The sequence below is a fragment of the Papaver somniferum genome, unplaced genomic scaffold, assembly GCF_003573695.1.
Source record: "Papaver somniferum cultivar HN1 unplaced genomic scaffold, ASM357369v1 unplaced-scaffold_24, whole genome shotgun sequence".
In the NCBI taxonomy this organism is placed as follows: Eukaryota; Viridiplantae; Streptophyta; class Magnoliopsida; order Ranunculales; family Papaveraceae; genus Papaver; species Papaver somniferum.
This window is the reverse complement of record NW_020634374.1, coordinates 1,532,241-1,604,329: the sequence shown is the minus strand read 5'-3', so window position 1 is coordinate 1,604,329 and position 72,089 is coordinate 1,532,241. Positions and strand designations below refer to the sequence as shown.

The 72,089-nt window shown below is 40.2% G+C and overlaps 4 protein-coding genes across 4 annotated transcripts; 2 read left to right on the top strand and 2 right to left on the bottom strand.

The window, feature by feature from the left end:
- Positions 1-5,443: 5,443 nt before the first annotated feature.
- LOC113340848 (protein MAIN-LIKE 1-like) lies at positions 5,444-6,779 on the bottom strand. The gene is made up of 2 exons (XM_026585905.1): positions 6,177-6,779; positions 5,444-6,040 (listed from the first exon to the last, which is right to left on the bottom strand). The coding sequence occupies exons 1-2, from the start codon at positions 6,777-6,779 to the stop codon at positions 5,444-5,446; spliced, it is 1,200 nt and encodes a 399-aa protein (XP_026441690.1).
- Positions 6,780-9,926: 3,147 nt separating this feature from the next.
- On the bottom strand, positions 9,927-11,058 carry LOC113340829 (late embryogenesis abundant protein 2-like). Its single transcript, XM_026585890.1, has 3 exons — positions 10,768-11,058; positions 10,524-10,649; positions 9,927-10,201 (listed from the first exon to the last, which is right to left on the bottom strand). Exons 1-3 carry the CDS (start codon positions 10,837-10,839, stop codon positions 10,085-10,087), a joined length of 315 nt encoding a protein of 104 aa, XP_026441675.1. The 5' UTR covers positions 10,840-11,058; the 3' UTR covers positions 9,927-10,084.
- A 30,755-nt stretch (positions 11,059-41,813) lies between these two features.
- Positions 41,814-45,222, top strand: LOC113340928. Its single transcript, XM_026585977.1, has 3 exons — positions 41,814-42,017; positions 43,208-44,392; positions 45,000-45,222. Exon 2 carries the CDS (start codon positions 43,261-43,263, stop codon positions 44,326-44,328), a length of 1,068 nt encoding a protein of 355 aa, XP_026441762.1. The 5' UTR covers positions 41,814-42,017; positions 43,208-43,260; the 3' UTR covers positions 44,329-44,392; positions 45,000-45,222.
- A 773-nt stretch (positions 45,223-45,995) lies between these two features.
- Positions 45,996-47,737, top strand: LOC113341076. The gene has a single exon (XM_026586106.1). It carries the CDS (start codon positions 46,283-46,285, stop codon positions 47,243-47,245), a length of 963 nt encoding a protein of 320 aa, XP_026441891.1. The 5' UTR covers positions 45,996-46,282; the 3' UTR covers positions 47,246-47,737.
- The last annotated feature ends 24,352 nt before the right edge of the window (positions 47,738-72,089 follow it).

Genomic DNA, 72,089 nt, shown 5'->3' with positions numbered 1-72,089 from the left:
GACGGCCAGACTCAATCTAGAAAAAAAGTATATCAAAGAGATTATATCTCAATATCTCGATTTGATATATACTCAAGCAAATAGAAATCTGCGAGTCTTTATCAAATACTAGAGAGATAACTTGGATGGTACCAAAGACCAATATCCAAGTATCAATCAATCTAAATCAACAACCAAAAGGTCGGATATTCTAATTGATTTAACAACGCACAACCTGTGATATTTCAATTATATAACAAAATATAATGCGGAAAAGAAATAACACAGACACCAAAATTTTGTTAACGAGGAAACCGCAAATGCAGAAAAACCCCGGGACCTAGTCCAGATTGAACACACACTGTATTAAGCCGCTACAAACACTAGCCTACTCCAAATTAACTTCGGTCTGGACTGTAGTTGAACCCCAATCAATCTCACACTGATCCAAGGTACAGTTATGCTCCTACATCTCCGATCCCAGCATGATGCTACGTACTTGATTCCCTTAGCTGATCTTACCCACAACTAAGAGTTGTTACGACCCAAAGTCGAAAACTTTAATAAACAAATCTGTATCACACAGAAAAGTCTACGGTAATAGATAAATCCGTCTCCCACGAATATACCTACGAGTTTTGTTCCCTTTTTATAAATCAAGGTGAACATGAACCAATTGATAAACCAGACTTATATTCCCGAAAAACAGCCTAGTATTATCAATCACCTAATAATAATCTTAATCGACGCAGCGAAAAAAGATATTGCGGAATCACAAACGACGAGACGAAGTGTTTGTGATTTCTTTTTTATCTTACCAATTATTACAATTGTACTCGTACGATAGAAACAACAAGATCAGATCACACAACTACAAGAAAGTAATATCGGTCTGGCTTCACAATCCCAATGAAGTCTTTAAGTCGTTAACCTGGTTTAGAAGAAGAAACCAAAGGTTAAAGGAGAATCGATATAGCTTAGCACAACTAGTATCGCACTGAAGGTGTGGGGATTAGGTTTCCCAGTTTCTAGAGCTCTCCCTTATACAGTCTTTCAAATCAGGGTTTGCAATCAATGCTAGCTTGGTAACAAAGCATTCAATATTCACTATTAGATGAAAACCTGATTATATTAAAGCTAATATCTTTCAACCGTTAGATCGAAAACTAGCTTGTGACACACAAATGAAATGCACGTTTCTAGGCTTGTGTAACCGTACCCAAACTTATACATTTGTTGGTTCAACAATAGTCAACCAAATGGTTAGCCATATGATCACTTAAATATCAACCATATTCTTCTTCACCATAACTAGTTTAAGTGACTCAAATGAACTAGTTAGAGAGATTTTCAATTGCAAGGAAATCTTATGTAACTACACAAGACATAATTGAAGCAAAAACGATTTGATTCACTCGAATCGGTTCATGAACTATATAGCCACGATTTGCAATTTGCATTCCTTAGTTTATATAAGAATAAGTTCACAAACATCGTTTTTATAACCTACTCAAGTTCGCGGACTTAAGTTCCCGGACGGAGTTCACAAACTCCAGCAGAATTTCTCGGGACGAGAACTTCCGCCAGTTCGCGGAATGAGTTCGCGGACTTGGCTCATGCCACCATTCTGGTTCTCTTGATCAACAAAGTTCACAAACTTCGGTTCAAGGAATAAGGACTTATACATATATGTGTTTCCAAAATAATGCTTATATCCTCCAACGGTTATATAATCTAAACTCTCATTTCAATCATTGAAACATTCTTAGAGGACGTTGATATTCTATAGTTGTCATTCACAAACTATTTTTCATCAAAGTAAGCAATTTTCAAAGTGATTGAAACTTGTCATGACTTTCGTCACTAGGTAAAGATGAACTTGGCTAAAGCGAAAGCTTATTAACACATATTTCGAGAAATAGATAGGCGAGATAAACTCGGCTCGAAATAGCAAATTGTATAATCTAAGTCTATATAGCAAAACGACTTTTGTCTCAAGATAGGAGATAAATAGACTTTTGAGTGATAGATAAGTTAAAGTCTCCACATACCTTTTAGTCGATGAAGATCCACCGGTTCCTTGAGTAGTCATTCGTCTTGTATGATGATTTCCATTGAGTTCTTGAGCTCAACTACACTTTCTATCCTAGTCCGAGACCTTAGCTATAGTAGACTAGAAATCAAAACTTATAGTTTTGATCACTAACATTGACAAACATGCTTGAGATAGAAACGCATGCGAGTTCGACCGAGCAATGCTCTAACAATCTCCCCCTTTGTCAATTTTAATGAAAAAACTATCAATACATATGGAATACAAAAAATAAATAAATTAACTTTTGTAGCTCCTACTCCACATGTCTAATCTCCAACATTACTTGAAATCTTCGTTACTTCCAAGTACTCCAATGATCCCAAGGTTGTAAGTTCAGCATCATCGTTGTTGAAAATCCATAGCTATAACAACGAGAAAACAAGAGTTCTCAATCATTGTTATACAGTGTCATAGTATCATTATACAGCGTCAAAGTTCAATTGTATCACAACTTCAACAACAATACTATGGTGATATGTATCACTCCCCCTTAGTCAATACTCCATCTCACATGGAAACCACTCCCCCTTACATAATGATCCGAAAACCATATGTATTTGTAGTGTGAACTACATATTAATTCTCCCCCTTTTTACCAATAAAATTGGCAAAGGTACAAGAACGGGATCCTAATGAAATTTCCGAAAGAGACATTTCATGACCAAAAGAAAGAAACACATATCATCTTATTTAGATGCAATCATAAAGCCGAAGCTAAATGCATTTATCAAGGAGTTTATAAAGACACAAGATAACCCCTACAATATTCCACAGCCGCACTCCCCACAAAGATTTGGCAATTAAGCACAAGTTCAATTAAGAACTCTCCCCCATAAAATGTCATTCCCAAAGGAACAACAAGAGCGACCTTAATTTCGAAAGAAAAGAAGGATTTCTTTGGACATAACAAATCACATACAAGTATGAATTTGAATCCAAAATACTCAATTAAATTAACCACAAGAGAACCCATGGTTAATTCAATTGAAAAATGCTCAACATAAGTGAACTTATGGAGACTCAAAAAAATATACAATTAGATTAATCACAAGAGAACCCATAATTAATCTAATCGAAATACACAACCAAACTAATCACAAAAGTAATCAACTTAATTGGTCGTGCTCATCATAAGAAAACTTACGGAGCAACAACTAAATAACCAAACAAGATGATTAATTTAGTTGAAAATGCTCGACATAAAAGTATCTCGCGGAACAACAACTAAGCTAATCATAAAAATAATCAACTTGGCCATTTCATGATCAACATAAGACACTTTACGGAGCCTCACAGTAATACATAACATATGGATCAGGGAAGATCAATACTGCGGAATACCCAAGGATTCATTCTATTTTCCATCACTATTCGCATAACGACATTCAATAGACATAATCCTTGCAAACAAAAGATTTAACCTATCCTCCATCAAAAATTGACATAATAGGCTTAACTTTTATATTTGTCAAAAGTCTATTCATTCTTTTATCAATACATGCATATCGACATACGAAAGACTTTACTTTTGACAAGGTATGGGACAATCCTAGTTCACGGACGTAAACACACATGTCCCATAACTATATTGCAATATATAAAACCATAAAGATTAATACTGCAAAAATCATCTTCCAAACAAATTTAGAATTTAAACCAATAATAAATCTAAAAACATGAAGATGAAAACGTTGGACATAGCTATGTGTAATTACAATAGTGGCTATTCCAAACTCTAGTTATTCTTCTAACAAGAAAAAAGAAGATTTACTAGGAAAATAAAGGAGAAAATCAAAGTTCGTTGAGAACCTCATATCTTTCAATGAATCCATCAAAGAAGGTGTCACTGATTTCCTTTACTCTCTTGACTGTAGATACACCATGTTCGTGAGTTAGAACACCAACTTTAAGATCAACAACCCTAGAAAGCTGTCTAGCTTTGACACAATCTATGATGAGCTTCTTTTGATTCCGTATCCGAATATTCTGGTTAGCAAGGATTCTGGCCTGACCATCTAGGAGTTGGTTTATTTGCAATTGAAGATTAGCAAACTCGACCTTTGAATCGTTCTGAAAACGAGATAAATCCTTGACGGAATCATCAATTCAGGAGTTGTGATTCTTTCTTTCAAGCATCTTCTTAAGAACCACCTCTTGAATTGATTCACGTCCTTGAGCGTCTTCCTCCATATCAAGATGCATAATCTCTTGAGATGCAGAGTTCTCCATAATTTTTGTTAGGGATGGAAAGAAACAATATAGAGAAATATATATGTGTATGTAAACATGAGAAGAAAACTCTTGTTTTTGGAAACCCTATGAACTCACAAGAAGACGCGAACGTTCGTGGACCGGTGGTACAAAAACACAAAGAAAACAAATAGTGTACAACATACTTACTTGAGCATTTCCCAACAATTATCCTTGCATCTCTCAAGCTAGACACAAGAAAAAGGAGTACCTGAAATCAGGTGATAGAGTGAGAAATATTTCCACTATGATTATTGAAAAAGGAGTTGTACATATCATCTGACAGCTTGATCTTTGTGTTCTTTGCCTTCTTCGGTTTACACTCATCCCAGAAGGGTAAGGCACAACTTGTTTAACATATCCGTCAGAAGGATTTCTTTGAGGACTAAATCTAGGACCTCTTGCTACTGGTTCAATGGGATCAGAATAGATAGGAATCCATTTTCTAGACTTAGATTTACCAGAAACAGTCTTATAAACACAGGGAATGCTTTTATCAGCAGCACAAGAATTTATACCACTAGAATGCATTTGATCCCTGTGATGATTTCTAGGAAAGAGATCATATTTATAAGGTTTCTGATTTTCTGTGGGCATGCGATTCACTACAGTAGTCAACCGACTATTTGTTCCATTGACGGTGGAGAGAAGCAAATTATGAAGTTTAGAAATTTGTTTCCTTCTGGCAAAAAAATGGATAGCATAGTGATTCTTTTTCCCACAGAATGTACAGGTTCGTGGAGGAGAGGCAATATCCGATACTAGACTCGAAATTAGGATAAATTATAAATAAGTTCCTATACTATCGGATATTAACATTTCGGATGGGGTCTAATCCGTTTCCGATATGTTAAGGAAGAAATATCCGATAAAATATCCGATCCGATATCCGATATCCGATAAAACGGATAACATCCTATAGGATCTCGAATACTCGGAAACGGATACCGGATATCGGACAAATATTGACAGGCCTACGGGTCATGTCCTCAACCACCCAATTAACTCGTTCCACCTATTTTTTCATATCAAATACACAAACTGTAATTATTCATAGATAATAATAACAAAATAAACATATACAAACATAATTAGTAGTATACGCACCATCATGTCCCTCTAATCACTTTCTTCATTCCTTGATGTCCTTGATTTCAGACTCTCTCCCTTCTTGAAGTGTTTCCTCGCTTCCGGATCCAAATTTTCCACATAAGGATGAGACAAATCCTGATACCATTCCATGTAATTCTCATCCGCAACAGAAGTGCCATGAGAAGTTTCAAGCGCTCTTCTACTTATTTGGTTTACTCCTTCAGAGCGAGCATTCCAATGATCGATCGACGGTGCTGGTTCATAGGTCAATCTGACATTTTTGTCCTTAAATTGGGAGTTGTCTACGCTTAATTTAAAACGAGAGTCTTCAGGTAGTATTCTCTGAACATTACCGATTTGACGGAGCGTTCTACGAGGATCTAAAATGATGAACCCAGTTGAATGAAACAAAGGTCCTACATAGGTCGCCACATCAGAAAATACTCTATCACCAACTTCATCTTCTCCATCCTCATCAAGTTTCAAATACGGATCAAAAACAACATCATCAATTGTCAAAGCATCCAACTTTTTCCTCATGTCGACCATTTCCATCTCTTTAGCCTTGTGTTGGGTCCCTCGAAAGGGGTATCTTCCTCCTGTAGGTTTCTCTAGAGCCCAGTTCTTATTCCGAGAAGGCCTCAAGCATTTAAAATGGTCGTAAGCCCATGCATACGGTGAAAAAAGAATTATAAATAAGATATTACACACAAAGTATAAAAGTAAAAAAATAATTTGTTATTTAGAAACAAAAAGATACCTGGATACGAGCAACACATCCTATAATTTGTGTTATATTCCACCTAGAAGCTTTGCAAAGATTTTCCATCACACTAGCAAGGAGGGCGGTTCCCCACGAGTACCTAGGTACCTCGTTTGTTTCCGGATCGAGACTGAGAGTTTTCAACCACTGCAAATAACAAGCATTTACTTTATTTCCTGAGAAATCGGGAAAAAAGACGGTGCCAAGAGAGTGCAACAAGTAAGATATAGATGTATGTCTAGATCTTGCTCTGTCCATCACCACCTTTCCACTAACAGTCTTGGAGCCAGAATCCTCAAACTTCTCCCTCAGACGAACCATGTTAATCTTCCTTGTCATATTAATTGTTTCAAGACGTTCACCTGGTACACTGAATGACCTTTTATCCTTAGGCATGGCTCCGCCACCTATCTCAAACTCTTCTTCCGCTTCAAGTTTTTCCCACCCAAGAAAGTATTTCGCCAAGAAAAAAAGCTCTTCAAAAGGAATAAAATTGTTGAAACCCTCGAACACAACTTTTCCTTCCAAAGCCAGACCGATAATCTGCTTTGCATCATCTGGAGTCATAGTCATCTCGCCGAACGGGAGTAGAAAAGTCATGGTTTCGGGCTAGAAGCTTTCTTTAAACCCACAAATAGTTACAACATCATAGGTCTTCTGCAAAGCCTCGATTCTAGACCATAACCCCGAAGCTTTTACCAAGGCTACCACATCCGGATGCTCTCTATCCAACGGCCAAAACTATCCTTGTTGGTGCTTTAGTTTAGGGACCGCTTTATCGGAAAACTACAAAGAATATAAAATTTTGGTTGTTAAAATGAAAAATCCATAATAAAAGGAAAATAACATATATTAAATTTGATATATTACCTTTGCAGCACAGACCCTAGCAGCCCATGCTGATTGGTAACCAAACAAGATGGATCTATCTTTTGGCTCACCCCAAGGTCTCCCATTCTTCTTGAGAGGTAAAAACTCCATAGCATCAATGATTTGTTTTGCTGAGTATTTTGGTGGATACTTCTTCTTCTCCATCACGCCTTTAACCTTATCAATAGCATCACCAGTAACACTTGTTTCGACCAAGTTTCCTTCTACAATATCTAAATGTGGTTATTCAGCAACCACATTTGCACTTCCTCCACCTTCACTTCCTCCACACGTGGCAACTCCACGTTCATTTCTTCCATCAGTGGAAACTCCACCTCCATTTCCTCTATCAGTGACAACTCTACCTTCATTTCCTCCATCAGTGGCAACACCACCCTCATTTTCTCCACCTTCACTTCCTCTACCTATGACAACTCTACTTGCATTTGCACCCAATGGTTTTGTGTGACGAGGTTGCGGAGTCGGGCCATTACAAGGTGTTATTTCTTGTGTTCTTTTGTCCCTCCTTTCATTTCCTCTGTTCAAAGACAAACAAGACCAAAAAAAAATAAAAAAAAAATAAGTAAATACATTTGGGAAATCCAGATATAACCAAGCCATGATAAAAAACAGGGCTAGGAAATACTGACTGTCTCATACGCAACGACATTTACGGATATGATATCTACTAATCGACCAAGACGTAACAACAATAACGGCTATGAAACAAAATTTGCGGCTTGGTTACTCAAATTACGGATATGAAAATCCGAGTCGTAAACACTACCGTTGAATTAATTTTCAGCACAGTAGAAGATACGACTAGGAATAACATAGCCGTGAAAGATACAAATGAGACTTTGAGTTACCGACCAAGCTGTTACACACAAAACGGCTAGGAAAATATATTTACGGTTAGGAAATAAAGTTACGGATAGGAAAAACCTAGACGTAAACACTACCGTTAAATTAAATTTCGAACACATAAGAAGTTACGACTAGGAATAACCTAGTCGTAAACAAATTGTTACAGTTAAGATTTCTCAACTCTCGTCTGCATCAGCTATATTACGGATTAGAGTTCTTAGTGATCCCAACTGTAAGCCTTATTTACGGTTGGGAAACCAAGAACTCCCGGCCGTAAGCAGTTTCGAAAACGGTTTTTTCAGACCTAATTTTTTTGAAACTAACTGAATAATCATTCAAACGCTTAAATAAAGAGTGGGTTTTTGAATTCATACCTTATTGAAGTCATATCAGGAGTCTCGGCGGCTAGTTCATCTCCTTCAATCACTTGTTGTTGATTTTCAGTTTCATCTTCATTTGATGAAGTTGATTTCTCTGATTCAGGAGGAGGTGGATTCGACGACGATTTTCCTGGTTTTTCCTTTGCAGTCTTCATGGTTTTATACAATGTTTAATCGACAATGAAGTTTTTTTATCGATAAATTAATCGTTCTACAGAAAAAGAGAAGAAAATGAGAAGAAGAGATGAGGAGAGGAGAAGAAGTGAGGGGACGTTTTGGTATTGATTTTCAGTTTTTTTTTTATTTTGTTTTTAATAACATTAATTAGTTAATGGAAGGTTAAAAGAGGAACCATGTACTCTCTTAATTATCAATTGAATTATTTTTGCTTTAAAAAAGTTAATGGGAGATCAAAAGAGGAATAAGTAAAATTTATGGAGGGTGTTCTTGAACTTTTACATAGATTAGGTCCCCAATCTACGTTTTGGTTTTAATTATCATTTTAAGCCCCAAAACTAAGCCCTCATAATAGGCTACAGATCCTCTGTACCCAGAAACCCCCTGTCCTTCTGTCCTAACCTATCGTATCGCGCCACGTTTATATCATATTAACGGGGATAACTGGCTGTCAAGACCATTAAGTGTTTTCTGAAAAATCTTCGCAGTCAAAACTATTTTTCTTCAGGTTCTGTGTTGTTTTTGAATTTAATTCTTCCTTTCCATGACTCTCTGTTATTTTCGAAATCATTGATGGATCATGAATCTAAACACAGTACTCAATTTTTATTTTGTTAATCTCGTTTCTGTCCAAAGAGATCAAAACCTTGATTTGATCATATATTGTGTACCTAATTTTTTTTAATAATCAAAACCCAAAAATATGTAAGAACAATTTGGTTTCCTTATCGATTCTCTGCAAAGAAATATTGAAAGAACCACCAAGAATTTTGTTGTTTTGAAATTCGGATAAAATCATTATTCGTTAATTTGTAAATCTAATTCGCTCCAACACCATCAATTGTGGAACTGACTCAATTGATGTCCAACAAAGGTCATAGGGGTTTTGGATTTCAAATTGGGAATCTTTGTGATGAATCAAATTTCGGTTTCACGTTCAAACAAACGATGCGAATTTAGTTTTGAGTTTTAAATTTTGGAATCAGTACAGAGAAAAGACGACGACAGATCTCTTGACTTTTTCAACTTTTACTCTTAACGATTCCGTCAAGAGCGCCAAATAATGAGTACTGGTGTGTCGTCTTCTTACTAGCGGGGACATAGGGACAGGGGATTCTTGGTACACAGGGTCTGCAACCCCATAATAGAGTTCATAACTTAGGCTCATAATCCCTTATGGAACAATTTGGCGAAATTTATTAAAAATTCAATGGCTTATAATCACTATGTCAAATACAATTTTTGTTGGATTATTATGCCGTTTTGCCAATAAACTTAAGTTTTTCTTATGGACTTACGTCAACTTTTGTGATTCAGTGACCTTGAAAGATGCATCGTACCAAACAAGTCTACTGGCCAAACTCTTTCAAATTACAAAAAAAAAAAGAAAGAAATGCCCTTAACTAATTTGGATTTTAATGCCAAAAGGATCCAAGTTTGAATAAATAAATCAATGAGAAACCAACTCCATTACATCCAAATATATAAACAACCCTACAAAACTTTTATTAATCACCAAATATAAAAAATAAACAAACACCAAACTAAAGTTTTAAATTCAAAAATTCATAATCATCAAACTTATCATATACTTGTCACGAGTCTCCCTCACTACATCTTGTGAGAAGGGTTGTTGAAGGTGTTGGTGTTAGAAGTGTTGTTCATTCCAAGAGTATTCTTCACAGCATCAGCTGCCCCTTGTGCCAAGTTCTTCATTTGTTCCCCAGACTGCAATACAATACAATACATCACAACACAATCATTATTGATTGAGAAGAAACCACTAGGCCAAATAATGAAGATCCATAATAGACTGGTAACAAAGTAGCTTGAGATAGTGGCAGAGCCAACATTAAATCTACCAAGTTGCAAATAAAACATTGTGTGAACAGATAACGTATATTAAAATACATGTATGTGGGCTTTTTGTGAGAATGATAATAAATAGATTTTGAGAGTCGATTGGTCACCGGTCACTAGCAAATTCGGTGTTTGCGATTAATGGATAGTTATAATTAGCGTCTAGATAGTTCTAGTTGCTATGGTCTACCTGTTGAAGGAAACCTGCAGCTTGATCCTTTGTCTCCTGGGAGGATTGGTTTGCAATTTGAGATGCTTTGTCTTGGGCTGTCCTAGGAGCAATGGAAGCTTCCTCGATCAACTCATCCTTCTTCATCTGTACAACGATAAAACAAAACGACGTGAACAAGAGTAGTACAAATAACTTGCAACAAAAAATAATAATCGAGCCAACTGCATTTTGAGATCCAGCTATGAGGAAAATTGGCAAAAACCTGCGCTTGACCAACAACGTCTTGGCCAGCCTTATTGTGTCTCATATCCGGACCACCACGATGTCCTTCCATACTTCTTCTCTTTATTCTTCCGGTCACAAACTTTAAGCACAATTAAAAAAGGTTTTAAGTTAACTGTATAAGAAATCAATATCTGATGCTTTCAGTTTTGATGCCAAATGGGGATTTTTATATATACGTTAGTCTGAAAATGCGCCTTTGGTCTCTGAACACATGGCTGATAGATTGTGGGCAAGACACGAGGAAGAAGAAGCACCCTTTTGAATAGGAATGTTTGAACTATTTATATGATTAATTAGTTGTCAACTATTAACTTTCTGTTGAAGTGTTCGTAGGAGGTGCTTCTGTTGATTTATTGATGAAGTCTTGCAAGTCCCCTTGCATTTTTAGCACGTCGGATAAGCGTAACTGCTTGCAAATGTGGTCGTTGCTGTTTTTGCTACTTTCACATAAACTGAACTTGTTCAGTCATCCTGTATAGAAAATCAACAGCTATTCAAACATATATTCAGAATAAATAATTATATTAAGCATGTCCTCATAGGACTGATAACGAGATTCTAATAATTGGAGTTAGACTTGTTGAGATTAAAAAAAGAACTCCTGAGCGAATCCTAGATAATTATGGAGTGATTAGCTCAAACATATCATGTTCAGATGTCGGCATCATGGGTTTGCGAACACACGATTTGGCGAGCATGGTACAGCCACATGCCTGATTCATCACCTTTGGACACCCAAATGCATTTCCACCGTGGTTTGTTAACCGTTTAATCACAGTCCGAACTATATCTAGCATGCACAACATGTAAAATACCACTCCCTCTACATGTAAAATACTATTCCATCCGTTTCTAAATGAAGGTTATTATTGGGGCCTCACACTCTAATAGAGGGGCTTCACTTGTGTAGTGGCATAAAATCACACACTACATCAATGGTGTAGAAGATGAATTAACACTAAGTAAAGATGCACAAACAAACATAGACACAAAGATATACGTGGTTCGATATGATTACCTACGTCCATGGGGTGAAAGGATGAATGTTATTATTTCATCTCTTTGATTACAAGATGTTCTATCCTTCTCAAATGGTGTAACTCTCAAACTCTCAAATGTAGTGTCTTGTTTCTCTCTCTTTCAACCTGCCCCTCTCTCTCGACCAGCCCTTGTATTTATATGCCAAGGTCGAAACACAACAAAATTACAGTCTTGGTCACATTGCATCAGTTTAGTTGTTCCCTATCGGGCCTGTGTTGGTGCTCGACCATCTTTCTGGCATGGCCGATAGAGTCTTGGTCTTTGATAGTTCTTCACCCGAGGCCGAGTCCTGATCGTCTGGTTGACACGATGTCACCTTCTTTCTTATCGTCCCATTGTTTGACCAGCTTCCTTTGTCTGACCGAGTGCTTTCTGATCGTCCGTCCGACTTGTCATAGAATAAGGGTCACATCCCATCCGATAATTTTAGGGCCATCACGTCCGACCCACGTGACACCTCGCTCTTTGCGCTATTTGGTTTTATCCTGTGCTTCGCCGCTCTTTCCTCTTCGGTGTATCATAGCTTAGGATCTTGCCACCTAGCCCTGTGGATTATTTACACCTACATTTATGCCCCTTCTTTTGCTCGTGTGCTTGGCACGAGGGAAAGAAAATCGTTCCATCTTCCCACGTCCTTGAGCATGCCGAGAATTCCTCCATGCAGTTCCCCACTAAATATCCCTTTATGACTGGTAACCGCTGCTGTCGGTCAAGACACTTCATCCTATAAATATATCCCTTTATGTTCTCTTTCCTCTATTCGCCATTTTCAGAGTAACCAAGCGCTGCTCTTTCTTCTTCTTCACCTTCCTTCCTTGCCGACGCCATTAACTCCGGTGACCTTCTTATCTTCTCAGTTTTCATCTTCGCGGTATCCGTTGGTGAGGTTTGCGACAGTCGTGGTTGGTTCCTCTTTTTACTTCTATCTTCATCAGATTCACATTTCTCCGTTTGCTCTCTGCCATGGCTACTTCTTCTCCGTCAATGACTGAAAAAAGGTGCGCGAGTGATACCTTCTCCGAGAGCGATGTTGTTTCTCTTGATTCCTTATTTTGGCTTGAGAGTCCTTCCCATCACGATTATCGTGTTATAAATTCCCTTTTTCCTGATGATTCTCCCTCTTTTTCATGTAGGTTTGATAAGAGAATCTCTAAAGACTTGTCTGATGATGAGTTTATTGAACAGTTGAAGGAGGAATAATTCGGTCTTCAAAACTATGAAGTGACCCTAGTCTCGGGCCAAACGGGTGTGTTGAAGAAGACCGATGTCGATAAGCATGAGCAGTCATCCGAGGCAGTCATCATCACTCGTGGGCAGTTAGAACATGGCCTTAACTTTCCTTTATACAACCCTGCCAGCCCTTTCTACTATGAGGTATTGTCGCAGCTTCGTCCGTATCGGGCCTTGACTCAGTGGAATGGAAACACTTTCCGTCTGATGAATGAGTGGAGAGACCGAGGCGAGGGTCATGGATCTATGGACGATTGGTCGACCTATAAGCCTGGAGATGCTCCCGATTACACTTCTGCCAATTTTATTGTGAACTATCGGAGCGGGACAACTACCAATGGCGACCTTGCTGGTTTTGCTGCTAGCCCTCACCGTCAGAAATCTATGCCCGAGGGTGTTGACAGATTGATGCTAGATGCTGATCCCCTTGGTAAAGGTTCCAACAAGCGTGCTCGCCACACCAATGACCCATACTGGGACCGAGTTCCACTTCTTGTTCGCGGCCAAATTTTGCATGGTAGCTTTCCTCCTCCTCAATTTCCTGCAGAGCCTTATCCATTTTGGGTGATTAACGATGATAAGGTATGTTGTTTTCTCTTCATTTTCTTTGATTCGTACTGTATCGGCTTGGGGTACTGATTACTTTCTTGTCGTAGGTTAATCCTCAGGGCGAGTCTACCAAGGCGGCTGCTATTTCCAAGAAGAGGAGTGCTAGCACAAGGGTCGAGGAAGATTAGGGGAAGGTAACAAACATATAGCTTTTATTCCAAGTACATGTACTTGCCCCTGTTTTTTTCCTTCTCGTGTTCTGATGCTGAACCTTGTGCATAAGTTCCCTAGGCGCGAGGATGAAGATGTTGGGGGGTCCGATACTCGTGGTGGTGAAGGTTCGGCCCCAAGGCGTAATCCTCCTTGGGGGAAGGTAGCGGCAAAGGTAGTGGCACTGAAAAGTTCAAACATTGTGATCGATATCCCCGATCAAGATGATGAGGACGGTATATTTGGGGACGATCAACTGCTTGATGAGGATGCCGGCGGTCACAAGGAAGCGGAGGTTTATGAAGAGACTGTTGTTGTGACTCCTGGCGTGCAGTCTGGTGCTCAGGGGCCGACCCGAACATCACTCCAAAGGTTGCCCCAGATGGATGTTGGATCTTCATCGGGTGTTCAGACATCCTTTACCATATCGATCCCTATTTGTGATTCACTTGGTGCATTGAACTCTACGGAGTTTGGTTCCTATACTGATAAGCAGATGATTGTTGTCGTGCCCCTGTATCGTGATATCGCGCCGGTCTTTGATAATGTGGTAAGTGATTTGTTTTCACTTTTCTTTTTGATGTTATCGGGCCCTACTAACTCGCCTTGATATGGAATCTGTAGTCGCTGAACCGGTCGAGGTTGGAGGCTGCTCTTCGCCGACAAGAGATTAGGGAGTTGGAGGCTTCTCTTCAGCATGAGAAGGAACGATCCCGTGAACTGGAGATCAAACTCGCCGATGCGCAAGGTACATTGTTTATAATAGTTGTATTGATTGAGTTATTTGTCCAATATCCTGTCTAGTGACCTAGATTGGACCCAAGCCCAATTATCGATACTACAGGGGTCTTATAACCGTCAGAGGGCCGAGTGGAGTGGTCACAATAAATATTTCCCCTCGAATGAGTTCAACGAACAGTACTATAATGATTTAACCTTGAAGTTTTCCAAGGCCGAAGACGAGTTGGCCAAGTCCGTCACTTCGTGAGGAACTCACAACTGGACAAGGAAAGTCGTTAAAATCTCGTATTCTGCCATGTTCCGTGTTTAATGTGTTGATGATGTTTTGTTGCAGCCGAACAAGGTCGTGTCAAGGATCTGGAGCGAGCTGTGCAAAATCTCGGGCAGGAAGTGGAGCAGTGGAAGAAGGCCGAAGGTGATGTGAAGGTTAAGCTCCACGCTGCCGAGGCAAGGTCCCAGCAGCTTTCTCAGCAAATTGAGGAAGAGAGAACTTCTCATCAGAACGAGCTTGTTGAGGCGATCACCGCCGTTGTGAACGATTACATTGAGCAGAAGCGCCGGGAGGTCGCGCAGAGGAGGGGAGGGGATGGTGCTGTTCTACCCAGGGGTTGATCGTGTCTTTTGTAGTGTTGCGCCACTAATTCTCCCTTTGTCTTGGGTTGTAATTCGTTTGAACACTTGACCCATTTTTCTTTTAACAACTTCTTTGAATGGGGTGCTGCGTCGCCGAGCTTATTTTTTCCTTGACAATTTCTAGTTTTATCATTGTGTTGACGTTGTTTGGATTTATGATTGCTATCTTGTTGTTTGTGTTCCATACCTGCATTTTATGTCACACGTATTAGTATTAATGCATTTTCTGTCGAACACACTCAACAAGGAGGGTCATCGGGACCGATGCCATGTCCCAGCCGAGGTATCTCATCACTATCTTTTAGATTCAGTGGAAGGGTAGTAGGCGTCCTAGTTCTAGGCCCAATAATCCCGAGTGGTTATCGACCAACCAACTCGGGCAAGTGGTCATGGCCACCTGCGATGGGGGTAACCTTTAAAATGTAAGTAGGTTACCTAGCTGAGAAGAAATCGTATCTTAACAACCTTTGGTAACTGGATTCCAACCACTAGTACCCTTAAGCTACCTCGGCACTTGCACACTGCCACTGCCCCGAGTATCGAATAGCCAGTCGACTGTAAGTCACCTCGGCACTTCCACACTGGATCTGCCCCGAGTACGAATGACCATTCGAGTGTAAGACACCTCAGCACACTTCCTCACTGGCTTTTCCCTGAGTACGAATGACCATTCAAGTGTAAGTCACCTCGGCACTTCCTCGCTGGCTTTGGCCCGAGTACGAATGACCATTGGTCGCTCATGTCATATTTCCTACCCCTCGCGGTTTTAAAGAAATGAATGACAAGTATGTTTACCTGTTTTCCTCGAACCCCTCATGTGTAATAGAGCTTCAGATGTTGAGCGTTCCACGGTTTTAACTCGGGTTTGCCGTCTGGCTTGAGTAATCGATAAGTTCCCTCACCCGCTTTAGACACGATTGTGTATGGTCCTCCCCATTTTGCCGCTAATTTACCGCCCTTTTTGTCACGTTCCCAATCGTCTAGATATTTCAACACTAACTATCCCGGTTGAAACTATCTTGGTCGAACTCGTTTGTTGTATTCTCATTGTAGTCTCCTTTGGTAGTTCTCCATTTTTTGTAACGCCATCTCCCTTGTTTCCTCCAAATCATCGAGCTTGGCCAATATTAGATCTGCCGATATGTTTCGCCTCCAGGCTTCGGTTCTTGTGGTGGGTATCATCGCTTCAGTTGGTAGTATCGCTTCAGTTCCATAGGTCAGCATGAAAGGTGATAGCCCAGTTGCTTCCCTTCGAGTAGTTCGATAGTCCCATAAGACGTTGTAGAGTTCTTCGCACCAATCACCATATTCCTCATCCGATTTTTTCTTCATATTGTCGGCGATGGTTTTTTTTGTGATCTCGGCCTGCCCATTGTTTTCAGGATATATGGGGGTAGCCTTGATTTTTCTGATGTTGTAGGTGTTAAATAGTAGATCGATGTTCTCCCCTTGGAGTTGTTTTCCATTATCTGAGACGATGGCCGCCGGTACTCTGAAACGACATATGATGTGCTCCCAAATGAACCTGAAGACGTCTTTATCACGGATATGCCTTAATGGTTCCGCCTCCACCCATTTAGTGAAGTAATCCGTTGCTACGATCAAGTATTTTCTCTGCCCCGATCTCACATGTAATGGTCCCACGATATCGATCCCCACTTGGTGAAGGGCCAAGGGCTTACCACCGAGTTTATAGTTATTGATGGCGCATGTATCTTCTTACTAAACCGTTGGCATTCTTCACAAGATTGTGCTATTTGTTTTGCATCACCATTCATATACGTCCAGAAGTATCCCATTATTTTTTCTCTTGCTGACAGACTTCGTCCCGAGCTGTGATTTCCGGCTACTCCGTAGTGTAGTTCATTCAAGATTGTCTGGCGTTCCTCCTTGCTTAAGCATCTTAAGAGTGGTCCCAGGTACGATTTCCTATATAGAATTCCATCCCTCAGTTCATAAGCGGCCGATTTGCTTTGATCTTGTTGATCTCGGATCGTCCCTTGGGTAACTCGCCTGTCTCCAAGTACGAATGAATCGGATTTTTCTAATCTCCGTCCTGATACCTATCGGCTGTGTTGATAGCCACGTCGATGTGTACCTCGGGCGTCTCTAGTACGGATGGGGTGAGGAGTCTCATGACACGAATACCCTCCACACTTGGGTCTGTGAGCTGGGATGCAATGTATGACAACACGTCCGAGTGTCGATTGTCTTTTCTGCATATGTGGCGAAATTTGATGCTGGAGATCTGGTCGATGTAAAATTGCGCGAGCTCCTAGTACTTTTGCAAAATCGGGTCGTGGATGGCGTATTTGCCCGTAATTTTTCGGATCACCAACTACGAGTCACTAGTTAATCTTACATCTTGTAGGCCCATCTCGACGATTAGCCTCAGGGCGTGAATCGCTGCTTCATACTCGGTGACGTTGTTTGTTGCCTTGAATTCCAATCTAAACGAATGGACTATTTTTCGTCCCTTTGGCGTGGTAAAGACTATTCCAAGTACCGATCCATCTTTGTTCGACGCTCCATCGACGAATACTTCCCAACGTGTTGGACAACTTGCTTAAAGTAAGTCGGCCGGATCTTCCCGATCTTCCTCCATTCCGGGTATATCCTCGACCTCATCTTCGTCGCTTAATGGAAAATCCGCCAAGAAATCTGCCACTACTTGTGCCTTCACTACTGTCCTCATTTCGTAGAAAACATTGAACTGTTTAATTTGCGCCCCCATTTGGAGATCCTTCCAGATCGGCCTGCATTGTCCAATACCGCCTCAATAGGTGATTTTGTGAGCACGCGGATCCGATGGGCTTGGAAATACGTCCTTAGCTTCAGGGTGGCGAAATCTAACGCTAAAATCATCTGTTCCATCCTTGTATAATTTTTCTCGGCCGGACTTAATGTTTTGTTGATGAAGTAAACGGGATTTTTCTCGCTCCCTTCATTTCGAACTAAGACTGCACTGATAGCATATGAAGTTGCTCCGAGGTATAACGTGAGGACCTCCGATGGCTCGGGTCTTTGTAATACTGGAAGACTTGCAAGATGTAGCTTAATATTCTGAAACGCCTCCTCACAGGCGTCCGTCCATTTGAATTTCTCTCCCTTTTTAAGAGTGCTAAATAAATCCTTGCATTTGTCGGACGACCGAGATATGAATCTCCCCAATGCTGCTATACTTCCGTTCAGCTTTTGTACGTCTTTTATTGTGGCTGGTGATGGTATCTCGAGGATGGCTCTGACTTTCTCGGGATCTGCTTCTATCCCCTTTGGAGTGATGATATATCCCAAAAATTTGCCCGATGTGACCCAAAAATCGCATTTGGTCGGGTTAACTTTCATTTTATATTCTCTCATCGTCCGGAAAATTTCCCGCAGGTCTCGAATGTGATTCTTGGCTAGGTGACTTTTTACTAGCATATCGTCGACATAGACCTCGATGGTGTTGTGGATCTGGTCTTCAAACATGTCGCCCACCAACCTTTGATATGTGGCGCCTGCATTCTTCAGCCCAAACGGCATCTTGGTGTAGCAGTATAAGCCCCTTGGTGTAAAGAAGGAGGTGTGTTCTTGATCCTCGTGGGCCAGTGGGATCTGGTTATACCCCGCGTATCCGTCCATCAACGTTAGTGCCTCGTACCCCACTATAGATTCCAACAGTTGATCGATGCTTGGGAGAGGGAAACTGTCCTTCGGACAAGCTTTGTTCAGGTCGCTGAAGTCGATGCAGATTCTGACTCCTCCGTTTCTCTTTGGTACCACGACCATGTTAGATATCCACTGTGGGTAGTGCGATTTCCTAATTATTCTCGATTCTTGTAACTTCTTTAACTCCTTCTCGACGGCCGTCTGTAATTCTGGCGCGACTCGCCTCATCTTTTGTCAGACCGGTTTGAAGCTTGGGTCGATCTTTAAACGGTGACAGCATACCTCCGGGTCTATGCCCTCCATATCGTGCACGCTCCATGCGAAGCATCCATGTTCTCCTTTAGCACCGCCACGAGCTGGTTTATTTGCTCGTCTGATACTAACGACCTGATCCTCACTATCCTTGGTTCTTCTATAGTTCCCAAATTAATCTCCCGAGTAGGTTCTACGGCCGAGAAGTTTGGTTTTGATTCCTTAATCGGTGTCGTCTCCTTTAATTGCTATGAAGGTTCGCTTCCTTGTGTTTCGTATGCCATGACCGCCTGCGAAATAACTTTTTCCAAGTCCTCTGCCGCTTTGGATTCTTTAGCCTTGTTCTTCTCTCTCCTTTGTCGTACTCGCCGCTCCTCATTTATTTGGGCATCGACCTGCATGCATTGTCGGGCTGCCTATGAATCGCCTACGACCTCGGCTATTCCCTTGTACGTTGGAAATCGCAGTCTTTGATGGTAGGCTGAGGCCACTCCTTTGATTCCAGCGATCCACGGTCTCCCGATAATAACCTCATAGGGTGAGGCGACATCAACCACACCGAATGTAGTCAATGTGTCTAGGTAACCACCTCCGTCCGATACCCTTAGGGTTACTTCGCACTTTGGGATGGTTACGGTCCCATTAAATTTAAATCCGTAGATACGATATGTTGATGGGACGAGTATATCATCTGATAGCTCCATCCTCTTGAACGTATCGTAGAAGAGTACTTCGATTGAGCTCCCACTATCTACCAGTATCCTTCTTACCCCCCATTCCTCAATCAGCAGGGTGATGACCAAGGGATCACTGTGAGCCTGGCCGTTCATTGGGACATCCTGAGCCGAGAAAAAGATAGGTTGCACCATCCAAGGTTCCATCGGCAAAGTCTTTGCTACACTGAAAATTTTTTTCCCGTTATGGTCCCTTTTGTGGATTCTAGACATGATCCCAGGGTTTAGATTGTACTCTTGAGTGGCTGAATGCGAAATCGTGTTGACAATCTGAGTAGATTTGTCAATTCGGACTTGATGGACAGGTGCATCGGGCGTAGCGGTTTCCTGGGCTGGGTGTCGGACGAATTGTCTCATTAACCATCTCGAATAAGGTGTTGCACGATGTCTTTTACTTCTCGGCATTTATTTGTAGAGTGTCCTCGATACTGATGATAATGGCAATACTCCGGGTGATCCTTAGTCTCCTCGAACTGTATCCCTCTTGATGCTGGTTATATGATGTCATTCCTTTTTTCGACCTCTTTGAAGATTTCTTCTAGTGGAGCATTCAAAGGAGTGTATGTTCTCGCCTCGTGCCTCGGCCTCTTTCCTTTGGATACCATTCCTTCTTCCATTTCCTCGTGTAGGTGGGCTCGGTCTCTTCTCGGGCCGTCTTTGAACGTCGTCCAATGTCGACTTGGGTGATGCGCTAGCCTCTTGCACTCCCCATCCCTTGATTCCTCCTGAATTTCTTCTAGGGCGATGAAATGCTCTTGCATTTTCCTCATTTCTTTCAATGTTTGTGGTTTTTCAGTAAACATGGCTATCCAGATGGGGTCCGACCTCCCTAATGCGTTTTCGAACCCGAATATCTGCTGGTCGACTGGTACTTTCCCAATTTCTGTGCACAAATTTCTCCATTGATCGTTCAACGACCTGAGTGGTTCTATAAACCGTCGGGCCAAGGTGAATAACATGTTGACCCTGGGTCGAGGTCTGTTGTTATGCATGTAAGTTTCGAGGAAGGCTTCGACTAGAGTCTCATAACTGTCGACTGTTCCTGGTGGGAGATTGTATAACCACTTCCTTTCCTCGCCCTCCAGGCTTGCCGGGAAGAATTTACACATTACCACCTCATGGTTCTTCCATTGGATTAGGGACATAGTGTACATCTTCAAATGCTCGACTGTGTATCCCGTACCGTCGAACCTAGATGGAAATGTGGGGAGCGTGCACTTGGGTGGGAAGGCCCTTAGTTCTAGATCTTGGGTGAAAGGGGTCCTCTCGACCTCGCTTATGACCTCGGCTAGCTTATCTTCTTCGCCGCTTCCTGACAGCTTCCTTATCTTTTCTTCTAACTCCCTTAGCTTGGCTTCGGTTGCATCGTCGTCCCTTGTGTCTCTCTGTTGATGATTCCTCTCGCGCCCTTCGTCTTATGTTGATGAATCCTCGGGTGGACCGTACCCTCGGATAGGTGGTGTCGGGGTTTGTCCTGATCGGACGGAATTGCTCGGTCATGTCGTTGGTAGTACTCGCCCGACTCAGCTTTGGTGACCCGATGTCCCTCGGCTGGGAGACCCTCTCGACCTCGACCTCAAGTTCCGTAGCTGATAGTTCTCAAACTCTAAAGCTAGGTTCCTCTGCTGAAGATCCCTTAAAGCCGCCTCTTGCCTTCTTTGACTTTCTAGAGTTGCGAGTAGCGTTGGATCCCTACTCTCATGGTTAGAGTGACCATTTGGATGGCCTAAATGAGCAGGGGGTGGCGCCGTCATCATTGGTAGGGGAGGTGATACTGTAGGGGGTATCTGGGTCGATGCCGCTGGATCGACTCCGATAGTTGTTTCTCGTCCTAACTGTAGTCGCCTAAGTCGCTCTTTCTCTTGTCCGAGTGCTTCTTGATACTCAACTTGTCGCCTGGTGTTTCTTCTCTGGGCATGCAAGATTAGCGCCTCCTCATCATCTTCTGTGTCTGATGCGGTGAGTCCATCTATTTTATCATCCCTCCTCTGAGTTGAGACGATTAGCTATAGAGGCGAGGGGTCATCGTCTCGTCCCATATCGATTTCCTCATCCACAGTCGGCATACCCCTTACAGCTGCTCGTGATTCCTCAGGTGGTGGATGCCCATCACTTCCCTGCCTCGGCCCCGTTACTCCTCCTTGCATGCTACTGTCGGTGATCGTGCGGTTCCTCAGAGTTCCCCCCATCCCTGACGTGCTATCCATCGGACACACTGTGATGTAAGTCCGAGAGTCGTCCCTACCTACGTCCGCAGAAATAGACAACACCTTACTTTGACCTGATTTTGAAAAGTTTCTCTAGTACGTACGGTTTTTAAGGAAAAAGGTGACTGACACCAAAACTAAGTTTCAAAAGTACGATTCCCTCTACTCTATCATGCTGACCTCGCCAGTCTTCCCTATTTTGACTCAAAGTGTTTCTTTTAGACGGGTATCATGCTACGTCGCTTTCAAGGTTGCACGACGTCGCTTTCAGTAACACGACTCTGCATTAACTACAATTTGTCCTACATTCCCTAGACTCCAAATCATTAACTCCTAGTTATTTGCGAGTTAAAGATCCAAATTCGTACTTTTTATGAGGTCAGCACACTACGTCAAAATTTGGATCAAAACTTATGCACTTCCTTGGAACTACACAGGGATGTCTTCCCTGAATTCCTCGGGTTCTTTCGCCGGCGACTGATAATCTCGTCGTGCTGTTGTTTTGGCATTTTCACAAGCCAACATGGAACCTCAAGCAACTTCAACCACACATCGAAGATGTTATTTGGGAGTTTAGAGGTATTCCGTTGTTGAACTCGTATGACGAAAACTAAGATTGAAATACGGAGATAAGTGCGAAAACTAATACGAAAACGAAGATTGAAACATGAAAACAGACTCTCCTCCGAGCATGGCTAGTCGATATGTTATCAGGATCCTTCCATGGCCTCCACCAAACGCTAACAGCATTATTTGGGAGCTCTTGAAGGATTCCCTATCAACTCGACTGCTCGGAATTGACCCAACTGAAAATATTTTCTAACGACACGACTTCAACAATGAAAACTCAACCATATCAACAAACTTCAAAACTAAACAAACATAAACAGACCTCACCAAACAGATTTCATCCCATAGCATCAACTAACACACAAGGTTTTCTTAGGAGCTTTTGGATCGTCTCTGTTGGCACACGCAGCCAAGGTATCCGGAGAACTTAGACGTCCCCCTTAGTCGGCGCCAGAATGTAGTGGCATAAAACCACACACTACATCCAATGGTGTAGAAGATGAATTAACACTAAGTAAAGATGCACAAACAAACATAGACACAAATATATACGTGGTTCGGTATGATTACATACGTCCACAGGGTGAAAGGATGAATGTTATCATTTCTTTTCTTTGATTACAAGGTGTTCTCTCCTTCTCAAATGGTGTAACTCTCAAATTCTCAAATGTAGTGTCTTGTTTCTCTCTCTTTCAACCTGCCCTTCTCTCTCGACCAGCCCTTGTATTTATAGGTTAAGGTCGAAACATAACATAATTACATTGTTGGTCACATTACATCAGTTTAGTTGTTCCCTATCGGGCCTGTGTTGGCGCTCGCCCATCTTTCTGGCATGGCCGATAGAGTCTTGGTCTTTGATAGTTCTTCACCCGAGGCCGAGTCCTGATCGTCTGGTTGACACGATGTCGCCTTTCTTTCTTATCGTCCCATTGTTTGACCAGCTTCCTCTGTCTGACCGAGTGCTTTCTGATCGTCCGTCCGACTTGTCAGAGGATAAGGGTCACGTCTCATCCGACAACTGTAGGGCCATCACGTCCGACCCACGTGACACCTCGCTCTTTGCGCTATTTGGTTCTATCATGTGCTTTGTCGTTCTTTCCTCTTCGGTGTATCATAGCTTAGGATCTTGCCACCTAGCCTTGTGGATTATTTACACCTACAACTTGGATTCTTAATGTCCAAAAAATTAGTTATGGGATATCCTAACACATATACAAAATATCTATATTACCCTTTAACTAGAAGTGATTTTACGTCCAGGTTTGGGTTAATTGCAACCGTAGAATTTTATTTGCAAGTAATTTTACGTCCAGGTTTGGATTAGTTCCAACCATAGAAGCTCATTTTACGTCCAGGTTTCTTTTAATTCTAACCGTAGAATCGGATTTTACGTCCAGTTTTCTTTTAATTCCAACCGTAGAAGTGATTTTACGTTCAGGTTTGGAATATTTCCAACCGTAGAAGTGATTTTACGTCCAGTTTTGGATTAATTCCAACCGTAGAATTTTATTTGCATGTAGTTTTACGTCCAGGTTTGAATTAGTTCCAACCGTAGAAGCTCATTTTACGTCCAGGTTCCTTTTAATTCCAACCGTAGAATCTGATTTTATGTCCAGTTATCTTTTAATTCCAACCGCAGAAGTTATTTTACGTCCAGGTTTGGAATATTTCCAACCGTAGAAGTGATTTTACGTCTAGATTTGGATTATTTCCAACCATAAAAGTTTATTTTACGGCCAGTTTTTCTTCCCACAAAAACTTTGTCCCAGAATTCACCAAGTATATAACAAAATTCATTAATTTAATTCTTATCTAATTAAATTAAATTAAAATTAACTAAATAAGGGTTGTTTAGTCATTACAAAATTATTTGAGATAAGAGGTTTTTGATATTACTTATGGATGACCCGTTTTTATCCTATTAGATGACGCCCCTCTAATGGAATGTGACGCCCCAATAATAGTCTTCTTCTAAATAATAGGCTGGTTTGTGTACAAATCTACACACAAAGCAGCCTATTTTTTTAGAAACAGAGGGATTATGTAATTTTTATGACTCGAAGAGAATAGGAATTCTCCGGCGAAAATGATCTAGTTTTGGTGTTTGTTGATTTTTTTGTTGTTTTTTGTTTTTTTGAAGCATAAATTTTCTCAACTTAATTAAAAATAAAAAATTAAGAAGGTTGACTCTTTTTAACTAACATATGATTATGTGGAAGACAAAAGAGAGTTTAGAGAAGTAAATTTACATCGTGAAGATAAGCTCATGAAGCTGCCCCAATGTATCTGAATAATTGTTGCCACCAAAGGTATGACCGGTCTTTAATATAGGGAGAATGGAAGGGTAACAATAATAATACTAATAAAGAGTGATCTTCAACTACCAAAAGCAGAAAGGCATGAATGTGGATGACATTGTACGGTGATGACTTGCTGAGAGTAGTGATGTCATGTTTTTTTTTCGTTGATTTAGCCAATGAAGGTGAAATGGGTAAGTTGGAACGTGTTGAATTGGACCGTAGGAAAAAACAACGAAGTTGATAAATTCAAAAGGTTGAAGGAATTTTTTTTTTTTGGCGTGTCTCATTAGAGGGTGAAAATACTTTTTTCATTAAAATTTCCAAATAGTTAGGTCCTACAAATTAAAAGAGATCAAGTTCTAAATATGAAGGTGTAGTTAAAACACTTTGGGATTCACCTCCATGTCAATATTTCATCAATTTTATTTTTTAATAATTATTTAAAGTAAAATTGAACAATTAAAATTTCATTGTATAAGACTTCCTACGTCCCACCATTAGTTGACCTACTTTATAAAAGTAGGTCAACTAATAATTAGTTGACCTACTTTAATAATTAGTTGACCTACTTTATAAAAGTAGGTCAACTAATGGTGGGACGGAGGTATGATTTTATAAAGCAGTTGATTTTGCCACTTTAGTAACCACTATGGGCCAAAGTGCCAAGCATATTTATCTAAGTGCCAAATATACCACTTAGGCATACACGATAGAGTCTCTAACGAGCGATAGAGTGTCTATCGTTATATGGTCATAAGATCGCTCGTTGGTCATTCCAGCGCCATCGATAGTCATGTTGTCGCTCGCTGAGGCTCATCAGTTCTTTATCCAACGGTTGCAATTTCCCCCCTCTATAAATACCCAATTTCAAACTCATTTCAACTCACACCAAAATTTCTAAATCTCTCTAGAATTTCTCAATTTCTCAATCTTCTTCAAACCTTCTCTACACTTCTTAATTTCTTGTAATATGGATTCACAATCTCAAAGTCAAAGCATACGTAAAGGTAAAAAGATCAAAGTCCGGGGTGCAAAATTCAACATCACAGAAGATGAATGCATTTGTCGTAATTATGTTTATCTTACCCAAGATTGTGTCAATGGTGCACAACAACATGGTAACACCATGTTGGATAACATATTTCATAAATATGAAGAACAAACCATGAACATCAATAGTCGTGATGCCAAAGGGTTGTCAGAAAGCTTCGTTACGAACAATATAGAAGTCGCACTATATGTTGTTGCAATAATGCAAGCCAAGAGAGACCGGGAGAATGGTCATGTGGATGGTGATGTTAAAAGACATGTTCGTACAAAATGGCAGCGAAAAAATGGCAAAAATTTCGCTCTCGAAAGTTGTTATCATATTTTGAAGGCGTTGAACAAATATAATCCACAAGTGTTAGCAGATAATCAACAAGCACCTGAAAATTTACCATATAATTCTGCTCCCTCAACACCAAATTCTTCATCATTTTTACCGGGTCCATCAAACTCTTCACCAAATACTCCAAGAAACTCAAATGTCAGCTTAGTTCTTAATAATGATGATGATAATAAAAAAAAATATAGGAAGTAACAGAGCAAGACTTGCTAGAAAAATTAGCTCAAGAAGGTGGAAGCTCTGATGGATTTAACATGTCGAGGCTTATGGAACATTAGAAGACCGGCGAGAAGCAAAAAGCGGTTGACAGGAAATTTCAAAACAGGGAGACTAAAAAAGTCGGTTTTCTCAAGAAAAATTTGTGAATGACTATGACAAGCATAACATTCTTCAAGCTGACACTTCAATTATGAACCCCCAACAAAAACATTTGTGGAAAATCGAATTTGCAAGATTCAAGCATAGATTGAACAACAAGCTGGATTTAATAACAACCAACCTGGTGGTGATGATGACGAGGATGATTTCGATGTAGTAGAACCTCCAGATAATTGATGTATTAATCTAAGTTTTAATTTGAAGTGTTGCATTTTAATTTGATATGTTGTTGTTGCATTCTACTTGATATTAGTTTGAAATGAAAAGTTGATTAATTCGAAATGCTGTTGCAATTTACACAAATAAGTCTTGCCCATTAACTTAATATTGAATAAACCAAACTACAAACGAATTAGCAGATTAAACTAAAATACATAACTTAATAATTACGTCCACCCGCTCTTCCATACTCCCAAAGATTCACTCTCAATCTTCTCTTAAACTGTCATACAAATTCTGGTTCTGAAATTAATTAGTCATTTGCCATAATTTCTTGCAGGACAGGAACGCCTCTTTGTGATTGAATCTCAGGCCTCAGATCTTCATCTTTATAGTTAGTTCATTCCTTATCGCAACGGGTTTCCTAAATTGCAATTTTATGAAGAATTATGCAAGTGAGCATAGTAATGTGCATTTCACGAGGACTCAACCCACGATATGACCCAACAATGATAGCGAACTTCCTCTTCAAAATTCCAAAAGCGCGCTCCACATCCTTCCTCACATCCATTTGGCGTTCGTTAAAATGCCGGTATGAATGGCCCAATGCACCGATAGGGTGTTGACGGTAACTTTGAACCAAGGTTGACCATTTTAGGTAGATATCTGTTGATGGTGGTTTTTAGACAAGGGGTAAAATCGTAAAACCTTACGCATAGCATGACGTCACCGGTGACGCTAAACACATTTATTAGAACATTTAATGCACCTATCTAAAAAATTACCAGGGTATCTTTTTTCAAATGCTAAACTAGGGTTTCGACACACAAAAACCTAAGCCACACAATCGCTGCGCATCATGTAAACTATGCCAAAACCAAAGCCGCACAATCGCTGCCCATCATGGCAACTATGCCAAAACCAAAGCCGCACAATCGCTGCGCATCATGGAAACTATGCCAAAACCAAAGCCGCACAATCGCTGCGCATCATGGCAACCATTCTAAAACCAAGCCAAACAATCACTGCGCTTCACGACAACCGTGCCAAATTCGAGCTGCACAATCATTGCGCCACACGCGCCATTGGCACATGCCAAGCGACGCTTGCGACCTAGTATGCCAAGCCGTGCAAACCTAGGGCCAAGCCGCCACACGCGCCATTGGCACATGCAAAGCGACGCTTGCGACCTAGCATGCCAAGCCGTGCAAACCTAGGGCCAAGCCTCCACACGCGCCATTGGCACATGCCAAGCGACGGTTGCGACCTAGCATGCCAAGCCGTGCAAACCTAGGGCCAAGCCGCCACACGCGCCATTGGCACATGCCAAGCGACGCTTGCGACCTAGCATGCCAAGCCGTGCAAACCTAGGGCCAAGCCGCCACACACGCCATTGGCACATGCCAAGCGACGCTTGCGACCTAGCATGCCAAGCCGTGCAAACCTAGGGCCAAGCCGCCACACGCGCCATTGGCACATGCCAAGCGACGCTTGCGACCTAGCATGCCAAGCCGTGCAAACCTAGGGCCAAGCCGCCACACGCCATTGGCACATGCCAACCGACGCTTGCGACCTAGCATGCCAAGCCGTGCAAACCTAGGGTCAAGCCGCCACACGCGCCATTGGAACATGCCAAGCGACACTTGCAACCTAGCATTCCAAGCCGTGCAAATCTAGTGCCAAGCCGCCACACGCGCCATTGGCACATGACAAGCGACCCTTACAACCTAGCATGCCAAGCCGTGCAAACCTAGGGCCAAAGCTGCTACGCGCGCCATTGGCACATGCCATGCAACACTTTAATTTTGGCATTACCGCTTGCACCCGATGTGCAACCTACATCCAAGGCATTCCGCACAAGCCATTGGCACATGTCGTGCAACCCTTGCACTTTGGCATGCCGCGCCTACATCAAAGGCTACGATTTTTCTTAAGATGCAAAATCTCGACCGTCGAAGGTCGCCACTGAGCCGGCACATCTCTCAAGGTCAACTTATCAAACACCAGCGACATTCTACACGTTTTCCACGAAAATACTGGAGACATCAATACATGTCACAAACTGGGGGATGCTCTTTATGGTTTTGGTTTGGCGGTTTACAGCGTGCAGCATACACAAATGCCCGTTTCAAGACAGTGAATTAAGAATAAAACGGTTAGTAAATGCAGGAAGTAATGGTGAAACGCTCTTTCATTATGGAACATCAATTCCATCAAATTCCATCAATACCAGGCGTTACCACCTCTTCCCATTTAACTCATCCGTTTCTTTTTCTTACGAGGCCAGAGTACGTTTCACTTAGACTTGTATAAATAGGTTTTACCTATTTCCTCCAAGACAACAAGTTTTTGGTCAGGAGAAATACAATACTCAGAAAGGCAACTTTGCCAGCTTTCCCAAAAGCTTTCACCTTCCGACACAAGTCAAGTAATACTCTTCCAGAACTGTTCTGGTCTCAACACTCTCTTCGCTTCCCTCCCTAAACCAGCCCTTCTCATCCTCTTTGTGACCGAAGAAAATCCGGAATGGCCATTTCTTGGTTTAGGCCGGAGTTGTACAGATTGATCTCTCGAATCTAAAGTACTCCGGTGCAGTACATTTGTTTAGGGTTTAGATCTGTTTCTCACTCACTTACCTACCAAAATCGGAAGAAACGATTTTCACCCATAAACAATTGGCGACCACAGTGGGAGATTAATATTTCGGTTGCAATATCAGATCCTAGATTTTATTCTCTATTCTAGATTTCATAAGATGGTCGGTTTTTGGACTGTCTCTACAAACTCAAATCCCACTCAGGCGAATGACGATATTTTCGCTCTAGCTAATGGCGCAACCAACGGAGAAATCCCAAGACTGGTCGATCTGGCACGAGCTCAGGAGATCATACCAAGAACATGGACCTGATGAAGGAAGCAATCAACAACATACTTGACTTCCTCATTAGTTTGACGTCGGAATTAAGTGACTCACGCTTCCCAGAATATCAAGGACCGAGGACTAGTATCCCAAACGAACATTCTCAAATCAATGGTTTTGTCACTAACTGGAAGCCAGTCGACCAGGAAGCAACCTCACTGTGGAGAACTTATGCGAACTGCTGCACCTCTCCAAGGATCCGCGGGTAGAGACATTCTTTGCTATCAATCAGATAGCATTGAATGCGTCTCTGGTTCCTTCACACGTGGGGACTTCGAGGACACCAGAGATATCCATCAACAATATTGTGTTCACTGATGACGACATGATGGTAGAAGAAGGTCATAACTGAGCCCTACACGTCACGTCTCTCGTCAGGAACACGGAGTTCCGAAGGGTACTCATTGACACAGGAGCATCCTCCAATGTCATCATTCTTGGAACGCTCAAGGCTGCCAGGGTGCGGCCTGGCGAAGTCATACGACAATCTACTACGATGATAGATTTCGAAGGTAACCAAACCAGCACGTATGAGTACATCAACTTGGAGTTGACAGTATGACCAATCCGATCCAATGTGAAATTCGAAGTGATCGAGAAAGAACCAGATTACCACATGATACTAGGAAGACCGTGGCTACACGACCATAAAATCATTCCTTCAACATACCACCAGTGCCTAAAAACTGTGTTGAACGGGGAAGTTGTTCGTATCTCCGCATCATTATCTCCCTACGCGCCGATCTATTGCGTAGAGACGTTTGAACCAAAGAAGGGTTCACGAGACACGGTGGACAGAGTTCACAGCTTCCTGCTGCCGAAATGGACGTCGCTCAAGGAAAGCGATAAGTCGACATCGCTCCACGGAGAAGTACGCCCCCCCCCCAACCCCACCCGTCTCCGAAAGGAAAGTCGCCAGTCTTCCTCTGCCAAGCCAAGGCATAACCCGCACCAAACGAGGACGCACTCCCGCCGCAGGTCATGACAGAAAAGGAAAGATCACGTATCGCCGCCACTGTTAGCGATTAGCAGGGGATACCAGGACCCGGTCTCTCCGCCCAGCAGAATGTTTTCACAACAACCAGAAGGAAGTTCCGGACGCACCTCAGCAGCTGCAGGACGGGACCAATTCGACCACGGACGAACTCGAGACTGCCAATATTGGGAGCGAGGAATCTCCACGACCCATCCTGATCAGCTCAACTCTATGCTCAGCGGAACGCTCGAAGCTGGTCGACCTACTCAAAGAGTATCAAGATGTATTTGCATGGACATATGAAGATATTCCTGGCTTAGAAGAAAAGCTAGTCACCCACCATTTGCACATAATACCCGGATCTAAACCGGTCAAACAATCCCCGAGACAGTTCAGACATGACGTAGAAGAACAAATTAAAGCGGAGATTCAGAAATTGCTAGCCGCTGGTTTCATCAAACCTATTCACCATCCCACCTGGTTGGCTAATGTCGTTCTAGTAAAGAAGAAGAATGGCCAGATCAGATGATGTGTCGACTTCAGAGATTTAAATAAATTCTTCCCTAAAGACGATTTCCCACTTCCTAACATCGACATGCTGGTACTAGTGGGCACGTCATGTTCTCTTTCATGGACGGGTACAGTGGCTACAACCAGATAAAGATGTACGAACACGATGCAAGTAAGACCGCTTTCTGAACTCCTCTCGGAAATTTCTACTATACCGTAATGCTTTTCGGTATGAATAATGATGGCGCAACCTACCAACGCGCCATGACTACCATCTTCCACGACATGATGCACAAATAAGTCAAGGATTATGTAGATGATGTGGTGGTTAAATCAAAAACTCGAGCAGCCCATCCGGAAACACTACGACAAGTGTTTGAAAGGTGTCGCGAATACAAGCTAAAGATGAACCTTTTGAAATGCGCCTTCGGTGTCTCTTCAGGGAAATTCTTAGGGTTCCAGGTAACAGCCTAAGGGATTAAAGTCGACCTGGTCAAGACACAAGCTATTCTTACGATGCCACCTCCACGAACTGTGAAGGAACTCCAGAGTTTCATGGGTTAAATAAACTACATTCGCCGCTTCATACCGGGACTGGCGCAGCTTGTCACTGCATTTACTCCTTTATTAAAGAAAGGAGCGATCTTTATGTGGACCACGCTTCAACAGGAAGCATATCAGAAAATCCAACAAACGCTGTCCTCCCCGGCCGTCATGAAATCCCCTGTACAAGGAAGACTGTTGTGTCTTTACACGGCCTTCAGTGATACTGCTGTTGGAGCCCTCCTCGCTCAAGAATACGACGAAGGGATCGAACATCCCATATACTACTTCAGTCGAACATTAAGAGATGCTGAACTCAGATACCCCAAAGCGGAAAAGGCGTGTCTGGCTCTAATTTATACCATCCAAAAGTTCCGACACTACCTTCTCTCCAACAAGGTGGTACTGGTATCCAAATCTGATCCTGTAAAGTTTCTCCTCTCAAAACCGGCCCTGATAGGGAGACTGGCTAAATGGCTCCTTCAGATGTCAAAATTCGACATAACATGCGCTTCCCCGAAGGCTATCAAAGGAAAAGCTGTTGCAGATATGTTAGCAGCATTCCAAGGAGAAAATACTGTAAAGTTACGTGAGGATCTTCCTGGAGATCTTCCAGAAGTTTTTCTAGTCAAAGAAGAGGCATGGCTACTATTTTTCGACGGCTCTTCCACCCCTAGTACTAACACCTGAGGAGCAGACGTGGTTCTGGTATCCCCTGCTGGTGAAGTCTTCTCGTATTCTTTCAAGCTAGACTTCCCTTGCACTAACAACTCAGCAGAGTACGAAGTCTTCCTCATAGGACTATCATTGGCTAAACAAGCTGGGGCCACACGTCTGGAAATAAGAGAGCTGAAGCACAAAAACTGCTAAACTACTTCGCTGATGCAACCATCACACACATCGTCCGTAATAGCAACAAGCACGCTGATTGTCTAGCTACACTAGCATCAAAGTTGCAGTTCGAAGTATTCGAAGAAACCCTGACAGTGAAAAGGCGAACCATAGCTTCCACGTGGCTTTCGCAACTTGAGGAGGCCGGAGACGATGACTGGAGAACTCCTATTATCCAGGAACTCAACATCTCACTTTCCTGGGGAAAGGTCAGTCTCAAGACTTTGCGAAGTTTCTTTATGCTTCAAGACGTTCTATACCATCGAAACCCAGACTTCTCCCTGTCAAGATGCCTCGGAAAGGAAGAGGCGCAATAGCAACTTGACCGCGTCCATGCCGAGGTCTGTGGGATAACATCGGTAGTAACCCTCTATCGTCGTTTACAACGACTTGGTTACTACTGGCCAGAGATGGAGTCTCAATCCCGATTGCTTCACAAAACATGTTCCAATTTCCAAGCACCACCGCATCAGTCAGAAGTCTTCAATATTAATCACGATGAGGACTGGCAGAGGTCGTATATCATCTACCTCTGCGATGGCATACTCCCTACCAACAAAGAAAACGCGTCCAAGATAAAACAAGGACCCAAAAGGTTTGTGTTCCATGACAGGATTTTATATCGCAAAAGTTTTGGAGGAAGTTTACTACGATGTTTGAATGAGGCGGAAATCCCGGTCATGCTCAGAGAAATGCACGAAGGCGAACACCAAGGGAAACAAAAGTTGTTTCTTCAAATACATGAGAAATACTACTGGCCGGCCATGGAAGATGACGCATCTTCTTTCGTTCAGAAATACCGGGAATGCCAGGTCCACAGGAACCTTATCCACGCACCTCCAACACCCCTGCACTCGATAAGTAGTCCATGGCCCTTTTACAGCCGGGGACTCGACATCATCGGGAAGATCAATCCGCCATCTTCAAAGAAGCATGAATACATAATAACCGCGACCGAGTACTTCACCAAATGGGTCGAATCTATCCCCTTGAAAGGAACCACCGGAGTCACAATCGCGGCGTTCATCAAGGAACACATCATCTACCGTTTTGGCGTACCTAAACACATCATCACCGACAACGGCACGCCTTTTTCTAACAAACAAGTAAAGGAATTACTCGAGAGGTACGGTATCGAACAAGTCTTCTCTACCCTATGCTACCCCCAGGGAAACGGGCAAGCCGAGAGCACCAACAAGACCCTGATTCGAATTCTCAGCAGAACGGTACACGACAATCCCAGAACTTGGCATGAGCAGCTGCCAATGGCCCTCTGGGCATACCGAACATCTCCAAGAAGCTCCACCGGCGCTTCTCCCTACTCTCTCATCTACGGTACAGACGCAATCCTCCCAGCTGAAATCAAAATCCCGTCTGCCAGAATTGCCGCGGCAAGTGGAGTTCAATGGGATGAAGCCGAAACACTGAATGCCAGAATAGCGGAACTAGACACCATAGATTCCATAAGATTCAGGGCAGAAGAACACGCACAAGAATACAAAACAGAGTTTCCAGAGCATACAACAGAACTGTGAAACCCAGGGTTTTCAAAACAGGAGATTTGGTGTTGAAGACTGCTAAACACATCTAGCAAGACGTATCTGCACCAAAGTTTTCCCCAAAATGGGAAGGGCCATATATAATTACGAAGGCGTATGACAGTGGGTACTACAAGATTATCAAGGAAGATGGAGGAAAGTTAGAGGCAATCATCAACGGGAAATGGCTCAAGGCATACTATGCCTAACCACTATCTCACAACGTGCTACATCAGGGCGCGGAAATCCAGGCACCCTTTTCGCTTTCTTTTCATTTCCAATTATCAAGTTTTGATGCAACCTCAACAGATCAATAAAATTTCTTTATTTCTTCAATAAACAAGTAAAAAAAACCTGCATCTCATAACACGAGTCAGAAAAGACCATCCAATAGATTGTAATCCCTAGAAAGCATCATATTTAATCGACTCTGACATCTTTCAGTCCTACTTTTCAAATTCCGGGTTAACTCTTCAACCTTCTGCGACTCCATAGCCAAAGCTTTCTCCTCTTCCAGCATAGCTTTTGTAGCAGGGACCACACCAGCAAGGATACCGGCCCTGTCGACTTTCATAATATCAAGACGATGTCGCAACCAGCTGACATTGAACTCCAGAGAGTCACAGGTAGACACCATATTCTCCCACTTTTGAATGGCTGACTCCACAACAGCACAGATAGACATACTCTCCATTTCGGCGACCATCAGCAAGAGGCAATTCACTATGGAAACTAGAGAAGACGAACAATACTTCACCACGCTCCAGGTAGCAATGTGACCATATATTTTCCATATCCTTGTGTAAAGAGCCACGAATTATTTCCGCACCAGGAACCCACCGAAATTCCGGTAGTTGGAGGAAAGACACCTCATACGGGTCCCAAACGACAAACCTGCATTGGGATACTCGTGATAAGAAATCCCTAAATCGGCATTCTCCAGATCTGCAGTGGTTAATGAGATCAGGCTTGAAGAAAGAGGCGTGACCAGATCATCTTCAATGATGGTAACGCATGCTCCGATAGGATATCTCTACATAGAAGAAAACTTTTGTCATTTATCAACAAACAGTGAAACATATGTCGATCAGTAGAAACATACCGGTATAATCTTCTTGACCCGAGTAACCCTGATCGAGGTGTTGTTGCAAGAGTCAAGCCTCACACATTTACCCGGAGAATCTAGACGGTTCGAAGATGATTCACTTCTGGTCGACATGATGAGGAGAGGTAGACTCAACAAGAAAAACTTTTTTGGGAAGACGGTGCAATTTCACTGGGCATAAATACTGAAGAACCTAAAAAAGAAAGGAAAGAAGAAATGACGGGTGTAATGCTTCCGGATTTTGAATAAGGAAAGAATGCCTTGATTAAAGCCGTGCGTGAAGGAAGGAAATCGGGCCCACAAGGAAAAATCTCGCCACTCCCAAAGCATATGCACCTCCCTTGCTCACACCGGCTCTACCAAGCGCCTACTTTCCAACGCCATCCATGCTCCCCTTTGCCAACGCCATGACAGCCAGATGGCCCACACCCGCTTCAATCTCCTTGATGCTGACAAGTCCCTCTCACACCTATGCTAGCAGCTCCGCCTCGCGTTCCAAAGTCAGGCGTCGAAGGCACCTGGTCTCACGGGGATTTGTGCAAAGCTACCAGATGCAAGGATTGCGAATTCTACTTACATCTCGAAAAAGGTCATACAAGTCTCCTTAGCCCTCTTTCACGACTTACTGTCTCAGTTTTATCCTCTTCTGTCACCATCTTATGCTTACCTTGCAACAAGGCCCCTGTTCCAAGCTAAGCAGGGGACTTAATGTTGATGGTGGTTTTTAGACAAGGGGTAAAATCGTAAAACCTTACGCATAGCATGACGTCATCGGTGACGCTAAACACATTTATTAGAACATTTAATGCACTTATGTAAAAAATTACCAGGGTATCTTTTTTCAAATGCTAAACTAGGGTTTCGACACACAAAACCCTAAGCCGCACAATAACTGCGCATCATAGCAACTATGCCAAAACCAAAGCCGCACAATCGTTGCGCATCATGGCAACTATGACAAAACCAAAGCCGCACAATCGCTGCGCATCATGGCAACTATGCCGACACCAAAGTCGCACAATCGCCGCGCATCATGGCAACCACGCCAAAACCAAGCCGCACAATCATTGCGCTTAACGGCAGCCGTGCCAAATTCGAGCCGCACAATCATTACGCCACACGCGCCATTGGCACATGCCAAGCGATGCTTGCGACCTAGCATGCCAAGCCGTGCAAACCTAGGGCCAAGCCGCCACACGCGCCATTGGCACATGTCAAGCGACGCTTGCGACCTAACATGCCAAGCCGTGCAAACCTAGGGCCAAGCCACCACACGCGCCATTGGCACATGCCAAGCGACGCTTGCGACCTAGCATGCCAAGCCGTGCAAACCTAGGGTCAAGCCTCCACACGCGTCATTGGCACATGCCAAGAGACGCTTGAGACCTAGCATGCTAAGCCGTGCAAACCTAGGGCCAAGCCGCCACACGCGCCATTGGCACATGCCAAGTCGTGCAAACCTAGGGCCAATCCGCCATACGCGCCATTGACACATGCCAAGCGACACTTGAGACCTAGCATGCCAAGCCGTGCGAACCTACGCGCCATTGGCACATGACAAGCGACGCTTGCGACCTAGCATGCCAAGCCGTGCAAACCTAGGGCCAAGCCGCCACACGCGCCATTGGCACATGCCAAGCGACGCTTGCGGCCTAGCATGCCAAGCCGTGCAAACCTAGGGCCAAGACGCCACACGCGCCATTGGCACATGCCAAGTGACGCTTGCAACCTAGCATGCCAAGTCGTGCAAACCTAATGCCAAGCCGCCACACGCGCCATTGGCACATGCCAACCGACCCTTGCAACCTAGCATGCCAATCCTTGCAAACCTAGGGCCAAAGCTGCTACGCGCGCCATTGGCACATGCCATGCAACACTTGCATTTTGGCATTACCACTTGCACCTGATGTGCAACCTACAGTCAAGGAATTCTGCACAAGCCATTGGCACATGACGTGCAACCCTTGTACTTTGGCATATCGCGCCTACATCAAAGGCCATGATTTCTCTTAAGTTGCAAAATCTCGACCGTCAAAGGTCGTCACTGAGCCGGCACATCTCTCAAGGTCAACTTATCAAACACCAGCGACATGCTACACGTTTTCCACGAAAACACTCGAGACATCAATACATGTCACAAACTGAGGGATGCTCTTTAGGGTTTTGGTTTGGCGGTTTACAGCATGCGGCATACACAAATGCCCGGTTCAAGACAGTGTATTAAGAATAAAACGGTTAGTAAATGCAGGAAGTAATGGTGAAACGCTCTTTCATTATGGAACATCAATTCCATCAAATTCCATCAATACCAGGTGTTACCACCTTTTCCCATTTAACTCATCCGTTTCTTTTTCTTACGAGGCCAGAGTACGTTTCACTTAGACTTGTATACATAGGTTTTACCTATTTCCACCAAGGCAACAAGTTTTTGGTCAGGAGAAATACAATACTCAGAAAGGCAACTTTGCTAGCTTTCCCAAAAGCTTTCACCTTCTGATACAAGTCAAGTAATACTCTTCCAGAAATGTTCTGGTCTCAACACTCTCTTCGCTTCCCTCCTTAAACAAGCCCTTCTCCTCCTCTTTGTGACTGAAGCAAATCCGGAACGACCATTTCTTGGTTTAGGCCGGAGTTGTACAGATTGATCTCTCGAATCTAAAGTACTCATGTGCAGTACATTTGTTTAGGGTTTAGATCTGTTTCTCACTCACCGGAATTACCAAAATCGGCAGAAACGATTTTCACCCATAAACAATATCATCCGCAAGATAATACCCATGAGTGTACTGATGGTCGTTCATTATGAAACGGACTTGGGGAAAAATTCCATACTTCATATCTTCAAACAGAGGCGACTTGTGCAAAACATTAATATTATTTTGTGAACCCGAAAGACCAAGAAAAGTGTGCCATATCTAACAATCATAAGAAGCAGCAGCTTCAAGAAATAACGGTTGATTTTGGATAATGACCCTTATATTGATCGACCCAATAAACATGGTATCCTTTACATACCCAATGCATTAAATTAAGACTACCTATAATTTTTGGGAATCTCTTATCCTCATTCTCCCTCAATATTTGTCTAACATCTTCCTTGGTTTTCGTAAATATGTTGGACCAAAATGATTAATTATTACTTTGCATTTCAATTAAAGGTAACTGAATGAAGTTGTTTTTCCCATATGAAGGTACTCATCGTTCGCATCCGCTGGTTTTCCATAACCCAGAATCCTTAAAGCCGAAGTAACTTTTTGTTCAGGACTATGACCTCTAATATTCATCGCATCAAATTGATAATTAAATTGAGGTTCTACTCGACAAAGCTATTCAATATTCTTTTTCACCAGATACGGAGGCATGCATAATCGACCTTGAAAATTTTGATCATAGTATACACAATTGGGAAGAAAATAATCGTGCACCAGGTTCTGGTGGTAAAATTTCCTCCCTCAAAACGTATATCTTCTTGAGAATACTTCTTTTGGCTCTGGAACTCTAGGTATTTGTACCGAATGTGTGAGCATTAGAGTATCGATTAGTTTATTATTTTCAGCTTCCTCATCGTCAAGTTCTTGCAACCTCCTCCGATACATTTCTTGTTGTAATCTAAACAGATTCATAATAACCTTCCTCTCTTCATTATATCTCGCCATTGATGATTATGAAATTTAAAATTCCGGATACAAATACAGAAATTGGTAAAATATATGTAGAAGTAGGTGCGAGTAATTTGAGGAGTATATGGGAGTATATATAGGAAAAGAGGGGGGAAATAGCCGTTAAGCGATAAAGTGTCAAACGGGCGATATAAAGAAAAACGAGCAATGGTAACTATGGCGCCGGCGATATTCACATTATCGGCAACGCTATAATGAATAATTGCCGCTAGCAAATCAGTCGCTTAGTGGTTTTTCCATAGTGGCGCAACTCATTTGCCATGCCACCTGGTATGTTAACTAGGTTCTTTCAACCTTGTGCATATGAATAGGCCTAAAGTTAATTCCTTTGCTACTGGAGATAGTTTACTGTCTTTACACCCACTACTGGAGATACACTAATACAACAAAGAAGCTTGTTGCCATAACTAATATTTCTTTCCACATTCTAAAGACATAGCGAAAATAAAAACTTGACGTCGATATTTACAACGCAACTACCCTCAATGGGGTATGTCACTTTATTGAAACACAAAATTGGTTAAAAAGACCAAAATCAACAATTCTTGGGTGAAATGGACAGTTAGATTTTGATACTGTTTAAATGGAAAAAAATGTAAAAATAGGCAGGATGTAACCAGTTTCATCGTGCCCATTTTCAAATATTTTTTCTTATTTTTAATTTATACAGGATGTATCCAGTTTCATCCTTGCTATTTTTTAAATTTAAGCTAGTTTCATCCTTACTTTTTTTTTTGACCATTTCACCCAAACTATTTTTTACTCGTCCATTTGAACCATGATTTAAAAATATTTAGACAAGTGACCCATTTTCCGGAATTGAAATTCCAGTCATAATTTTTCCAAATCCAATATGAGTGATTGTTATTTATCTCAAACTTACTCAAATTGTACTAACAAAAGAAAAACAAATTAGATTTTAATTTTATCTTGTTTAGCTTAGTGATTTTTGAAGTACTATATCAACCTTTTTTTCTTTAAATAACACCCTATAAGGCTTAAACCTGTTTACACCCGAGTTTGTTCTAGATTCAATTCACAACAGTGAGTTAGGTCAGTCCCAAAACTTGAAAAATGGTTACAAAACTCTTATCAAGAACAAGCTGCGAATAAAATCATTTTAATATTCTTACAAACACTTGAATTAAAAGCTTGGGAAGGAGGAACACAATTTTCCTGACAACAAAAGAAAGTGATTATGTCAGAGCCCTTCTATTGCTGAAGTCTATTATTAATATTTTCTCGTCTTTCCTTCTGTTATTCTTTTCGAACACACTTTCCCTGATCTCTTTGATTAGTAAATTCTTTTTATCAATCTGTTCAGATTATTAGTTCCACATTGTTTGGATTTCTAAGATCCCGCGATTTATAATTTTTTGGACCTCTCCACTCATTGCCAATTGGTTTTGAGTTGGATGCCCGTATTCTAACATAGTATCACAGCAGGTTATTTGTGTCGAGTCAAATGACCGCACCTTTACTCCGCGTTACCCGATTTATTGTTCCACGTGTTAGGCCCAACGAGGCTACACGTGAGGGGGCGTGTTGAGATTATTAATCCCATATTGTCTGGGTTTCTAAGATCCTGCGGTTTATAATCCTTTGGACCTCTCCACGCATTGTCAATTGGTTTTGAGTTGGATGCCCGTATTCTAACACAATCAAAACAAGTCTCATATTTTGATCGATAAAGAATTTGGTGATGCAACAAAAGTCTAGCTTCTTTCATGAGGGTTAACCAAAAAAAAAAAGAGATTTTACCCTTCTAGTTCTCCTCTTCGTAACTGTGAGCTTTATTCCTTGAAAGATTAAGACTTTGATGACTATAACTGAGCGAAACTTATAGTCTAGACTGTTTGAGTTTGGAGAATGAAGTCAATATCACATGTTAAAATTATCGGCAGAAACTTTTGCTTGCAAGCTTGGAGTGGAACTGGGTTTGGAGCACAAATTCAACAAAATCATAATAGAAGGAGATGTTGCTAATGTGACCGCTGCAGTTCAGGGAGATGTTATGGATATACCATAGAGTATTCGTTCGGGAATTCTGAAGATTAAAGACCTAACTGTTTTTCTTTAATGATGTCAAATTTGAGCATGTTCGTAAAGTGCAAATTGTTTGGCACACTCGTTATATCAACATGCTCTAAAAGACAATGTAAATAGCCTGTGAAATGCAAATTCTTTACTCCTATGTATCTCCGCAAATCTAATTCATTGAGGTAGTTTTATAAATTTGAACCCTATTGAGTCCTTTTTACCTTCAGGAAAAGAAGGAAGTTTTGTCGAAATACGCTGAGTTTTAAACCTAGATCATTTGTATCGCTATTTACCATTCGTATGGCAGTACCATCCGCCCAAACCAAATTTATCAAGAATAAAAGTAAAAAGAAATAACTTCTTCCAAAAACAAAAAAAAAAACAAACAAAAATGTTACATGACATCCTGAACCGGGAAACATTATCTAAAGCATCATAGTGTCCATATAATGTCCACATTCGGGTGGCCACGAGGCATTTAAAAAGGGGAAGAAAAAAAAAAAAAAACTCTTTAAAATCCATCGGGCAACTAAACATATCAAAAGAATTTGATGTGACGGCAGTGAAAAAGCCCATACAATGAACTTTTACCTTAACCTAACAAACGGTGAAAAATCACAAGGTAAACTCCACCTCCTCAATTGAACCAATCTCCACCACTGTATCCAAAATTACAGCCGACTTTAAATTTTAAACATTTTCGAAAAAGGGTAGCCCACGTCAGCTATTGATACCCCCATTATTTATTACAGCGCCCAATTTTCTGTAAAGTATAAACATGGCTTAAGAGATAGCTTAGCTTACGAGCATTTTTCTCTCTCTCTCTCTCTCAAGGAACCCTAAACGAGAAGAAGAAGAAGATAAAGGAGAAGGAGATTTCACTCTTTCTCCCTCACCGACTTAATTTATTTGGAGGAGAAGGACTTTATTTATTTATTTATTTATTGATCTTCTTCATCATCATCGAAGGAGGTTGATTTTGGTATTATTCCGATCATTTTTTTTTTGAAATTTAGATCTTACCAAATTTCTAGGTTTGTTGATTCTTATTTTTGTTTCAGTAATCATCATCGCTTGTTTGTTGTGTGTGTTATGGGGTTATTGAGTAATCTATTGTTTTTGTATTAGGGTTTTGATTTGAGGTTATGGTGGTTGGATTTGTTTGTATTTTTAGATGTTAGAATGTATAATTGAATTGGTTTTGTGGGTATTGAGTTTTTTTTTTTTTTTTTATGAATTGATGTGACATTAAGGGTGATTTTATTCTTCTATCCAATTGATGTTAGTGAGATATATGTAGATAATGGTGTGGTGAATTTGTAAGTCTATTGTCATGATGATTACTGGATTGATATTGGGAGACCCATTTGTGATATACTTAGTTTTCGGTTTTATTGTTAATGTTGTAAATAATGATTGATTGGGAAGAGTAATTGTATGGGTGTTTCACAGAGTCATTTCAGTAAGACAAAGTAGGGGAGTGACAATGGGGTATGAGAGGTTAATTTCTGCATTTTTCAGCCTTGTGAATGTTGGGAGTAGTATAGTGGCGTGATAAATTCGTGGGTCTATTCTTGTGATGGAATTGGGGAGATTAATTTGTGATACTCTCTTGTTCAGTTTAAGTGTGTTAATGCGCAGAAGGTTATATCTTAGTAATGGGTGATTGATTGATTGATTGAGTACATTCTGTGGGTCTTGCGCAGAAGGTTACCTTAGTAAGAGAAGTAGAGGATGGATTAGTAAATATGAGTTCTCGGGCGTGGTAGAAATTAATATTGTGGAGAATTATGAAATGGGTCCAAAAGCTGTCGTATTTGCTTCTTTTTATTGTGATATGGGGTGAGGAAGGATCGCCGAGTGAATGAACTTCTTAAGATGCTTGATTGTTTGGCATGTAAGTATGTAGCTAGGGTTGGTAGTATGTTTGCGGTTTATCTTCAGATGATAGTATTTCTTTTGAGATTCTGATTGTTGGCTATGTGTGATATTTAGTTAGGACTAGTTTTACTGGATCTCGTCTTGTAAGTGAGCCTCACTGCACTTTAGTTCTTATCAGGATCTTTTGTTCTTTATTCTTACCAGTTTATATTTCAGATTCCGAGTGTAGTTTAGTTTCTGATAATTGAATATCTAATTTACATTGCTTCTTCACCGTTCATGACGTCTTAGGCCTTCAGCACAAATCGTTTTTGAAGACATCAGGTTGGCTTAAACATCTTACAATGCCAAAGGATAGAAAAGATCACTCGATGCCAAAGGCATCTCCTTACTGCAGTTCTGGCCGTACCTTGCGGTCTTCATCCAAAAGACCTTTAGATCGTGTGGAGGATATAAAGGAATGGGAAGAAGCTAGGTGCCCTGTGTGCATGGAGCACCCTCATAATGCTGTTCTACTTTTATGTTCCTCCCACGAGAAGGGGTGTCGTCCTTACATGTGTGATACAAGCTACCGGCATTCAAACTGTCTCGACCAGTTCCGGAAGGCATCTGATGAAGCACCAACAACTTCACCTGCAGAAGTTCCAGAGTCTAGCTCTACAAATATGGTTATTCCAGAAGCAATTATTGAGGATCCACAGGAAGAATCGAGCAGTGAAGGGACTCCACCTCCACCCACTATAGCTTGTGAGAGGAAGATACCCTTAAAGCTTTCATGCCCCCTCTGTCGAGGCCAGGTCAATGGGTGGGTAATTGTGGAACGTGCTCGTCACTTCATGAATGCCAAGGCAAGGAGTTGTGCTTGCGAGATGTGTGAGTTCAATGGGAATTATGCTGATCTCAGGAAGCATGCAAGGCTCAAGCATCCCCTTGTGCGGCCAACTGCAGCAGATCCACAGAGGCAGCATGATTGGAGAATGTTAGAGAGAGAGAGGGATCTTGGAGATGTGCTTAGTACAATTCAGTCTGCGTTTGGAGAGGATAGAGGTGATGATAGTATTATGATTCCTGCCAATGGTGGATTGCTCAGTGTCCTTATCTTTTTTAGGGTTTCTTCGCATGGCTCTCTACCTGAGTCGGGAGGCAGCACCACCACCGCTGCTACTACCAATGGCGGTATGCGGTCTAATCCTTCCAGATCCAGAGTGCCGACTAGGAGCCGAAGGAGAACATCATCATCATCAATATTACCTCTTTGGGGGGAGAACTTTGAGGCAGAAAGTAGGTCCAATACTGAAAGTAGGTCCAATACAAGAGATGGGGAAAGTGGTTCGGCAGATGGCACACCAGCACCAGGTTCATGGCGGTTACTAGAACGAAACCGGTATACAGCATCAGATGATGAGTCCTGACAAAGACCTTTAGATGCTTATGTCCCGTCGTTGCTGGTTCGGGTCAGATCTTTTGATTTCAGTGGTAAGCATCATACTTTATATTCCCATTCTTAGCATGAGATGCAGGGTCCAATGTCAAGATGTATATTCTGTTGAGATGCTATTATTTCAGTTTGTTTTCATAGCACCCATGCCACATACAACTCATTGAATTCACATGATTCTGTATACCCTAGTTGTAGAATATGAAATAACTAGGTTAAATAGAAGTAGATGTTGTGTTGTTGTTGGATACCTTCCTGGTGGTGCGCTCAAATCTTACTCATAAAGAACCACTGAAAGAAGCAGGCTTTTAAAGTTGTTGTCCAACTGGATCTATCTTCACCCCAAGAAGATAGTGCTATGTAGTTCTTTCTTTCTTCTAAATTATGTTGTGCATCATGTTGTTATGCTGCTCTTATTGGTGAGAACCTAATTCAGAAATAGGAAGTACGAATTATGCTGCTTTGACACATATCTGCACTCGAATCAGAATTTACTCATGGTCTACATATGCACATATATATGATTTTAACTTGTAGATTATGAAGCTAAAATTCCAACATATGCTTTCGTTTGCTCATTGATTTACTTCAAACATTCTAAGAATAGTTCTATTCTGAAAACTTTCTTGTTATGTTGTTTCCCAGGTGATACTGAAGGGGGAAATAGTCACAAGTTTTCTCGCTTGTTCGTCCTAATTTGTTCAGCTGAGTGTCGGGCAGTTCGGCTCGCAGTCAAACAATGGTAGTAGTATATGTATAGCAGTTATTTCTTTTCCATATATGTAAAACCCAACAAAGCAAGTAAACAATTGAAATGCCTGTAGTTTGAACCTCCATTTCTTAAATTGATTTTTATTTTCTTGGGTTATTTCTACCGCCTCTCTATTTCCCTTTACATTAATATATGTGTCGATTGAAGCTTTATGATAGTTTTATGTTGAGCCTTAATTTAGGAAGACCACTCTGTTGAGCCTTAATTCATTATTAATGCGGTAGTGCCCACTCCGGTTTACATTGAGCTTATAATAGTAGCATGAAAGAGCTATGAAGCCCTTCTTTATAGTTCACACCAAGCAGCTATAACAATTGAAAAGAGGAAAATAGTGTAGTGGGCACAAGGGTCTGCTGTTGTTTTTCGGGGGCTGCGTATCTCCTCCCTAAAATAGTAGACTATAAAGACTCGACTCTTATGGTGCTTCAAGGCACCTCAAAAACCTTCAATCAAGCAAAAAGTGTGGCCTTCTGTATAGGTTCACACTTCACAGGCTGCTTCATCGCTTGAGCTGAACTGTGAATCACAACTAAAGCGCAGAAAAATTTACATCCATTGATTGTTCGAGTCGTTGCCCACCATTCTCTGCAGTAAACCATTTAGCGCACGCCAAACCATTGCACACTTTGTGCTTCAAACCAGAAACCAGACCACTTTGTTCTTCAAACCTTCACACCCATATCGCTTGGCTTAGTTAACTCCATCCGCAAGCCGATGCAGATATGGACTTGAAGGCAAAGCTCGAGTTCGAGTAAGCTAAGAGATACAGAACACACAGTCAGAGAAGAACCATCAAGTAATGTTCAGGCTTGGGTTAGGGACACAGAGGCAGAACCATTATTATTTTTCCTCATAAAAAAAACAGCTAGCCAATTCCATGTGCCTTGCACACCACAGCACATTTGCAGGCCTGTATAATAATTAATAATATCCGCATCCCTCAACCAACGGAACAATACAAACAAACCACAAACCTTAAAAAGACAACAGCAAAACTTCTAGATAATTACTTTCCATTTCATTTATTTTTTTCTTCCACATTATTTTTCTCTTTGGATTAAGAAGAATCAACCTTGTTTCTACCGACCCATCAGGATAAATTCTCAGAAACCATCAAAACCACCAAAAACCTCTCCTTGTTCTCCATGTTTAAGCCATGATCAAAACCACCAGCCTCTCCAGCATCTCCACCAGCACCACTACAAAACCATTCATATTAAGAATCTTCATTTTCTCTGTTGTTCTTTCTATAACCATTCTTTCTTTCCTCCTCTTCCTCCAATCTCCTCATCATCTTCCGTATAAAAAAACTATCACCCCTCCTAACACAACCCCCACCCCCACCACAACCACATATTTCTCCTCTAGAAAATCATTCTCTCAGGACACCACAACGCCACCCACCACCTCCACCACCAACGAAAACAACAAGCAGAACAACGAGGACATCATCGACACCACCACCACCACCAACGACAACAATAACAAAAATGGTGCAGCTAACGACGTGGAAGGCCTTCGAATACGACCAGGGTACGAATCCTACGAAAAATACGTACAACGACAACTCGATAAAACCTTAAACCCAAAACTTAGAAAGGTATGGATAACCAGAGACTGGGATCGCAAAGTGAACGTTTTCTCAAAATTCTTCTCAGATTTGATAGGAGAAAAGCTTCTTTCAAACGATTCAAAAGCTTTGTGTATCGGTGCCCGAGTTGGGCAAGAAGTTGCTGCATTAAAACGAGTTGGTGTTCCTAACTCGGTGGGTATTGATTTAGTGCCTTACCCTCCATTAGTAATGAAAGGAGATTTTCATGATCAACCGTTCGATAACAATACGTTCGATTTCGAATTCTCCAATGTGTTTGATCATGCACTGTATCCATCTAAATTTGTCAGAGAAATTGAACGTACGTTGAAGCCTGGCGGTATTTGTGTTTTGCATGTCGCGGTATCGCGGCGGGCTGATAAATATTCTGCGAATGATTTGTTCAGTGTGGCTCCTTTGATGAAATTGTTTGAAGAATCTGAAGTGGTACGGGTGAAAAATGTTGATGGGTTTGGTTTGGATACTGAGGTTGTTTTCAGGAAAAAGATCAAGAGCCAGTGGCCTTGATTTTGTATGCGCTAAGTTTGTTCTTCATTTTGAATTTATTTTTATAATTGTGGATTTGTTGCCGGATTTTTCAAGATACAAGCGATAGCCGATGCTGTTTTCTGACGGAGAAAGCAATTTTAATGGGCAAAAGCGAGAAGTCGAGCAGTGCTTCTAGCACGTCGAATGACAAAAGAAAGGGACTATTTTGTTGTCCTTGGAGGATCTGCCATCAGTGAGCAGCCGAAAATACGCGTACATTCTTTAATACGCCAGCCTCCATTTTTTTTGTTTTCCATTGTTGTTATTTTCTTGCAGTTTTTGTATTTTGATTTTGATTTGGTGATATTCCAATTAATAGACACAGTGATACATAAAGAAACATGCGATGGTGGTATACAAGGAACTAGATAGTCTATGAATGGAAGACAATTTGATAACACAATTCTTACTAATTTTGTAAAGATTTTTGCCGAAATTTTGAGTTAAATTTTGATTGTTCTTACAGTACAACATACTGATTGATTTTTTGATAGGTATGGAATTTTTATGTGTCCAAAATTGGCTTCTTTTTTTTTTTTCTTAAGAAAACCGAGAGGCTGCAAAACCACAGCTAAACTCAAGGAGAAACATGATGTCCCGTAGGGAAAAGGCATAGCAAACCACAGCCAACTCAAGGAGAAACATGATGTCCCACAGGGCTAGGCATATCGAAACATGATGTCCCACAGGGCTAGGCATATCACCATGTAGGGAGATATCATTAAGATGCATAACTGAGATTGTATCATTAAGGTCACCAATGTCAACTAATTGCAGAGACTTACAGAGACTTAGGAGATTTGGATCTCTTCAATTTAAATTGTCTAAAAAGGAAGACTGAATAGAGAGTTTTGCTAATTTAATTGCCGTCTTGTTTTGATCATATCCCATTTCGGTAAGACTGCCTAGGACAAAATCAATAGCTTCAAAAATTTCACCCCTCATTTGGTGGAATCCTAGGTGAAATCTTCCTGGTACTTCTCTGTTGTAGGTCTCCTTGATCTCATTCAGAGTTGCTTCATCCTGAGCTTGAAAAATTGATGTTAGCTTTCTGCAACTCTTTTTCCCATTCAATAGCTAATTTAGCTCCTCTAGCAGCTCTGCAGTCTCCATATATGTTTTCTTTGTCGTTTTTTGCTCCCACACAAGTTCCTGAAAAGGACATCCCGATAAGACCACAGTCAATAAATTGATATATATATATCCACATCAGTATTTGTGGATAGGACATCCATAATACTAATGTTAATAGTGACTCCAAATTTTTCTTTATGCTATCTGACAAGTCTAATTCCGGTGTCTTCAAAGTGCCTTTGGAAATAAAGATTATTCAGGATATGACCTGGATTGTGAATCACTCTATCATGAGAGAAAAAATGTTGAGTAATACTCTTCACTGTACATTGGGATGTATGGGATATTTTCTTAAAAATGAAATCACATCTAGCTTTCCAAATGAACCAGCATATAGTAGCAAAGGTAGAGTTCCAACTGCCAAGTTGATAATCCTGGTTGAACCGCTTGGTTAACCAGTCATGAAAGGAGGTGGAATCACCAAATATCTGGTGGAGTTGACCAAATATCTGGATCCAGATAGCCAAAGCAAAGGGGCATGTGTTATGTCTTCCTTCGCATTCTTGCAGAGATTGCAGAAGGGATCAATGTAATACATAATGTTGGCTGGCTGTCTTGGCATTGGTGGGTAAAATACCATGGGCGCACTTCCAGAGAAAAAGATGGATTGCTGGAGAGGTATCAAGATTCCAGAGTTTCTTCCAAGCTGAGTTGATAAGATCATTATCATATTTGATGTTGATTTGCTTGTCATGGAGAGACTTAACAGTGGACTTCCTCCTTCCATGTAAGGTCTAGATAATACTATCCTCCTCATTATTGTTGTGGTAAGTTGTTTGAATAACCTGCTGATCTTCAGGAGAGAACCATAAAGTTAAGATGTTGGAGTCTCATTCACCCCTAGTGTTTAAAAGTTGATTCACATTTGTAAGATGGGGGACATTGTGGAGTCTTAGTAATGATGCTTTATTGCTCATAGATCCACCTGTCTTCCCAGATATGAATTTTTTGACCATTTCCCACCTTCCACCTTTAATACTTCTAGATGTTATCCACTCATTCTAGAATTCCTTTCCATATCCAAGAATCAGAGGGTTTTGGTTTAGTACTCATTCTTATAACTTCTTGGTTAGGGTAATGTGTTGGCTTCATAACATTGTTGAAGGCAATTTTTGTTATCTTAGCATTATTGAAGAATTCTATGTTTTTGAAGCCCAGGCCTTTTGGTTTGTTCACAACACCCCAAGCAATATAATATAGACCTTTTGGTTTTTCTTTGTCTATATTCCAGCAGAAATCCCTTTGAATATAGCATTTAACTCCTTGCAAGTAGCTTTTGGAAGTTTGAAGCAGTTCATTTGAAAAATGCTGGAAGTAAAAGTGACAGAGTTGATCACAGTGACTTTCCCTACAGTAGATAAGGTAGATTTCCATCCAGGAAGCCTGTCTCTCAGTCTGTCAAGGTTTGAGGGCTTGCACCTTGCTCTTTTTGGTGAAAAGATGGGACCTCAGATGTTTATCTTTGATGTCAATTTTTTGAACTCCCAGGAAGTTACTGATGTTGTCAGCTATGGTTGGAGCAGTGTTTTTGCTGAAAAAATCCATGACTTGGAGAAATTGATCATTTGACCAGAAGTGAGACTAAAGTCACTGAAGACCTGAACCAGATTCTTGCATTCATCCGTATTTGCTTTGCAGAATATCATGCAGTCATCAGCAAATAGGAGATGGCTGATAGTAGGAGCTTGAGTATAAATTTTGGTTCCATGGATTTTACCCAGAGATTCAACATGAGTCAAACTTCTGGATAGTGCCTCCATGCAGAATAAGAATAAATAGGGAGAGAGGGGGTCTCCTTTCCTTAATCCTCTAGAAGGTTTGAAGAAATCTCCAGGTGAGCCATTGACAAGGACAACAAGGTTAGTGGTTGAAATATATTGATGTACAAGATTGCACCATTTATCACTAAAGCTCATTTGAAACATGATGGATACGAGGAAGTTCCAGTCCACTCTATCAAAATCTTTGTCCATGTTAATTTTTATCCCCAATATGCCTTTGTCACATTTTTTTTTCCCGTTTTTGGTGTTCATATGATGAGTTAATTCATGAGTAATAGAAATGTTGTCAGAGTGTTGTCTATCATGGATGAAGGCAGACTGGAAAGGGGAAATGAGTTTGGGTAAAAGGGGTTTTAGTCTTTCTGCAAGGAGTTTGGGTATGATTTTATAAGTGGTGTTGCAAAGAGATGTGGGTCTAAAGTGGGATGGGGTGGTGGGGTTATCAATCTTAGGAATTAGGGATATAAGAGTAGAGCTCATTTCCTTCAGAATGAAGCCAGAAGAGAAGAGATTTGTACCATGATAATTATGTTTTCTCCAACCACTTCCCAGTTAGCTTGAAAGAAATTAGGTGAGAAGCCATTGGGACTAGGAGCCTTGTCACCATCCATACGGAAGAGAACATTTTTAATTTCCATAGCATCTGGGGGATGAAGCGGATGCTCATTTTCAAAGCTAGAGGTGGGAGTGGGAATAAGGTTGATGATGTTTTGATTGATGTTGATGGTATCAACAGTAGCCATAGTCTCAAAATTGTTATAGTAAAGCAATCAGAGATGGATTTGATGTCACTAAGCCAACTTCCTCCATCATTCTGGATGGAATCAATTTTGTTTCTCTATATTCTATTCTTGGCAGCATCATGAAAGAACTTAGTGTTTTAGTCTCCAAGTTTGATAAATTGATCTCTATTTTTGGTTTTCCAAATTTTTTCTTGAATATCATGCCCATGTTGAACCACTCTTTTTGCTTCCTTGATATTTGAACCTCTATCCACGTCATATTTGTTCTTAGTAATCCACTCCAGGTGCTTTGCACTCTCCTCCAGATTAGACTTGATGTTGCCGCACACAGTTATGTTCCAGAGTTTAACCTTGATTTTGACATCCTTTAACTTTCTAGATACAGTGAAAGCGGAATAACCAGGGTGTCTTTTTTTTCCAACATTCAGAGTTGATGTCTTTGCAATCTTGGTGATCCATCCATGGGCCAAAGAATTTGAAAGGAATTTGGCCAGGGTTCCAGAGGGGATTGGTGTTTAGGAGAATGGGATTATGGTCAGAATCAATGGCAAGAAGATTGAAAATGGCAGAGTTGGGGTAGATGTCTAGCCAGTTGTCAATGTATAAACCTCTGTCAAGTCTCTGTTCAGTAAGCTGATTCCCAATTCTTCTGTTAGTCCATGTAAAAGGACATTTAGTGTATCGTAGATCTGTCAGGTTAGCTACTTTTATTTTACCCAGATATATATATCAGCTTTAAGAATCAATTGGGTGTTGGCTAAATTTTTCATTCTCATGGAGAAAAATATTAATATCTCCCATAATGAGCCAGGGGAGAGAATTACTCTTGTCAGTATTTTCAATTAGTTTTTCCAAGCATTAAGTTTGTCTTTAGTAGTGTAAGGGCTACTATAAAAGCATGTGTACAACCAAGGGTTGTCATTGCTAGGTGTGATAATAACGCTTATATGATTATTAGAAAAGTCTAAGATAGTAAGGTTAACATTAGTTTTCCAAGCAAGAGCCAAACCACCAGCAGTGCTTATGACACCTTTGGGCTCAACAAACCAAAAATTTGTGACTCCTACAGTGCTAAGAATTGTGCTAAGGTTTTTATTTTGTTTGGTCTCAGAAAAGAGAAAAATATCAGGATTATGCTTATTGAGAATATCATTAAGGTGTATATTGTCTACTGATGAGTGCTAAAAAGTGCATATTTCTATATATTTTTCTTGGCATTTAACTCATCTTTTGTGCATTAAATCTACATTTTATCCCATATTCTGTATTTTCTTTGTTTTCAAGAATAAATATTTTTACTAATTAATTTTGCATTTTTAGGTAATAAATAAAGTTTGGATGAATAGCGGAGCGGAAAAGAGCAGAAAAGCGGTGAAAATCCGGGAGGAATTACACAAGGAAGCCGCGAAAAATGTTGTGCGCAAGACCAAAAGGCTAGAACGGGGCTTGAAGAGGAAGAATTGTTCTTAAAGAAGATATGGGCTTGGCATACCCTCACCCAAACCCATTTACAATATCCATACCCGCCTTCATATTCAGCCGTCGGATTGGATCATCTCAGCATCGTACGGTCGCTTCATCATAGTGCATCAAAATCTGAAGATCCTGAAAAACACTATAGCACCTAACTCCATCTTGAGACGTCAGTTTCGTTGTACTTCCGCATCCAACGGTCGCTCCTCGCTTCCTTCCATCTCGTCGTTAGATCGATCCATCATCTCCACATCCCACGGCTCATCCTCGATGTTCATCCAATTTGCTACAACCGCCCAACACCCGAGCACCTAACACCTATACCCGTCAGCCAAACAGACCTTACCCAATTTTCCATCGACCACCTTCTTCTCCATCTTCTCCCCCATCCCTCTGCAACAGATCCACCAACTCCATCGCCACCACACCCTCGTCTCTGCCAGCCACCAAATTCCACCAAAACATCACAACCACTCCAACCACTAAAACCCATCACCCCCCTTTCCATCTAGCTCCCTATTCCATCACTCTCTCACGTTTCTCTCCCTGAAACCCTAAGCGTGGGAGATTGATGAAGTAGGTAACCTAGAGCTGAAATTGACGCATGGAGGAAGTCTAGGAGAGGCAGACGCAAGTGGGTAGAAGCGTATGAGTGAAATTCGAGAAGTATGGGTAAGATTTCGAAACCCTAACTGCCCTGATTTGGGGGAATTTGGGGATTTTTGTGTAGGAACCCTAATTGATTAATTTGGGTATAAATAGAAGGTGTTTTGTGCTGTTGTGGGTGTGCCTGGATTAGCCAGAGCACCATTTGGAGGCCTGGATTAGCCAGTGCTCTCCACTGTTAGGTTTTGTAATTTTCTGGTCTAATTCTAAATTTCAATTTCAATTACTCTTTATGTTTATCATGTTCTAATTTCATGTGCTAGGGTTTAGATGAAACTCTTGATTGTATGTTAAGATAGTTAGTAATCATGTCATTGTTCTTGTAGTGCTAAAAATGAGTTAGGACTGCTAGTAGCCATTTGAACAAGCAAGCCTGTGATCAGCTGTGCTGTAGAAAGACAGCTGATGCTAGGGGTAAGTGAGTGATAATGGTTAATAATTCAGCCCATTAGAAGGATTGTGCTCAAATGCCTTAGGATTGATAGATTAATTGGTTGTTACAAGTAAGCCTGTGATCAGCTGTGCTGTATAAAGACAGCTGATGCTAGGGGTATGCTAGTAAAATTAGTTGATAAATCACCCATTATAGTATTTCCTGAGATGAAACAAGATATGATTCGATTAGATGCTGCCTTAGCTTAGGACCAAGAAGTGGATTCAATGCCTTGGTAACTTCACACAGTTCTGCATCTTTTTCATTCACTGCACTAGTTCACTGCCTTAGGCTCACTGCCTTTGTTTAACTTCCACTGTCACTATCACTGCCACTGTCACAATCATTGATTCATTAGTTCACCGCCACTGCTTAGCTTAGGAAAGCTTCAACTCATACCCAAGTCCCTGTGGAAATGACCCGTATTTGCCCTGTATACAACCGACACCGTGCACTTGCGGTTAACAAGTAGGCTTCTTCATTGTCTTATTTTCTTACACTCTTAAAAGCCTACCATCTACTAATAGCCTGTTTCCATATGCCTTGGTAGTTCCATGCCATGGCTATGAAGAATTGCCAAAAATTAGAGACATTAGGATAAACAAAGAGGGTTATGCAATATCCTAGGCCCCTAAGTACAATAATGCATGGCTAGATATATTTAGTAATTCCAAGAGACAGTAAAGTGGATCAAAGCATTTAAATAGGTGTTCATGATTTCAAACAAAATAAAAGAGATAGAGAGAAGAGCTATGATTTTCAGTATAAATAAAAGAATTAGCTCCCTCAAGTTTGTTAGTAATCACGTTGTTGGGTTTATCTTGCTACAGATCTCTCTCCATGGTACTGCACTTTTTGAGGGGAGGCAATGGATCCTTAGAACTTTTAGCCTGCTCAGGAGTACTACTCAGAAGATGTTTTTTTCTTTTGGTTTCAAAAGAGATAGGGGCTTAATGGAGGTGCTTATAATTGTGTTTAAATTCAGCCTTCCTCCATTCTCATAGGAGCTTCTTTTGGTTACTCCTCATTGATCTGATTCTAGATATCATTCAGAGAAGGAATAGTGGTGTAAGGGTTAGGGACATCTAGAGTAACTTTGGGAAAGATTGAGTTTGGGTCAATCTCTTGAGCAGAGTTGTTTTCTTTGTTAACTCCTTGAAGTCTGGTAGCACGCTTGATATTGCGGGTTTTTTTTTTTTTGCTCCAGCATTCTGGCCTTCTGACTCTCCACAATTTTCTTGTGTTTTTTTTTTTTTGCAAGCAATGACCTCTGGGTTTTGGGTGATAGTTGATTAAGAATTTTCCATAATTTCTTGCAATATTGTTAACATTGAAGAAGTGGATAGAAGAAGAAATACATCCGAACAACCGATTACTGTTAGAAGAAGCAAGAGAATTGCTGGAAAAGAAAGAAGTGAAATGGTAGAATCTACTAGAATGAGAAGTAATAGAGAAAATCAAATTCAACCACCAATTCAACAAACACTAGTTCAAGGGAGGAATACAGATTATGATAGGGTGAGCATACACACTTGGCAATCAAATTCGTCAGAAGAAGTAGAAGAAGAGAAACAAAACAGAAATTATAGAGAGGAAGAGAGAAATCAAGAAGCAGATGAAGGAAATAAAGAATGATCTTCAATACCTACCTGTTTTCTTTATTAAGAAGCAGATGAAGGAAATCACTCTAAATTTTCACAAATCTCAATATCAATTTTCAGCTTTTTCTAGAATAATCTTCAATACCTCCCTGTTTCTAACGCCATTATGTAGTTGCAGGAAATCCTACACTACACCCCTCATATGATTTCATTATTAATCAATTCATTTTTAGGTTTACACTCTTAATTTTATTGATCAATCTTTGAATATTCTTACAAGAAAAGATAAAGAAATCAAGAATGATCTCTGCTCTAGACTTTTTCTCTCCTATTTACTTGTTTCTTACTCAAAAAAGATCTCTCTCTCTTTACAACTTGAATGACTATTTATAAGGAAATACATAGTGGGTGACAGCTAATCTGTCCTTTATTTTCGGGTATGGTTGATTGAAGATTTTCTGTGGGGTTGTAGTAATAGTGGTTATAAAATAGGGTTCTTTTCAGACTTGTGAAAGCAGATTTTTTTAGATTTAATAAAAATTATATACACAAAAATATTAACAATGGTGCAAGAGGTACTGGGGTTTAGGATTCCACCGAATTCATTTCTTAAGGTTCAAATAATGATTCTTTTAACAATTATAGCTCAGTAAATATATAAAATATATTGACTCTTATTTTTGCCAAGATAAATTCTCCAAATATTAGATGTAAATGTTAAGCATGAGGCATCAAATCATCTAAGCTAAGCATGCCGCATCAAATCAAATGACAACTAATTTTTTCAAATCATAATTTCAATTAAAATTAGTGCAAAAGTCATGAGAAGAATTAAATATAATTACCCAAGTGTGAAATAAGGCTTCCTCCATCACCCCAGTGTTGGGGTTTAGCTCATCATAGTAAAAATGCTCTCAAAATATTTCATTGATGCTCAAAAGTGTTTTACAATGAAGAGAAATACAAGAAATTGATGTAAAACAGAACTCTGCGACCCACATGAGGCGTCCAGAATCAACGACAGATCTGAGGTGCTGTTGTCGTTGAAGAACTACGACCCACAAAGGACAGTCGATGTTGCTGTTGATAAACGACTGATGCTGCGAGTCCGTTCTTCGTGTTCTTCAGGCGTGTTAGTGGCAGCAGCAGGTAACTTCTCTGCAACTCCTCCTGCGCCTCTCTGCTCGCCTCCAAACCTCCCCAAAACTCTCGACCCCATTCTCTTCCAACCCAAGATGCTATTTATACACAACAGGAGGAAGAAATCATTCACAATAACTCGAGAATCATCCTCTTTACTCTGGAAAATATTTTCAATATTTTCTTCTCCTGCCAGTTCACGAGAATCATTTTTTACGCTGGAAAGTGCTTCAAAATATCTCCCCATCAATAGTGTATAATCCAAAATCAATGTATTGCCTTTACTGCATATATATTTCCCGGAATACAACCAAAAAATCCCCGTATCTCTTCCTCTGTTTTATGAAAATATTATTTCCTGTTTTGAATCAAACAGCGTGTACATCCCATTTTGATATATTCCAACACGCATGTTAACTATGTTAATATCAAGCAAATCTTTCCAAAAGATTCCAGCCATTGAATCGATCTCCAACACGCCCAAAAATCAATTGGCAAATCTGCCAGAGAGAAAAGATATTTTCCCGCCAAAACTTTAAATTCAAATGAAGATGACTGCCCCCTAACCAAACTGGGGGTGCGAATAGAAGCTGCCTTGGGGTGACCTGGGGGTTCCCCTTAGTAATTAGGTTACCCCTTATCCAAAAGCGAGAGTCCGAATAACACTTGTCCTCCGGGTGCCAAAATCAACTTTTCGAGCCGAATTTTCCAAAAATGTTTATTTCCTAAAAATACATAAAAACACAATATTAGTACAAAAATAGAGTTCCAACAATACGGACATTGAGGACAAATTAGACACAAAAATGTGTCTATCAAATACCTCCAAACTTATTATTTGCTAGTCCTCGAGCAAAATTTATTCTTGATAAGTGACCGAGTTAATCTCGGGTGGGTTTATCAGAGGTGTACCCACAAAAACCAATACTCCAGACCCTAGCTATCTACGCAGAACCTTGGAAAGAACTAAAGAACCTCCTTGGTTGGCATACAATTATTGACTCTAAGAGGAAGAACCCTGATGTGAAATTCCAATTGCTGTACACGAGTTTGCACTCAAGCATACTAAAATTCATATAAGTGACAGAGCTCTACTAAGAGAGTTTCACGATGGACATCATACTCGGAGTCAAACTAATCACATGAAAAGATTAAGAAGATGGAAAAAGAAAAATGTAGATGGTTGAAAAGCGAACGGAGTTTCCCATATCTGTCTGAAGGCCTCTGCCAAGATGAACCTAACCTAAATGACTGAGATACCGGTCTGACTAATATTAACACACTGGCATATACAAGGGAACCAGTGGTCAATAACTTAAATCTAGATCAACAAACTGGCAAATACAAGGGAACCAGCAGTTGACTACACATAACAATAACCATTTTTTTTTAACTTAACGACATGAATAGATCTTTTTGATCCAAGCGCATGCTTCTTGTCAGCAGATTACACGATAGTTCCCACGGGTCCTGCATTCCACGCTTGCTTAGGCGACGGAAATAGGGAGAACACACGCATATTGCTATCCAAGTGTTAATACTTATTCCGATTGGTCTAACTGGTCAGGTCTAAATTTTTTTTTTTTTTTTTTTTTGAAAAGGGAACTCAGTCACTCTATTTCACCCTAGCAAAGGTAACAACTTGAATCGTGTGCCCCACCAAATCACTTGAAATAAAAGAAAAAATAGAAAGTGAAAAGGACTCGACGAGATATGGCAAAACTATCATGTTATTTCTAACACCTGAGCTCTGTGCTTTTATGAATAGACTCTATAGATGTTTCCATCTAGTCAGATTGGTTCCTCAACTCCTAAAACAAAAATGTTTCCATCCACTTAGATTGGTTAGTGCTATCCTTAATAGGCATAAATTTCTAGGCTCTGGAGTTTATTTATTGCAACTAAAAAGTTTCTCCCATACCCCCAAACTTAAAACTAACATTGTCCTCAATGTTCTAAAGATGAAATTAAAAGCATGAACAAGGAGAGACAGTTACTATTTGAAGCAAAAGAGTGAAGGAAGGATATTACCGGGTTGCATGAGATTGGGTTACCTCCCAAGAAGTGCTAAGTATAAAGTCTTCAGACAGACTTAGGAAAGGATTAGTCAACTCGAACCATAAAGTAATAGTCGAAATAACTATGGGTCTTCAAAACTAAATAGATCTGACCAAAGGAAACTACAATAACCCAAGAAAGTGAACATTTACTGCATACCCTTATCTAGTTTCCTGATGAAGATACCTATGTCCCATTGTGGTTCAGGTTCAGGTTCTATGAAAGGATCTTGATAGAATATTTTCATTGGCTGCGTTTCTTCATATATGGGATCCGAATCACTAGGTCTTAGAGTCTGTAAAAACTAAAATACGAACTTAGAATCACGAAGTAATAACCTAAATAATTGTGGATCCTCTAAGTCAATCAGATATGACTTACATAGTTGACCACAGTGAGAGTAGTGGTCATTCTTAGGAAAATGTGTCGATTCCATTAACCTAAAGTACTTAGGCTTAGTCTCAGAACTTAATAAGTGACACATTTGAAATCTATACGTTCCCACAATTGGAAGAAAACTATTTGGTGGGAAAACAAAGTCAATTTGGGTATCATAGCCTGGGCAAACCACATCAACCAGAGGATGGGTTTCTAACGACTGAACTTTTTTCAGGATATCATTAGGTTCGGGAAACCTAGTATGAAGATAATCTTGTAAGATGGTTGAGGCATGGACATTAAGTCCTATGTGAGGGGACTTTCTGAGAGTTAAAGTTAAAGCACTAGGAAAGTAATAATCACCCCCAAACTTAGAGTTTTCAGTGTCTCTAGATAGACTAGTCACAATCTCCCTAATTTCTAGATCATCAGATTCTTGGAAGTGGTCAATTGATTCTTCTAAGTTTTTATCAGGTAGTGCATCTTTACTCATCTCCACGAATCTATGTTCTTCATTCAAGATTATTGTTTCTGAGTCGCTAGACTCTAAAACAACATTTTCAGAATAAACCCGTTCCTCTAAACCACTATCGGCTTCGTAATCAAAAGGAAATACTACATCGTCTAAAACGGTGGTATTCCTAATCAAATCCTCGTCCTCTTGAATAGGTGAATAATCATAAAAATTATTTGGATTTGAAGTAGAAATAATATAATCACTATAAAGCTCAATTGGATTACTAGATTCCTGATCACTATGCCTACATATTTCAGATTCTTCATTACTGCTATCCTCATCATCATAGTACGAAAATGATTGAACCTTATCTAAATAAGTAGTGTCTTTTATTCTAACCTCGTCCTCTAAATTAGGCAAAAATTCACTATTGATATCAAGGGTAAAATTAGAAACACTATTTTGGAAATTTAGATTATTTCGAGCAAGTCTTTCGTTCGTCTCAGCCATCAACTTGAGGGATTCCTCTATAGAAAGTTCTCTTTCGTCAAAAACTAAGTTATTCATTTCTGCTAACTTACGTGTTGACTCAGCTAATTTACGTGTTGACTCTAGTAAAGAGGAATTATCAGAAGGATCATAAAAAGGACTACTTTTCAATAGTTTGATTGTATCCTCTAGAGACGAAGAACTAGTACTATCATCTTCTTGCTCGTAAGACTGATGCATGTGTGGATAGTAATTGGGCTCACCATGGTATGAACCATAACCTTGAAAAGGTTGGCGTTCCCAACTACTATTCCCACCATGGTCATAAAACTGATGATGTCCATATTCAAATTCAGGTCGATACTCATTGTATTGGCTTCTATCATACCAGTTCGACATTCTTAATTGCAAGGGAATTCTACACAACCACAAACAAGGCCGACTCGACTCCACCAAAACAAACCTAAAGATTTCTAGCAAACAAAAAGCATGATGGCTCCACTTAGATTGTTTCTAGACCAGCTTCTATCTTTCGAAAGGGAATTCGTTGCAATTTGAGCAAACCCCTCTGGAATCAATCCGAGTCAAAGTAAGTTGAATTGAGGCGAGGGAAGCTCAGTGGAGCTTTGATACCCAAGGCCTCACCGATATCACAAGGTGGCGCAGTCACGCATTCAACTCACAGAAACCATCATGAACTTTGGAGTGTGCTTAAAGATCAACCAATATTTTTCGAACGAGTTTCCTATTAAGCTCGTTACCCTATCGGTCTCGTTCTATTCCAAATTTTAAAGCTTAGGTTCGCGTTTGGTTTCGTTTTCCTAAGGCGGGCAAGAAGAGAACGGTGATGAAATCCGAACCCTTATCTTGTTTAGGCCAGGCCTTGCCCTTTACTAGGAAAATAAAGACAGTCCGGTTCGTCCTCAAACAATTATCACCTTAAGGCAGACAGCAACCCGCTTGCAGGAGATTCGCGGGTGTTTCGATTGGACTTACCTCCCGTACCAGACGGGCGATGAACCGTTGTCGTCGACTCGGGCCACGACTCCTATGCCGTGTACGAACCCGAGGGGCCGAGACGATATAGTAATCGTCGTCCTTCCCTGCACACAGTTTATATAATATTTTTTTTTTAATAATAATACCCTTCCGTAGGGTTAAAAAAATAAAGTCCAATTGTTTAAAGTCCAAAGTCCAAAATAAAAAAAAAAATTACAGTTTTCCTCACACACTCTAAAAAATTTAAAAATTAAAAATTAAATCCTAAAATTGTCCTTTTTTTCTTCTCTTTTCGCTTTTCTCTTTAAGATTTTTCCTCTCCAAGTCCTTAGTTTTCACTTTGGACCTTCAAAATAAAGACAAAAAGAAACGTAAAAAGGAACACACAATTCTAAAAAAAATAATAAACCTAAAAAAAATAAATCAATCTATATACAAGTCCGCGTCGGCGGTGCCATTTTGTTATAGCTTTGAAAGTGGTAGTAAAAGTTCGTTGCTCGGACTTGTAAAGATTAAATTTTTCTAAAATAATAAATATATACACAATAATTGTCACAATGGGCAAGAGATACTGGGACTAAAGATTCGGCCATTTTTCATTTTCAAGTGGTTCAGAATTTAATTCTAGGCGATTATAGTTCAAAACAAAACAAATATTAACTCTAATTTATTGCCAAGATAGATTTTATAAAATATTACTTGTATTTCTTAAGCATGGCATATCAAAAATCCCTAGGACTAAGCATAAACCATCAAATGAAATCACAAATAATTAATTAAAATCTTAATTTCAATTAAAATTAGTGCAAAAGTCATGAGAAGAATTAAATATAATTACCCAAGTGTGAAATAAGGCTTCCTCCATCACCCCAGTGTTGGGGTTTATCTCATCATAGTAAAAATGCTCTCAAAATATTTCATTGATGCTCAAAAGTGTTTTACAATGAAGAGAAATACAAGAAATTGATGTAAAACAGAACTCTGCGACCCACAGGAGGCATCCAGAATCAACGACAGAGCTGAGGTGCTGTTGTCGTTAAAGAACTACGACCCACAAAGGACAGTCGATGTTGCTGTTGATAAACGACTGATGTTGCGAGTCCGTTCTTCGTGTTCTTCAGGCGTGTTAATGGCAGCAGCAGCAGCAGGTAACTTCTCTGCAACTCCTCCTGCGCCTCTCTGCTCGCCTCCAAACCTCCCCAAAACTCTCGACCCCATTCTTTTCCAACCCAAGATGCTATTTATACACAACAGGAGGAAGAAATCATTCACAATAACTCGAGAATCATCCTCTTTACTCTGGAAAATATTTTCAATATTTTCTTCTCCTGCCAGTTCACGAGAATCATTTTTTACGCTGGAAAGTGCTTCAAAATATCTCCCCATCAATAGTGTATAATCCAAAATCAATGTATTGCCTTTACTGCATATATATTTCCCGGAATACAACCAAAAAATCCCCGTATCTCTTCCTCTGTTTTATGAAAATATTATTTCCTGTTTTGAATCAAACAGCGTGTACAGCCCATTTTGATATATTCCAACACGCATTTTAACTATGTTAATATCAAGCAAATCTTTCCAAAAGATTCCAGCCATTGAATCGATCTCCAACACGCCCAAAAATCAATTGGCAAATCTGCCAGAGAGAAAAGATATTTTCCCGCCAAAACTTTAAATTCAAATGAAGATGACTGCCCCCTAACCGAACTGGGGGTGCGAATAGCAGCTGCCTTGGGGTGACCTGGGGGTTCCCCTTAGTAATTAGGTTACCCATTATCCAAAAGCGAGAGTCCGAATAACACTTGTCCTCCGGGTGCCAAAATCAACTTTTCGAGCCGAATTTTCCAAAAATGTTTATTTCCTAAAAATACATAAAAACACAATATTAGTACAAAAATAGAGTTCCAACAATACGGACATTGAGGACAAATTAGACACAAAAATGTGTCTATCAATGGTCTGTGACATTCTCGCAACCTTACAAATGTTAATTTCGCAAGCTCTCTAATTTTCGCAGGACTATCACATCTTTCTCGTGATCCTAGCTGACGTCGTTTATCATATCATTTCTGGAATTGTTCTGCGACGCTGTTGTGATGTGTCATTGATAATTTCGCTGAAACATTTTCATTACGGGATTCTGATCCTAACATTGTCATTGCGAGATTCTGATCCTACAGCTGAGTTGAACATGATTAGCAAATGTTCTGAAACTCATGAATTTAACGTGTCTACTGAGACGAGGTATCATTATAACCTAAGACGAGCAAAATTGTGTTGCTAAATTGTTGAATATTGATAGTTGAACCAATATTCTATGGTTTGAGCAAATATTGCTAGTATGAGCGAATATTTCTAATTGAGTAAATATTGCCGGTTCGAGCGAATATTGCTAGTTCGAGCAAATATTGCTAGTTTGAACAAATATTATTCTTTTGATGAATTGTTGGTAGTTGGACCAAATAAAATATTAATTTAAGTTACTGACTGCTGGGTCGAGCAAAATAAATATGAATGTTAACCATGGAATCAACATAAAATTATCACAGTGTTTGAATCTGCTCAGAATCACGTTTCTGCAGAGCTCTGGATTCAAAACCCTAATTTTACCGAGATGATGATTTACTGCAAATCACATAGGACCGGCTACATGGGATGACGGGTTCACCATATAACGCCAGATGTTCGAATGAGAAAAAATACCAAAGTCTCTTGAGGACCAGTTGGTGAAAGAATGATTAAATGTTGGTTTAATCATTTACTGAAATAATGCTCGTGTGAGCAACAAATCATAAAACCTGATGTAGAAAATATGAGGGGCCGACCAAGAGGTCATGAGACCGGATCTTGATGGTCGTGGGACCAGTAGATGGTCGTTTGAGCGAACTTCCAATTGTTTGGAAAGAGTTTGAACCTAATATGAGCAACTAAGCAAATTATGTTAAAATCATTAAAACATGCGGGACCAGCTGTTTGCAAGCCTCAGGGTCACCCTTGGTCGGTCAAGGGGATGTGCCCGTGTCACCATAGTGTCCGTGCTTCAGTCCTGAGAATTTTGATATTTTCTGATGCACGTTTGAGCAACATTTGGAGAAAATATGCAAAATCCATGGTTTTGCTGAAATCGGCAAAAATACATGAGATGGTGAAAATAATAAATAAACAAGGAATCACAAGGTGTGGGACCTGCCACGGCTAGGGCATGGCCGGCCGGATGACACGCGGTCCCACATGCTTTTCCCAGTTTTATGTGATTTTATGTATTTTTCTCTGATTTAAGGGAAATTCCATGAAACTTGAGAGTTTGGCGAAATTAGGGAACTTCCATGAGATGAGAGACATAAATTAAAATATAAAATAGGGAATGGGAGTGTGGGACCGGCAATGGTCATGGCATGGCCGGCCGGCCAATGGGCGCGGCCCCCAAGGCACTCTTCCCAATTTTATGTAATTTTGATGATTTTAGATAATTTTTCATAAAATCAAAGGGATTTGTTGAAAACCAAGATATTTTGTTGAAATCAGGGAGTTTTCATGAAATCAGGAAACCAAACACCAAATAATAATAAAATAATTGGCGTGTGGGACCGGCTAGGGCATGGCCGGCTGGCTAGAGCCCGGTCCCACAAGTTTTCCTAATTTTCCATGATTTTAGAGAAAATACATGAAATTAGGTAATTTTAGGGAAAATTCATAAAATCAAGGAATTTTCATAATTTGAGAAGGAATAATAAAATAATGGGATGTGAGGTGTGGGACCGGCCACGCCCAAGGCATGACCGGCCGGCCGGCGGTCCCGCGACACCTTTCCCTAATTTTATTATTTCTTGATAAAATCATGTGATTTAGATAAAAATACATGAAATTAGGTAATTTTCATGATTTTAGGGAAAATTCATAAAATCAAAGAATTTTCATAATTTGAGAGAAATAATAAAATAATGGAGACGTGAGGCGTGGGACCCGCCACGGCCAAGATATGGACGACTGGTGCTCGGTCCCGGGATACCTTTCCCTAATTTTATTATTTTTTGATAAAATCATGTGATTTAGATAATTTCTTTGAAATAAAGGAAATTTGCTCGAACGAGAGGATTTTCATGAGATCGTGAAAATAGTAACAATATGGTAAAATATAAAATTGGGCGCGGGACTAGTCACGGCATGACTGTCCGGCTGGTGAGCCTAGTCCCCTGGCGCTTTTGTTTAATATTTTATTATTATTATTTTCCCTTCCTATTTTGCATAGGTTCCTCGTTCGTTCGTATTTTTAAAATGCTCGTTCGTGCATTCAAAACGTTGGTCTGTGTATTATCTGCTAATTATACTTGCACCATTTTATCAGGCTTATTCGATGCCCAGATGCCTGTTTCGTTGAATATTTATTACTAACCTGTGGAATTCTGCTGGGAAGAACCACAGATTGAAGTAACGAAATATAACGGGGAACCGTAGAATATTGCTGAATATTCAGACGATTAATTGACGACTCGTAGAATATTGTTGGATATTCAGACCATGGCTCGTAGAATATTGCTGGATATTCAGACGATTTAAGATAATTAATTGCTGGCTCTGTACTAGAAGGGATTCCTATCTAGGAGCATTAATTATCTGAGGGTTGAGAAATATGAACTTGCTAGAGTGTCATATTCCTCTTGCATAGTCGTGAAAAATATGGTTACATCCCGAAGACGTTGTCGCTCTATACTAGCAGACATGCTGTCTAGGAGCCTCCTAATCTTTCGATTTTATACAGTATGAGATGTGTCGTGGCCTCAGATGAGAGACTGCACATCTTCATCTTCTCTGAGAGACTTTCTCCATCAGAGGTGGCATGAGCTTTCATGCACAGAGACATGAGTCTCGATACTCATCCGATTGCCGGATCTGGAGTAATTACTGAAATTGCTCAGTATTCATGAGATGTGTCGTGGCTTCAACTGAGAGGCTACACATCTACATGTACTCTGAGAGACAGCCTTCTCGGTCAGAGATTTATGGCATGAGATTTCATGCTTAGAGACATGAGTCTCAATACTCATTTGATTGCCGGATCCGGAGTAATTACAGAAATTGCTCAGTATTCATGAGATGTGTCGTGGCCTCAGCCGGGAGACTACACATCTACACCTTCCCTGAGAGAATTTCTCGATCAGAGGTTTTATGGCATGAGATTTCATGCTTTATTGAGAGACATGAGCCTCAATACTCATCTGATTGCCGGATCCGGAGTAATTACTGAAATTGCTCAGTATTCATGAGATGTGTCGTGGTCTCAGCTGAGAGACTACACATCCACATCTTCTTTGAGAGAACTTTCTCAATCAGAGGTTTTATGAGCTTTCACGCTTTAATGAGAGACGTGGGTCTCAATACTCATCTGATTGCCGGATCCGGAGTATACTTTTACAATTTTACCCTTTGTCGAAAATCCACCATCTACACTAACCTAAAGGCAAGTCCGCGTCGGCGGCGCCAAAACTGATGCAGTTTTACAAGTGGAAGTAAGAAATTCGTTTCTCGGACTTTTTAAAGATTCGGTTTTAGACTAAAAGATAGTGATTTTTATAAAGCTCTAAAATAATCAAAAAGATAAAAATGATTTTTGTACTCAAATGGAAGAAAGCCTAGGATTCGAGATTCAATCACTATTATGCAAACTAAATGAATGCAACCATTTTCTATAATGTTCTCTAACAAATTACTCAAGACGACTTAGGACAATTATTTGCATCTCGGAAAATATGACGTTTTAATAAACTATTTTTTTCCCAAAATATTAATAATTTTCTTCACTATAGGATGCTAGTTCTCTAAAAAGGATATAACTTATTAATTTAGCAATAGGACATATGAAGAAAAATTATTATCGTGATAAAACGAAAAATAAGACAAAGAGAATTCATATAGAAAATGATTACGACATATTAGTAAACATAATAGGATTTCATCTCTAATCCTAGAAAATGATTTAGTTACTCATATTCGGAAGAAAATATATCAAAAAGATAATAAAATTTACCTTTATTAAGCTCAAAAAGGACTTACAAAAGTTTACGGATTTTGCCTTCCTTCTTCTCAGATTACAATAGATACGATGTTCTCTAACAAGGACTAAAAATAAGAAGATGAATTGTAGTAGCTTTTTTCCTCAAAAAAAAAATAAAGATGCACACGAATGTACAGGCTCCCACTATTTATATCATCCCCTCACAATCTTCACATTAAATGAGAATAATTTCCATGCCAATGACATTACTGCATGCAATCCTGGAATGGTAAGATGCCGACACCTCTTGCCCATTTAACACCATCCAATATCTTCATATAATAAGTGAGAAAATATCTTACATGGTAAGCATCTTATTCTCTTAATTTCATTTCATACTTTTGCCTTATTTCTTTGTGTTGACCGCGCATTTTGTGGCTCCCATTCACGTGCACATTTGCATTAAACTCCATCGACCAGAAATGGAACTTATTTCTCCATGTGCCAACCACCCGTCCCCTATTATCCAGCATGTGCCCATTTCTCATTTCCTTCTTCATTTCACGTGTTTTCAAAGCAGCAAACTTTAGTTCAACCATATGAGCCAGCAACCCATTATCCTTGTCATCCCTCTTTAGCTGATTTCCTCCTTGGACGGTCTTGATATAGACCACATTAGCATTAGGCACACTAACTCTAACACTCTTAGAGACGTACACAAGTCTTCAGGTGTTATTTAGATTAGACTTCGTCTGACCCATATTCGGTCCGACTCACTTCCACTCCTTCGGTGTTGTTATCGGGTGACTAGCTTTGACATCTACCACAAAGCTTCCAATTTCGTCCATATTACAGATAAATTCCACGTTTCGGTCAATTGAGCTTCATTTATTAAATTCTGCAAAACTAAACAAAATCATCAAATTGTCCAAAATAGAGAACTGATACATGTAAATTAAGATGTAATTTATGACGTGTTTACACACTCAACACCAATCACGTGTTAGAAGACGACAATAGCTGTCTCACACAAACTATTAGCTTCAAAGCAATTTTCAAGTGATCGAATGATCAATACGAAACATTCCGAGTCTACATCAAATGACTGTCTCACACAAATCTGTAAGATGTTACAAGGCGATTTTCACATGATCATCTTTTGACTTTCGTCAAGAATATAAGATGAACTTGGTTAAAGCGAAAGCTTACCAACACATATAGCAAATGTTAAACTCAGCTCGAAATATCAAATGTGTATAATCGAAGTCTATATAGCTATACGACTTTTGTCTCAAATAGGAGATAGAGTAAATCGACTTTTGGGTGATAGATGAGCTCAGGTCTCCATATACCTTTTGTTGATGGACTTCCACAAGCTCCCCTTAGTAGTTCTTCGTCTTCAATCGATGAACGTCGTGAAGTTTAATGCTCAACTACACTTTTGATCCTAATCCGAGACTTACAAACAAGCTTGAGATATCAATGCTTGCGAGTTCGACCGAGCAGTGCTCTAACAATCTCCCCTTTGTCAATTTTAGTGACAAAACTATCGATACATATGGATTACAAAATAAATAAACTTTGTAGCTTCTCATCCAGATGCTTGATTTCCTTGGTTCTTCAACATTACTCAAAATATTCATCACTTCCAAGTTCTCCAGTGATTCCGAACGTGTTCAACTCAGTATCATAGTTGTTGAAGATCCGTAGCTATAACAGTGAGGAAACAGTAGGTCTCAATCATTGTTATACTGTGTCATAGTATTATCACACAACATCAAAGTCCAATTGTATCACAACTTTGACAACAATACTATGGTGATATGTATCACTCCCCCTTAGTCAATACTTCATCTCACATGAAAACCACTCCCCCTTACATAATGATCTGTAAACCATATGTATTTGTAGTGTGAACTACACATTAATTCTCCCCCCTTTTTTTCAATATAAATTGGCAAATGTACGAAAGCTAGTGGGATCCTAATAAATTCTCATGGAGATACTTCATGACCAAAAGAAAACATTGAAAAAGCGGAGGTCTAACAACACCACCCAATATTTCGCTTAGCAATCTGTATGGAAAAACTCCAATATACTTTTTATGAGAATCAACTATACAGTCAGACTCAATCAATAAAAAGATATATCAAAGAGTTTATATCTCAATCTCTCGATTTGATCTTTACTCAAGAAAATAGAAATCTGTGAGTCTTTATCAAAGAGAGATAACTTGGACGGTACCAAAGACCAATGTCCAAGGATCAATCAATATCAATCAACAACCAAAGGTTGGATTTCCAATTGATGATCACGAACGCACAACCTGTATTATTTCAATTATATAAAATATAATGCGGAAAAGAAATAACACAGACACTAGAAGTTTTGTTAACGAGGAAACCGCAAATGTAGAAGAACATGATTAGTATAGCCGTTCATATACTTAACACAAGAATTTGTGGAACATATGAAAACTCAACTAGACTAATTACAAGAAAACTTGTAGTTAATCTAACTGGAAAACAAACAACCAAACTAATCACAAAAGTAATCAATTTAATTGTTAAAAGATTTTGCTCGACAAAAGAGGACTTTCGGAACAAATAACTAAATAACCAACCAAGATGATTAATTTAGTTCAAAAAATGCTCGACATCTAGCATCTTACGGAACAACCAACAAGCCAATAAGAAAAATCGACTTAGTTGTATCGTGCTCAACATAAGACACACAATGGAGCCTTCACGGTAATGTATAACAAGATGGATCAATGAAGATCAATACCATGGATAACATACAATGATCTATTCTATTTTCCATCATAAGGATATAATAGACTTTATCCTTGTCAAACAAAAGATTTTATCCTATTTTCCATCAAATACGTGACTGCATAGGCATAGCTTTTGTAATTGTTAAAAGTCCATTCGTCCTTTCATCAATACGAATACCAGTTAATGAACGACTTTACTTTTGACCGCAATATGGGACCTTCACGGACGCAAACAATATATATCCCATAAAAAATTTGCAATATCACAAAATCATAAAGATCAATACTGCAATAACATCATCCTCCAAATATTTTTAGAATTTCATAACCAATAAACCTAAAAAAATAACAAGAAAATGAAAACAAAAATATCTATGTGTAGTCACAATCATCGCTATTCCAAACTCTAGTAATCCTTCTCAAAACTAAGAATAAATTCTCATTAGAAGTTTCCTAGGCATCAAGACAAACTAGTAATGCACGTACAAGATGATTTGTCCTTAGAGGGTAGAATCAATCTTTTTCGCCCGGATTTATACCAAGAATAGTTACCAAAGGCGTATAAAAAGATTTTCTTAACAAAGAAGAACATACAAAGTCAATAAGTACCATGCACCATAGTTCACATAGGATGATTGTGAACATTCAAGAATTCCATAGCACTGCGTACTACTTTCCATTCTTGAACTTCCTTCCTTGTGATTCATCAAAAACATTCTTGTAAAATCTACAAATTAGCTTATAAGAGTAGTACTCCAAGAATCCAAGTGCCCAAGTTCAAGAGAAGAGGAACAAGTGCAACGAAACGGAGCAAAATACTCAAAAACAAGAGTCAGGACAAATACGAATCTTAACTCATCCAAATTCAAAATTTATCATCTCCATTTTGAATATAATTCAAAGAAGAAGAGAGTGCAAAAAGAATGAGGTCAATCCGACTTTGGACGAAGAAGTTACGGCCGAAACAAGTTTACCGAATATCGACGTCAAGTATGCATACGGGTTTGCAAACGAATTTTCGTATCCTGGAGCAGTTTGCAGACGGGGTTTGAGAACTTAAACCCCCTGGATTTTGGTTTTAAATGATGTTATGCATCCTTGGTAAGTGTACTATGAAGTACAAACATCCCGAACTAATGTTTTCCAACCTAAACATTTAAGAACCTTAAACACAGATCAAGTTAGGTAGAAATGAACGATAATCAAGGTACATGAATCATTATAAGTACTCAAACAAGTAATAAAAACATAAAACTTGCTCAAGTTTATAGACATACCTTTTTAGAATAATCCAATCTAATTCTACATCCTTAGCAAACATAATTTGTGCGCCCCAATTCTCGTGTTTCCCACACCGTATACATAGCATGGCATTTCTTGGTGAGGATGCACTTTCAACACAAACAAGTTATGTTGAGGTGAACAATGTCTTGCTCACCATGACACCAAGAAAGAGTTTCTTTCCAACAACTCTTAAATCTTGTAGTGTTGAGAAACACCCAAGGAACTGTTTTTATAAGTCTATCAAAGAACTTTAAGAGAACCCAAAAAGATTTGTGTTTCTGATTTCTTGTTTTCCAACTTATAAAAAACAGTTTCTGCAGATAGTTTTTATTACTGCGAAGGGAAACTCTTTTGATAAAAAGAGACGTCCTAGATTCTTCATAAAAGAAGACAATACTACTATCTTGATAGGAAGTATCAGGAATTGAGCAACGAATCAATTCATGCTTTGAGGTGATACACTCAGATGACTGAGATTTAAACTCCTCTTGTAATTCGTTTAGTTTATCACAACTAATTGGATTACGCAGAGGAGGAGCATTGCTCCCACTGATTAGTAAGTTAATATTAACCTCAACATGAATATTATTCATCATAACTTGATTTATCCTGTCAAGAGATTCTTGCTCTTTCTGGAGGTATAACTCAACATCAAGAGATAAGCTCTCAAGCTTCTTTTAAAGCCTTGAAAACACTTCAAGGGATTTTAAACCTGGTGGACGTTTAGATAGAATTTCTACTACAGATTTTATTAAATTAGTCATGGAAGACAATTCTGAAATCCCTTGATCTGGTGGAGCATTTATTGAGATAGCACTACTGTCCATAGAGTCAAATCGCTACAAACACAAAATTATAAGGTCTTTAATGTGTTTTCCTGCTCTGATACCAATTGAAAAAGCGGGGGTCTAACAACAACACCCAATATTTCGCTTAGCAATCTGTATGGACAAACTCCAATATACTTTTTATGAGAACCAACTAGACAGTCAGACTCAATCAATAAAAAGATATATCAAAGAGTTTATATCTCAATCTCTCGATTTGATCTTTACTCAAGAAAATAGAAATCTGCGAGTCTTTATCAAAGAGAGATAACTTGGATGGTACCAAGGACCAATGTCCAAGGATCAATCAATATCAATCAACAACCAAAGGTTGGATTTCCAATTGATGATCACGAACGCGCAACCTGTATTATTTCAGTTATATAAAATATAATGCGGAAAAGAAATAACACAGACACCAGAAGTTTTGTTAACGAGGAAACCGCAAATGTAGAAAAACCCCGGGACCTAGTCCAGATTGAATACACACTGTATTAAGCCGCTACAGACACTAGCCTACTCCAAGCTAACTTCGGACTGGACTATAGTTGAACCCCAATCAGTCTCCCACCGGTCCAAGGTACAGTTG

What these genes read in the sequence shown, in the direction of transcription:
- LOC113340928 (XM_026585977.1), top strand. Translation starts at nt 43,261, where the DNA reads ATGCCAAAGGATAGAAAAGATCACTCGATGCCAAAGGCATCTCCTTAC.
- LOC113340829 (XM_026585890.1), bottom strand. Translation starts at nt 10,839, where the DNA reads ATGGAAGGACATCGTGGTGGTCCGGATATGAGACACAATAAGGCTGGC. An exon ending in ACGTTGTTGGTCAAGCGCAG is followed by an intron (nt 10,650 to 10,767) that starts GTTTTTGCCAAT and finishes ATCGTTGTACAG; the next exon opens with ATGAAGAAGGATGAGTTGAT. An exon ending in CTGCAGGTTTCCTTCAACAG is followed by an intron (nt 10,202 to 10,523) that starts GTAGACCATAGC and finishes ATTGTATTGCAG; the next exon opens with TCTGGGGAACAAATGAAGAA.
- LOC113341076 (XM_026586106.1), top strand. Translation starts at nt 46,283, where the DNA reads ATGATCAAAACCACCAGCCTCTCCAGCATCTCCACCAGCACCACTACA.
- LOC113340848 (XM_026585905.1), bottom strand. Translation starts at nt 6,779, where the DNA reads ATGACTTTTCTACTCCCGTTCGGCGAGATGACTATGACTCCAGATGAT. An exon ending in GATGTGTTGCTCGTATCCAG is followed by an intron (nt 6,041 to 6,176) that starts GTATCTTTTTGT and finishes TCTCGGAATAAG; the next exon opens with AACTGGGCTCTAGAGAAACC.